We start from the raw sequence: 67,243 nt of genomic DNA, 5'->3' as shown, positions 1-67,243 counted from the left end.
AGGATGTAATTGCACTAGAGCGGGTACAGAGCAGATTCACGAAGATGTTGCCAGGACTGGAAAAATGCACCTATGAGGAAAGATTGGATAGGCTGGAGTTGGTCTCCTTGGAACAGAGAAGACTGATGGGAGATCTGATAGAAATGTACAAAATTTTGAGGGGCCTGGATAGAGTGGAGGTGAAGGGTCTATTCACCTTAGCAGAGGGGTCAGTAATGAGGGGGCACAGTGATTGGTAGAAAAATTAGAGGGGAGCTGAGGAAAAACTTTTTCACCCAGAGGGTGATGAGGGTCTGGAACTCACTGCCTGAAAGGGTAGTTGAGGCAGAAACTCTCAACTCATTCAAAATGAATCTGGATATGCATCTCAAGTGCTGTAATCTGCAGGGCTACGGACAAAATGCTGGAAGGTGGGATTTGAATAGGTGGATTGTTTTTCAGTTGGCACAGACACGATAGGCCAAGTGGCCTCTTTCTGTGCCTTACACTTTCTATGATTCTACCTGCATACTAACTTCTCGTGTTTCATGTACTAGGACACCAGGATACCTCTATACCACCGAGTTATGCAATCGTTCTCCATTTAACCAGTGTGCTGCTTTTCTATTCTTCCTGCCAAAATGGACAAGTTCACATTTTCCCACATTATATGCCATCTGCTAAATATTTGCCCACTTGCTTAATCTATCTATATTCGATTGTAACCTCCTCTTGACAACTTAGTTTACTACCTATCTTGGTGTCATCGGCAAATTCAGCTACCAGTCCTTTCATCCAAGACGTTGATATAGATTGTAAATAGTTGAGGCTCCAGCACTGAGACCTGTGGTGCTCCATTAGTTACAGCTTGCCAACATGAAAAGGATCCATTTATCCCTACTCTCTGCTTCCTGTTAGCTAACTAGTCCTTTATCTATGCTAATATGTTACCCCCTCCGCCATGCACTCTTTTATTTTTTTCATAACCTTTTGATGTGGCACCTTATCAAATGCCTTTTGGAAATTCAAGTACACCATATTTACAGGTTCTCCCTTTATCTACCTTGCTTGTTACTTCCTCAAAGAACTCTAATAAATTAGTTAAAAACGATCTCCCTTTCACACAACCGTATTGACTTTGTCTGATACAATGATGATTTTCTAAGTATTCTGCTCTAACCTCCTTCATAATGGATTCTTGCAATTTCCCTATGACAGATGTTTGGCTAACTGGCCTATAGTTTCCTGCTTTCTGTCTCCCTCCTTTCTTGAATTGAGGTGTTACATTTGGGATTTTCCAATCCACTAGGACCCTTCCAGAATCTAAGAAATTTTGGAAGATTATACCCAATGCCTCTACTTTCTCTACATCCACTTCTTTTAAAACCCAAGAATGCAAGTCATCAGGTCCTGGGGACTTGTCAACATTTGGGTCTAATAGTTTACCCCAGTACCTTTACTGTGGTGATGGTGATTGTTTTAAGTTCCTCCTCCCTTTTGCCTCTTGATTTTCAAATATCTTTAGGAAGTTTTCTAAGTCTTCTACAGTGATGACAGACACAAAATACCCATTCAACACTTCTGCCATTTCTTTGTTTTGCATTATTAATTCCCCAGAGTCTCTCTCTAGAGGACTAACATTCCCTTTCATTTCTCTTTTCCTTTTTCAATACTTATAGAAATAGATTGAGGGAAGATTTGATAAAGGCGTACAAGATTATGACAGGCTTAGATAAGTTAGACAAGGAAAAACTGTTCACATTAACTTATAGTACAAGGACTTGGGCATGCGATGTAGGGGGAATGTGAAAAAGAACTTTTTACACAGCCAGTGGTAATGACATGGAACTTATTGCCCACGAGGGTGTTGGAAGCAGAGACAATGAATGATTTTAAAAGGAAATTGGATAGGCAGTTGAAGGAAATAAACTTGCAGAGCTATGGGAATGGAGCAGGGAAGTGGGACTGACTGGATTGCTCTGTGGAGAGCCAACATGGACTCTATGGGCAAGGTCTTCTTCTATGATGTTAATGACTCTACAAATATATTCCATAACCTCTTGTCAGTGAGCTTTTGAGGTTTTCCATAGTCTTGCATTGTGTCAGGTCTTGCACCACTGGAAACACCAGTGCATTTAATGATGAATTGGCAGATTTGTTTTTGAGGTAAGAGTGAGTGTATGTGTTTGTGGCATTATTGTGGACCATCTGGGTAAAAGATATTGGGGAATAGACTGCTTTTAGACTTTGGCTATTTGGTGTTGGCATTCTGAACATGAAAAACACTGCCAGAATGAAGTTCCCCTCTACTCTCCTTCCAAAATTAGAATTAGAATTAGAATTAGAATATTACAGCGCAGTACAGGCCCTTCGGCCCTCGATGTTGCGCCGATCATCTGACCTACACTATTCCATTTACATCCATATGTCTATCCAATGACCACTTAAATGCCCTTAAAGTTGGCGAGTCTACTACTGTTGCAGGCAGGGCGTTCCACGCCCCTACTACTCTCTGCGTAAAGAAACTACCTCTGACATCTGTCCTATATCTTTCACCCCTCAACTTAAAGCTATGTCCCCTCGTGTTTGCCATCCTCATCCGAGGAAAAAGACTCTCACTATCCACCCTATCTAACCCTCTGATTATCTTGTATGTCTCTATTAAGTCACCTCTCCTCCTCCTTCTCTCTAACGAAAACAACCCCAAGTCCCTCAGCCTTTCCTCGTAAGACCTTCCTTCCATACCAGGCAACATCCTAGTAAATCTCCTCTGCACCCTTTCCAAAGCTTCGACATCCTTCCTATAATGCGGTGACCAGAACTGCACGCAATACTCCAGGTGCGGCCTCACCAGAGTTTTGTACAGCTGCATCATGACCCCGTGGCTCTGAAACTCGATCCCCCTACTAATAAAGGCTAACACACCATATGCCTTCTTAACAGCCCTATTAACCTGGGTAGCAACTTTCAGGGATTTATGTACCTGGATACCAAGATCTCTCTGCTCATCTACACTACCAAGAATCTTCCCATTAGCCCAGTACTCTGCATTGCTGTTACTCCTTCCAAAGTGAATCACCTCACACTTCTCCGCATTAAACTCCATTTGCCATCTCTCAGCCCAGCTCTGCAGCCTATCTATGTCCCTCTGTACCCTACAACACCCTTCGACACTATCCACAACTCCACCGACCTTCGTGTCATCCGCAAATTTACTAACCCACCCTTCTACATCCTCATCCAGGTCGTTTATAAAAATGACAAACAGCAGTGGCCCCAAAACAGAACCTTGCGGTACACCACTAGTAACTAAACTCCAGGATGAACATTTGCCATCAACCACCACCCTCTGTCTTCTTTCAGCTAGCCAATTTCTGATCCAAAGCTCTAAATCACCTTCAACCCCATACTTCCGTATTTTCTGCAATAGCCTACCGTGGGGAACCTTATCAAACGCCTTACTGAAATCCATATACACCACATCCACGGCTTTACCCTCATCCACCTGTTTGGTCACCTTCTCGAAAAACTCAATAAGGTTTGTGAGGCACGACCTACCTTTCACAAAACCGTGCTGACTATCGCAAATGAACTTATTCTTTTCAAGATGATTATAAATCCTGTCTCTTATAACCTTTTCCAACATTTTACCCACAACCGAAGTAAGGCTCACAGGTCTATAATTACCAGGGCTGTCTCTACTCCCCTTCTTGAACAAGGGGACAACATTTGCTATCCTCCAGTCCTCCGGCACTACTCCTGTCGACAATGACGACTTAAAGATCAACAACAACGGCTCTGCAATCTCCTCCCTGGCTTCCCAGAGAATCCTAGGATAAATCCCATCTGGCCCAGGGGACTTATCTATTTTCACTCTTTCCAAAATTGCTAACACCTCCTCCTTGTGAATCTCAATCCCATCTAGCCTAGTAGGCTGTATCTCAGTAATCTCCTCGGCAACATTTTCTTTCTCTACTGTAAATACTGACGAAAAATATTCATTTAACGCTTCCCCTATCTCCTCTGATTCCGCACACAACTTCCCACTACTATCCTTGATTGGCCCTGTTCTAACTCTTATCATTCGTTTATTCCTGATATACCTATAGAAAGCCTTAGGGTTTTCTTTGATCCTATCCGCCAATGACTTCTCGTGTCCTCTCCTTGCTCTTCTTAGCCCTCCCTTTAGATCCTTCCTGGCTAGCTTGTAACTCTCAAGCGCCCTAACTGAGCCTTCACGTCTCATCCTAACATAAGCCGCCCTCTTCCTCTTGACAAGCGCTTCAACTTCTTGAGTAAACCACGGCTCCCTCGCTCGACAACTTCCTCCCTGCCTGACAGGTACATACTTATCAAGGACACGCATTAGCTGCTCCTTGAATAAGCTCCACATTTCGTTTGTGCCCATCCCCTGCAGTTTCCTTCCCCATCCTACACATCCTAAATCTTGCCTAATCGCGTCATAATTTCCTTTCCCCCAGCTATAATTCTTGCCCTGCGGTATATACCTGTCCCTGCCCATCGCTAAGGTAAACCTAACCGAATTGTGATCACTATCGCCAAAGTGCTCACCTACATCTAAATCGAACACCTGGCCGGGTTCATTACCCAGTACCAAATCCAATGTGGCATCGCCCCTGGTTGGCCTGTCCACATACTGTGTCAGAAAACCCTCCTGCACACACTGGACAAAAACAGACCCATCTAAAGTACTCGAACTATAGTATTTCCAGTCAATATTTGGAAAGTTAAAGTCCCCCATAACCACTACCCTGTTACTCTCGCTCCTGTCGAGAATCATCTTCGCTATCCTTTCCTCTACATCTCTGGAACTATTCGGAGGTCTATAGAAAACTCCCAACAGGGTGACCTCTCCTCTCCTGTTTCTAACCTCGGCCCATACTACCTCAGTAGATGAGTCCTCAAACGTCCTTTCTGTCGCTGTAATACTTTCCTTGATTAACAATGCCACACCCCCCCCTCTTTTACCCTCTTCTCTGTTCTTTCTGAAACATCTAAATCCCGGAACCTGCAACATCCATTCCTGCCCCTGCTCTACCCATGTCTCCGAAATGGCCACAACATCAGGATCCCAGGTACCAACCCATGCTGCAAGCTCACCCACCTTATTCCGGATGCTCCTGGCGTTGAAGTAGACACACTTTAAACCAAGTTCTTGCTTGCCAGTGCCCTCTTGCGTCCCTGTAACCTTATCCCCGACCTCACTACTCTCAACAGCCTGTACACTGGAACTACAATTTAGGTTCCCATTCCCCTGCTGATTTAGTTTAAACCCCCCCGAAGAGCACTAACAAATCTCCCCCCCAGGATATTGGTACCCCTCTGGTTCAGGTGAAGACCATCCTGTTTGTAGAGGTCCCACCTACCCCAGAAAGAGCCCCAATTATCCAGGAAACCAAAACCCTCCCTCCTACACCATCCCTGCAGCCACGTGTTCAACTCCTCTCTCTCCCTATTCCTCTCTTCGCTAGCACGTGGCACAGGCAACAACCCAGAGATAACAACTCTGGTTGTTCTCGCTCTAAGCTTCCACCCTAGCTCCCTGAATTTCTGCCTTAAATCCCCATCTCTCTTCCTACCTATGTCGTTGGTGCCTATGTGGACCAAGACTTGGGGGTGCTCCCCCTCCCCCTTAAGGATCCCAAAAACACGATCGGAGACATCACGTACCCTGGCACCTGGGAGGCAACACACCAACCGTGAGTCTCTCTCGTTCCCACAGAACCTCCTATCTGTTCCCCTAACTATGGAGTCCCCAATGACTAATGCTCTGCTCCTCTTCCCTTTTCCCTTCTGAGCAACAGGGACAGACTCTGTGCCAGAGACCTGCACCCCATTGCTTACCCCTGGTAAGTCGTCCCCCCCAACAGTATCCAAAACGGTATACCTGTTGTTGAGGGAAACGGCCACAGGGGATCCCTGCACTGCCTGCTGGTTCCCTTTCCTTCCCCTGACGGTAACCCATCTACCTACTTCTTTTACCTGAGGTGTGACTGCCTCCCTATAACTCCTGTCAATAATCCCCTCCGCCTCCCGAATGATCCGAAGTTCATCCAGCTCCAGCTCCAGTTCCCTAACGCGGTCTGCGAGGAGCTGGAGTTGGGTGCACTTCCCGCAGATGCAGTCAGCAGGGACACTCTTGGCGACCCCTACCTCCCACATTCTGCAGGAGGAACATACAACTGCCTTTACCTCCATTCCCACTATTCTAGATTCCCAATAAATCTACTGAAAAACCAAACGAAAAAAAAAAGTCAAAACTTGTTCGCTTAGCAATCCGACGGACTGAACTTTTTAAATAAAAAGCTTACCTTATCAACACACTAGAGTCCTTTTTTTTTTGGTTAGAGGAGGAGGGTGGGTGGGAGACACTACACGTGTAGTGTCTCGGGTACTGCCACTGCCCAAATAAATAGTTTTCCCCTACCCAGCAGTCCCCGGTCCTCCGAAACAAAAAAGGGATTAACTTGTAACTTACTGAAATTGACCGCTCAGCTGAAAGTCCGCTCCGCACCCCGTTCTATCAAGGCTGCTCCTCGCAAAAGACAAAGATTTTAAAACTGCCCAAATAAATAGTTTTCCCCTACCCAGCAGTCCCCGGTCCTCCGAAACAAAAAAGGGATTAACTTGTAACTTACTGAAATTGACCGCTCAGCTGAAAGTCCGCTCCGCACCCCGTTCTATCAAGGCTGCTCCTCGCAAAAGACAAAGATTTTAAAACTGCCCAAATAAATAGTTTTCCCCTACCCAGCAGTCCCCGGTCCTCCGAAACAAAAAAGGGATTAACTTGTAACTTACTGAAATTGACCGCTCAGCTGAAAGTCCGCTCCGCACCCCGTTCTATCAAGGCTGCTCCTCGCAAAAGACAAAGATTTTAACACTGCCCAAATAAATAGTTTTCCCCTACCCAGCAGTCCCCGGTCCTCCGAAACAAAAAAAGGATTAACTTGTAACTTACTGAAATTGACCGCTCAGCTGAAAGTCCGCTCCGCACCCCGTTCTATCAAGGCTGCTCCTCGCAAAAGACAAAGATTTTAAAACTGCCCAAATAAATAGTTTTCCCCTACCCAGCAGTCCCCGGTCCTCCGAAACAAAAAAGGGATTAACTTGTAACTTACTGAAATTGACCGCTCAGCTGAAAGTCCGCTCCGCACCCCGTTCTATCAAGGCTGCTCCTCGCAAAAGACAAAGATTTTAAAACTGCCCAAATAAATAGTTTTCCCCTACCCAGCAGTCCCCGGTCCTCCGAAACAAAAAAGGGATTAACTTGTAACTTACTGAAATTGACCGCTCAGCTGAAAGTCCGCTCCGCACCCCGTTCTATCAAGGCTGCTCCTCGCAAAAGACAAAGATTTTAACACTGCCCAAATAAATAGTTTTCCCCTACCCAGCAGTCCCCGGTCCTCCGAAACAAAAAAGGGATTAACTTGTAATTTACTGAAATTGACCGCTCAGCTGAAAGTCCGCTCCGCACCCCGTTCTATCAAGGCTGCTCCTCGCAAAAGACAAAGATTTTAAAACTGCCCAAATAAATAGTTTTCCCCTACCCAGCAGTCCCCAGTCCTCCGAAACAAAAAAGGGATTAACTTGTAACTTACTGAAATTGACCGCTCAGCTGAAAGTCCGCTCCGCACCCCGTTCTATCAAGGCTGCTCCTCGCAAAAGACAAAGATTTTAAAACTGCCCAAATAAATAGTTTTCCCCTACCCAGCAGTCCCCGGTCCTCCGAAACAAAAAAGGGATTAACTTGTAACTTACTGAAATTGACCGCTCAGCTGAAAGTCCGCTCCGCACCCCGTTCTATCAAGGCTGCTCCTCGCAAAAGACAAAGATTTTAAAACTGCCCAAATAAATAGTTTTCCCCTACCCAGCAGTCCCCGGTCCTCCGAAACAAAAAAGGGATTAACTTGTAACTTACTGAAATTGACCGCTCAGCTGAAAGTCCACTCTGCACCCCGTTCTATCAAGGCTGCTCCTCGCAAAAGACAAAGATTTTAACACTGCCCAAATAAATAGTTTTCCCCTACCCAGCAGTCCCCGGTCCTCCGAAACAAAAAAGGGATTAACTTGTAACTTACTGAAATTGACCGCTCAGCTGAAAGTCCGCTCCGCACCCCGTTCTATCAAGGCTGCTCCTCGCAAAAGACAAAGATTTTAAAACTGCCCAAATAAATAGTTTTCCCCTACCCAGCAGTCCCCGGTCCTCCGAAACAAAAAAAGGATTAACTTGTAACTTACTGAAATTGACCGCTCAGCTGAAAGTCCGCTCCGCACCCCGTTCTATCAAGGCTGCTCCTCGCAAAAGACAAAGATTTTAAAACTGCCCAAATAAATAGTTTTCCCCTACCCAGCAGTCCCCGGTCCTCCGAAACAAAAAAGGGATTAACTTGTAACTTACTGAAATTGACCGCTCAGCTGAAAGTCCGCTCCGCACCCCGTTCTATCAAGGCTGCTCCTCGCAAAAGACAAAGATTTTAACACTGCCCAAATAAATAGTTTTCCCCTACCCAGCAGTCCCCGGTCCTCCGAAACAAAAAAGGGATTAACTTGTAACTTACTGAAATTGACCGCTCAGCTGAAAGTCCGCTCCGCACCCCGTTCTATCAAGGCTGCTCCTCGCAAAAGACAAAGATTTTAAAACTGCCCAAATAAATAGTTTTCCCCTACCCAGCAGTCCCCGGTCCTCCGAAACAAAAAAAGGATTAACTTGTAACTTACTGAAATTGACCGCTCAGCTGAAAGTCCGCTCCGCACCCCGTTCTATCAAGGCTGCTCCTCGCAAAAGACAAAGATTTTAAAACTGCCCAAATAAATAGTTTTCCCCTACCCAGCAGTCCCCGGTCCTCCGAAACAAAAAAGGGATTAACTTGTAACTTACTGAAATTGACCGCTCAGCTGAAAGTCCGCTCCGCACCCCGTTCTATCAAGGCTGCTCCTCGCAAAAGACAAAGATTTTAACACTGCCCAAATAAATAGTTTTCCCCTACCCAGCAGTCCCCGGTCCTCCGAAACAAAAAAGGGATTAACTTGTAACTTACTGAAATTGACCGCTCAGCTGAAAGTCCGCTCCGCACCCCGTTCTATCAAGGCTGCTCCTCGCAAAAGACAAAGATTTTAAAACTGCCCAAATAAATAGTTTTCCCCTACCCAGCAGTCCCCGGTCCTCCGAAACAAAAAAAGGATTAACTTGTAACTTACTGAAATTGACCGCTCAGCTGAAAGTCCGCTCCGCACCCCGTTCTATCAAGGCTGCTCCTCGCAAAAGACAAAGATTTTAAAACTGCCCAAATAAATAGTTTTCCCCTACCCAGCAGTCCCCGGTCCTCCGAAACAAAAAAGGGATTAACTTGTAACTTACTGAAATTGACCGCTCAGCTGAAAGTCCGCTCCGCACCCCGTTCTATCAAGGCTGCTCCTCGCAAAAGACAAAGATTTTAACACTGCCCAAATAAATAGTTTTCCCCTACCCAGCAGTCCCCGGTCCTCCGAAACAAAAAAGGGATTAACTTGTAACTTACTGAAATTGACCGCTCAGCTGAAAGTCCGCTCCGCACCCCGTTCTATCAAGGCTGCTCCTCGCAAAAGACAAAGATTTTAAAACTGCCCAAATAAATAGTTTTCCCCTACCCAGCAGTCCCCGGTCCTCCGAAACAAAAAAGGGATTAACTTGTAACTTACTGAAATTGACCGCTCAGCTGAAAGTCCACTCTGCACCCCGTTCTATCAAGGCTGCTCCTCGCAAAAGACAAAGATTTTAACACTGCCCAAATAAATAGTTTTCCCCTACCCAGCAGTCCCCGGTCCTCCGAAACAAAAAAGGGATTAACTTGTAACTTACTGAAATTGACCGCTCAGCTGAAAGTCCGCTCCGCACCCCGTTCTATCAAGGCTGCTCCTCGCAAAAGACAAAGATTTTAAAACTGCCCAAATAAATAGTTTTCCCCTACCCAGCAGTCCCCGGTCCTCCGAAACAAAAAAAGGATTAACTTGTAACTTACTGAAATTGACCGCTCAGCTGAAAGTCCGCTCCGCACCCCGTTCTATCAAGGCTGCTCCTCGCAAAAGACAAAGATTTTAAAACTGCCCAAATAAATAGTTTTCCCCTACCCAGCAGTCCCCGGTCCTCCGAAACAAAAAAGGGATTAACTTGTAACTTACTGAAATTGACCGCTCAGCTGAAAGTCCGCTCCGCACCCCGTTCTATCAAGGCTGCTCCTCGCAAAAGACAAAGATTTTAAAACTGCCCAAATAAATAGTTTTCCCCTACCCAGCAGTCCCCGGTCCTCCGAAACAAAAAAGGGATTAACTTGTAACTTACTGAAATTGACCGCTCAGCTGAAAGTCCGCTCCGCACCCCGTTCTATCAAGGCTGCTCCTCGCAAAAGACAAAGATTTTAACACTGCCCAAATAAATAGTTTTCCCCTACCCAGCAGTCCCCGGTCCTCCGAAACAAAAAAGGGATTAACTTGTAACTTACTGAAATTGACCGCTCAGCTGAAAGTCTGCTCCGCACCCCGTTCTATCAAGGCTGCTCCTCGCAAAAGACAAAGATTTTAAAACTGCCCAAATAAATAGTTTTCCCCTACCCAGCAGTCCCCGGTCCTCCGAAACAAAAAAGGGATTAACTTGTAACTTACTGAAATTGACCGCTCAGCTGAAAGTCCGCTCCGCACCCCGTTCTATCAAGGCTGCTCCTCGCAAAAGACAAAGATTTTAAAACTGCCCAAATAAATAGTTTTCCCCTACCCAGCAGTCCCCGGTCCTCCGAAACAAAAAAGGGATTAACTTGTAACTTAAATGAGTTTAATATCAGAAATAGACAATATTGAGCAGGACAGATAGTCATACAAATGCCTAATCTAGAAAATATGACCTTCTGCATCTATGACTTCACCCTAGAGGAATTTATTGACTTCCTGGGCCTGACCAAAAGCTGGCTTTTTGAGATTGTCCCACCAATCCATATGTGCCCTTCCCTTTCCAAACCTATTCAAAGGGACCACCTTGTCTTGTCCACTTACTCCTCCAGCTTCTTCTCTACATTTAAGCACCTCACCTACCACCGGCCCACCTTTTATTTCAGCATCCTTTTTGTCTCCCCTAACATCCCCTCTCCAGAGCATCCTGGTACATTCTTCATCAAAATCTCCTCCCTATTGTCCTAATTTAGCCTTTGCCCTGAACAACTTTTCATCCTTGATGCTTCAACCTACACCAACATTATTTCTGTCTCCTCTTCTGACTTGTGTGGCCTAGCCTCACTCAACCTTACCTGGAGAGTAATCAGATTAATATATACATAATGTAAATTTCACACAGGAATGTGGTATGAGCATATTAAACATTCATGCAGAAACCTTAATGATCAGAAGTTCTATTGTGTGTTATGTAAATTGTGAATTTCAAAAAATGAGTGTATTAATGATTGCATGTTATGTTTCTAATACTCCTACTCATCTAAACATCAAACAGAATCTGTTTTTGAATATTGCTTTGTAAACGTTTAGGTAAATGGAGGTGTTAATGACTGAATTTGTAGTCATTGAGACCTTTGCCTTTATGTTAGGTTGGATGAGAAAACATAACTACTTCACAATTCCTTCATAGATGAGCTATTTTCTACTTACCTAGCTTATTGGGTACATATAATATGGATGTACAAGAATTTTACATCTGCTTTAACTGTAAGTACTTATGGCTTAATGATCAAAAATTAGCTTGTTCTATTTATAACCTCAAAATATTAAATGTTTTCCTAATCATCCCCCCAAAAAACTAACCTAATATGGTCATTCTAGTCACACTTTGCCTACTTAAGGTTTCTTAAGAAATAGGAGCAGCAGTATGCCATTCGCCCCTTCAAGCCTGCTCTGCCATTCAATAAGATCATGGTTGATCTGATTGTGGCCTTAACTCCACTTTCCTGCCTGCTGCCCATAACCTTTGACTCCCTTGTCAATCAAAAATCTATCTAACTCAGCCTCGAATATATTCAATGACTGAGCCTTCAAGGCTCACTGGGGAAGGGAACTCCAAACACTAATGACCCTCTGTAAGAAGAAATTCCTCCTCATCTCCATCTCAGATGGGAGACCTCTTATTTTGAAACTGTGACCCCTAGTTCTAGATTCCCCCACAAGGTGAAACTTGCTCTCAGCATCTACCCTATCAGGCCCCCTCAGAATCTTATATATTTCAGTAAGATCACCTCTCAATCTTCTAAACTCCAATGAGTATAGGCCCAACTTGCAAAACCTTTCCTCATAAGACAAACCCCACATCCCAGGAATCAGTCTAGTGAACCATCTCTGAACTGCTTCCAATGCATGTATATCCCTCCTTAAATAAAGTGACCAAAACTCTACACCAATGCACTGTACAGTTGTAGCAAGACTTCCCTCCTTTTATAATCCATCCCCCTTGAAAGAAAGGCCAACGTTCCATTTGCCTTCCTAATTAGTTGCAGTACCTGCATGCTGACTAATTGTGATTCATGTACAAGGACACCCAGGCCCCTCTGTACTGCAGCATTCTATAGTCTCTCTCCATGTGAATAATCTGCTTTTCTATTCTTCTTCACGTTTTCCCACATTGGACTCCATCTGTCAAATTTTTTGCCCACTCACTTAATGCATCTATATCTCTTTGCAGATACTTTGTATCCTCCTTACAACTTGCTTTCCTACCTATCTTAGTACTGACAGCATATTTTGCTGCAATACAGTCAATCCCTTCATCCAAGTCATTAATATGGGATAATATTGGAATGGGATACTTCTGAAATAAAAGACCAGACATTAATCCACAATTTTTTTTTCTCTATTCGTTTGGGGATGTGGGCATCGCTGGTTATGCCTACATTTATTGCCCATTCCTAATTGCCCTTAAGAAGGTGGTGATGAGCTGCCTTCTTGAACCACTGCAGTCCTTGGGGTGTTGGTACACCAACAGTGCTGTTAGGAAGGAAGTTCCAAGATTTTGACCCAGTGACACTGTTGGAATGGCGATATATTTCCAAGTCAGGATGGTGTGTGGCTTGGAGGGGATCTTGCAGGTGGTAGTGTTCCCATACATCAGTGCTGTATCACTAAACTAAATCTGCTGCCCTTGTCCTACTAGGTGGTAGAGGTTGTGGGTTTGGAAGTTGCTGTCGAAGGAGCCTTGGTGAGTGGATGCAGTGCATGTTGTAGATGGTACACACTGCTGCCACTGTACATCAATGGTGGAGGGAGTAAATGTTGAAGGTGGTGGATGGGGTGCCAATCAAGCAGGCTGCTTTGTCCTTGATGGTGTCAAGCGTTGTCGGAGCTGCACCCATCCAGGCAAGTGGAGAGTATTCCATCACACTCCTGATTTGTGCCTTATAAATGCTGGACAGGCATTGGGGAGTCAGGACCTGAGTTATTCACTGCAGAATTCCCAGCCTCTGACCTGCTCTTGTAGCCACAGCATTAATGTGTCTAGTCCAGTTCAGCTTCTGGTCAGTGGTGAGCCCCAGGATGTTGATCGTGAGGAATTCAGAGAAAGTAATGCCATTGAACATCAAGGGGAGATGGTTTGATTCTCTCTTGTTTGAGATGGTCATTGCCTGGCACTTGTGTGGCGTGAATGTTACTTGCCACTTATCAGCCCAAGCCTGGATGTTGTCCAGATCTTGCTGCATATGGACACGGGCTGTTTCAGTATCTGAGGAGTTGCGAATGGTGCTGAACATCATGCAGTCATCAGCGAACATACTCACTTCTGTCCTTATGATGGAGGGAAGGTCATTGATGAAGCAACTGAAGATGGTTGGTGCTAGGATACTACTCTGAGGAACTTCTGCAGTGATGTCCGGGGACTGAAATGATTGACCTCCAACAACCACAAGGATCTGCCTTAGTGCTAGGTATGACCATTTAAAGATGGCAAAGGGTTGTGGAATTAATGGGAAACTGGCCAACTGGTTTGAAAATTGTCTTGGCAATATGAAACAGAAGATGGTGATAAATGGAAAAAGCTCTGTGACAGCAGCAATTCGCTGATTTTTATTGGGATCTGTGTTTGGCTCTCTACTCATCACACTATTCACAAATGACTTGGTGGGGGGTGGGTGGGGGAGGGAGGTAGTACATGTTGTATTATAAAATTTGCTGATCATAACAAGCAATGTGCATAGAAAGATATGTGAACGAACAAGAAACATAAAAACAGATTGTAAAAGCTTCTATACATATGTAAAAAGGAAGAAATTAGCAGAAATATACACGGATTCCTTATAGGCAGTGATAGAAGAAATTATAATGGGGAATAGAAAATGGCAGGGATATTAAACAAATATTTTGTATCTGTCTTCATGGTAGAAAACAAAAACATTCAGTAATGGTGGGAACCCAAGGGTCTAGCAAGAACAAGAAACTTAAAGGAGTTAGTATTAGTAATGAAGTAGTATTAGAGAAATTAATGGCACTAAAAGCCATTAAATTCCCTGGACCTGGTAGCTTACATACTCGGGCTTTAAAAGAGGCGGCGGTAGAGCTGGGGAATGCATTGGTTTTGATCTTCCAGAATTCCTTAGATTTTAGAATGTTCCCCACAGATTGGGAAGTAGCAAACAGAACCTGGCTTTCAAGAAAGGAATGACAGGAAACAAAGAACTATAAGCCAGTTAACCTGATATCAGTAGTAGGAAAGATGCTAGAATCCTATTCAGGGATGTGGTAACAGTGCACTTAGAAAATCATAATTTGATTGAACAGAGTCAACATAGATTAAAGAGTAAAGATATATTGCTTCCATTGTATAGAGCCTTGGTGAGACCGCACCTGGAGTATTTTCTTCCAAATGGGAATAGATCCTATCCCTCAGTATCTTCTCCAGCAGCTTCCCTACCACTGACGTCAGGCTCACCGGTCTATAATTACCTGGATTATCCCTGCTACCCTTCTTAAACAAGGGGACAACATTAGCAATTCTCCAGTCCTCCGGGACCTCACCGGTGTTTAATGATGCTGCAAAGATATCTGTTAAGGCCCCAGCTATTTCTTCTCTCACTTCCCTCAGTAACCTGGGATAGATCCCATCCGGACCTGGGGACTTGTCCACCTTAATGCCTTTTAGAATACCCAACACTTCCTCCCTCCTTATGCCGACTTGACCAAGAGTAATCAAACATCTCTCCTTAACCTCAACATCCGTCATGTCCCTCTCCTCGGTGAATACCGATGCAAAGTACTCGTTTAGAATCTCACCCATTTTCTCTGACTCCACGCATAACTTTCCTCCTTTGTCCTTGAGTGGGCCAATCCTTTCTCTAGTTACCCTCTTGCTCCTTATATATGAATAAAAGGCTTTGGGAGGTGGAGGGGGAGGAGGCTGAGAGTCCCTGGAAACAAAGTGCAGCTACTTGCCACAGGCCTCATTCACTCAGGCTGTGGCATTGCCTGTTGCATTGAAGGTCACTGTGGCGCTGGACTTCTGCACAGCAGGATCATTCCAGGATCCTCTGGAGATATCTGTGCAGTCTGCAGCTCATCGCTGCATCAAGATAGTCACCAATGCCATATTCAAAAGGGCCAGCCAATACTTTTGCTTCCATACTGATCTGGAAAGGCAAGCTGAGACAGCCATAGGGTTCGGGGCCATTGTTGGAGGCCCCCAGATGCAGGGTGTTATTGACTGCAAGCATGTGGCCATCAAGGCTCCCACAGAGTAGGCTGCAGCTATTATCAACAGGAAGGCTTCCACTCACTCAATATACAACTGGTTTGCGTCCACTGCACGTGTTCCTGCAGGTGTTACACAGTTTCCGGAAAGCATCCATAACGCCTACATACTAAGGCAATCCTAGGTGCCAGATCTTTTCCGGCACCCTGTGCACCTTCAAGGATGAGTACTGTGTGACAAGTGCTACTCACTGAAGATGTGGCTACTGACGCCTGTGAGGAACCCAAGAGCTGATGCCGAGGAGAGATACAACACCAAGTCGAGCAACCATCAAGCAGGCCATAGGCCTCCTCAGGATATGATTCAGATACCTAGATTGATCTTGTGGAACCATTCAATATGCCCCAGCAAGGGTCTGGCATATCATGCTCTGCACAACCTGGTGCTGCAGAGGGATCAGGCTTTGAACAATGAGGATATCGTGGAGCATGATACCTCCTCCAACAATGAGGACATGGAGGAAGATGCTCACCAAGCACTGCATGCTGAAGAACCCCAGGGACTACAGGCAAGGTGCAATGAGATACGTGCAAGAGAGTCTCATGACATGCTAATACAGTAACATTTCAGATGATCCTTACTAACAGATTCATGAAATCCAATAAAGTTACAGCATTCTGTAGCTCTGTTGCCATTTCTTTCATTGCCCTTACCTTTTACCTGCACCCAGTAAGACATTAGACTGCGGCATGGGGTGGGGGGGTGGGGGGGAGCGCATCAATCTCATGTGGTGTGGTCCTTCCCATCATACTCTTTGAAGGAGCCAAGGTACTGCTGAAGGCCCAGTGGCCTGTAAGAAATGGAAGGATTCCTCTTTTTTAGCAACATTCCCCATTTATTGGAAGGCAAAAAGATTTCAAAGAAGCATGCATTAACAAAAATATTGTGAACACCAAGTGTTCTTAAATCTCTTGTGCGTGCTCCTACATGGTACTCCCCCTGTGCTGTCAGCTGAAGTGGAGGCAGGCTGCCAACCTTGCTGCCCTGTGGCTTTGGATGACCTTAGCGATCATTGTCTGGCTGCCTGAGGCCTGGAGGGCCCCGCCATATTGAGGGCCTCCTGCACAAGTGCAGGAGCCATCTCTGTCATCACAGCTAAGTGAGGCATTGGTGTCACTGACAGAGGGGCTGAGGAGGCACTATCCACACCAGGCACGCCCTGAGAGAAGCCTGAAGATGCAACAGGCTGCCCCTCCTCTCCCCTTTCAGGGCACAGTTGCCCCTCGCTGCTCACCTGAGGGGTCTGAGAATCTGGCGGTGAGTCCAGGTGTCTCACCCCCTACCTCCCTTTGCCCAGCCATTGCTCCACAGAACACATGGAGGAGGAGATGACATGCAGGTTTGCGCACTGAGTGGTTTGCTGGATATCGCTCTCCATGAGGGTTACCAATCTTTCGATGGAGGAAGCCAAAAATGCACATTCCAGAGCCATGGCAGCACTAATGGCTCAGATAGACTTCTCTATTGTCCATGCCAGGGTAGGCATAGCCTCTGGAAACTCCACCAGATATTCCTGCACCTCACGCTGCTGCTCCAGCATCTGCTGCCTTGCTCCAGAGGCATGTCATCAACCTGAGGCTCAGCATCACCAGGTCGTACTGATGTGAGAGTATCTGTGCTGTTGGAGGGTGTGGGGGAATGATATGACGGTGCACACTCTGAGGTCCCCTCCTCCTCCTTAGAGGTGGATGGTTGTCCCCAGGCTCTTAAACTGTCTGCTCGTCTTTGACCCACGTGAGAAAGAAGATTAATTAGAGGGTAATTCACATTTCATCAAGTGCTTCAGACTATTCCTACTGTGGAGCTCCATGTGACCAATGGTGGACAAATGAACACTAGAGGCTCTATTGTTCCCATTCGTTAGACCACTCACTCTCTTGGAGCTCCACTCCTGTCTCACCATCAGCTGTGGACGGCCCACACACTGGCCTGCAAGTTACAGAGCCTCCTCCTCCATCCGCAACAGGATGGCCAGGTAATGGGATGCTGTGGCTGATCTTGGCCTTTCTATTGCATGTGCGCAGTCTTCTCCTGAAGTCACATAAATGACCAATGTTAGTTGCTCACCAAAGACAAACACAACGCCTATGCTGGTGGCAGCCTGATTGTCTAGGATGGTGCCACAGGAATGCCTCCTGCATGTGACCACTCAGAAGCAGCAGTGCAGGATTAAGCTCTGCCGGACTGGGGCCCTTTACCTAGATGCTGCCATGCCTGTGACTGGCAATGCTGCTGTTTGACCCCATTGCCAGTGACTGTATGGGCAAACCCTTTCTACCAAACTCACATTCAAACATAGTCATATCTAAGGCTGTAAGGAAAGCAATGTGCGATATACTCACCTTGGCGGAGTGTATGAGGTCATTAACCTGCTCATGGCACTGCAGCCAGATTCAAGGGATGACACCCTGGCTGCTGACCTCCCCTGTGAGCTCTGTACAGGCTTGCTTGGGCTGGGTGGTGGGGGAGGATGGTCTCCTCCTCCCGTCCCGGAGAAAGTGGACCGCCCTCCTTGCCCGAGTAGCCTGGAGAAGAACCTGCAGGGAGGCATCACTGAACTGTGGGGACACCTGGGAATTTCCTTCTGCCATTCCTCCAAAAATCTTCTTCCTCAGGGCTTCAACAGGTGTTACCTTTGCTGGAGAAACAATTTAAGAGTACTGGCAGCCCTTTAAATATAGCATCAGCACTTCCAGTGGCATGATCTCACGCCATCTGCACTGCCTGAGTGGATGGCTCCTTTGCTTCCTGGCAATTAATTGGCCACCTGCCACTGAACCATCTTCTCCAGCAGGACCCGCCCAAGTAACAGTGGCTCCCGCTTCCAGACCTGGTGGCGGGACCCCCAGGCCTTGCCGCAAAATTCAGCCTTAGTTTTAAATGCATAAGTGTTAGAGGTGATTGATTTCTTAAACAATAGCAAAGCAATTTTTTAATCAACTCTATTACTAGTTTTTATAGAGATGAGAATTTTCAAAAGTGTCCTGTTTATGTGAACTGTTAACAATCTGGAATGGTGGCTATTTATTATTGTGGGAAGCAAGTGAGACGCATAAGTAATTCATTGTGTGTCACAGGCAGTTCAGTGAACAGAAATCTCCGCTTTCAACATTTTCCACTTATTATGTGGAGACAAAGAAGGAGGCTTAATTATATTTTTATAATTTGCCTGTATCTTGGGGTTGCTGTCAGGACCAAACATGTCACAATCATTCATAGGCACCGTGGGGGGGTGGGGTCTTTTTCTGAAGCGTAAGAAAGTATTTACAAGTTGCCTGCACGTGGAAGGTCTACAAATATATAGCAGTGCTTACTCTGTGGCGAATGCATTTGATGTAGATAAAAAATTACTTGTCAAATCTCCAGTCTTCTGTTGTGTAAAATTATTTCTGAAACCTCAATGTTTGGTAGGAAAATCGAGACCTGTAATGTTACATCTGGTGATGTTTGTAACAGTGCAAAATGAGTGAAAGGACATGTCTAGTAGACAGAGCTCACTCTTTGATCATTTTCAAGACCTTATAATATCGAACAGACATGCATTAGATATAAAAAAGAACAGAAAATTTAGGTGAAATACTTCCTGTTCAAAGCCCCTCCATTGCCCCCCACCCCACGCCAAAGACAACTGTTGCTGTATTAATAATTTGCTGCATGCAAACTGCTTAAAAGACATATGCAGATGCAAATGGCGTGGCTCCAGATTTTTCAATGCCAGAAGCGGCGACATGTTCAGCATTTGCCACTACTATTCATCAGAGAGGCCCCAGTGGGACAACAAACACTGCTCCTGAGGGTTCGCTACTTCCAACGGCATGTATGGAACCAGTGCAAATTTGAGCTACAATAAAAACAGTGCTGGAAATACTCAGCAGGTCTGGCAGCATCGGTGGAGAGAGAAGCAGAGTTAATATTTCAGGTCAGTGACCTTTCATCAGAACTGGCAAAGGTTAGAAAAGAATTAGGTTTTAAGCAAGTGAACGGGGTTGTGGGGGGAGTGGAGGTTGGTGTTGGTGGGGAAGAGAACAAAAGGGGAGGTGTGTGATAAGGCAGAGGGAGGAGAGATTAAATAACAAAGCTGTCCTGTGGACAAAGGCAAAGCGTGTGTTAATGCTTATAGTGAAAGACAAAGCATTAGTCCAGAGAGAGAGTTAATAGTGGAATAATGAGCAACTCTGTCTACGTGAAAAAGAAACGTATGTTTGAAAATAAAATAAAACAAAATAAAAAATGAAAGTATGAAAAAGGACTGTCATGCTCTAAAGTTATTGAACTCTATGTTCAGTCCGCAAGGCTGTAGAGTGCCTAATCGAAAGATCAGGTGCTGCTCCTCGAGCTTGCGTTGATATTCACTGGAACACTGGAGCAGGCCAAACACAGAAATATTGACATGTGAGCAGGGGGAGTGTTGAAATGGCAAGCGACCGGCAGCTCAGGATCATGATTTCAGATTGAGCGGCGGTGTTCCGCAAAGAGGCCACCCAATCTGCGTTTGATCACCCCGTTATAGAGGCGACTGCATTATGAGCAGCAGATATAGGATACTAATTGAAGGAAGTATAAATAAATCACTGCATCACCTGGAAGGAGTTTTGAGGCCTTGGAGGGAGAGGAGAGAGGAGGTAAAAGGGCAGGTATTACACCTCCTGCGATTGCATGGGAAAGTGCCTTGGGAAGGGGATGAAGTGTTGGGGGTAATGGAGGAGTGGACCAGGGTGTCGCGGAGGGAAAGTTCCCTTCAGAATGCTACAGGGGAGGGGAAGGGAAGATGTGTTTGGTGATTACGCTGGAGGTTGGAGAAATGGCGGAGGATGATCCTTTGAATGTGGAGACTGGTGGGGTGGAAATTGAGGACAAGGGTAACCCTGTTGCAGTTCTGGGAGGGAGGGAAAGGGGTGAGAGCAGAAGTGCGGGAAATGGGTTGGACACGGTTAAGGGCCCTGTCAACCACAGTGGGGGGGGGGGAGGGGAATCTTCAGTTGAGGAAAAAGGAAGATATGTCAGAAGCGCTGTCGTGGAAGGTTGCATCATCAGAACAGATGCGTCGGAGACAGAGAAACTGGGAGAATGTGATGGAGTCCTTACAGGAAACAGGGCGTGAGGAAGTGTAATCAAGATAGCCATGGGAGTTGGTGGGCTTATAATGAATATTAGTGGACAGTCTATCCCCAGAGATGGAGACAGAGAAGTCGAGGAAGGGAAGGGAAGTGTCGGAAATAGACCATGTAAAGTTGAGAGAAGGGTGGAAATTGGAAGCAAAGTTGATGAAGTTTTCCAGTTTGGGGCGAGAGCAGGAAGCGGAACCAATACAATCATCAATGTACTGGAAAAAGAGGTGAGGGAGGGGGCCTGAGTAGGACTGGAACAAGGAATAAAAACAAGATATGCTGGAAATACTCAGCAGGTCTGGCAGCATCTGTGGAGAGAGAAGCAGAGTTAACATTTTAGGTCAGTGACCCTTCATCAGAATTGGTAGATAGTAGAAATGTAAAAGGTTTTAAGCAAGTAAAGTAAGGGTGGGGCAAGAGATAACAAAAGAGAAAGTGTTGATAGGGCAAGGTCACAGAGAATAACTGACCAGAAGGTCATGGAGCAAAGGCAAATGGTATGTTAATGGTGTGCTGAAAGCCAAAGCGTTAGTACAGAGAGGGTGTTAATGGACAGAAAGCTAAACAGCCTGGCCCCAAGCACAAACATGAAAAAGAACATTGGGTAGACACCGTAGAAACAAACTGAAATAAAATGAGCACATAAAAAATAAAAAACAAAAAATAAATAAAATTGAAAATAAAAAGGGAGGGGCCCCATCATGCTCTGAAATTATTGAACTCAATGTTCAGTCCATCAGGCTGTAGCGTGCCTAATCGGTAAATGAGGTGCTGTTCCTCGAGCTTGCGTTGATGTTATATATTAACGACCTAGATCTTGGTGTACAGGGCACAATTTCAAAGTTTGCAGATGACATGAAACTTGGAAGCATTGTGAACTGTGAGAAGGAAAGTAGAACTGCAAAAGGACATGGACAAGTTGGTGAAATGGGAGTATAGGTGGCAGATGAAGTTCAATGCAGAGAAATGTGAAGTGATTTATTTTGGTATCAAGAACATGGAGAGATAATATAGAATAAAGAGTACAATTCTAAAAGGGGTGTAGGAGCAGAGGGACCTGGGTGTATATCCGCATAAGTCATTGAAGGTGGCAGGACAGGTTGAGCGAGCAGCTAATAAAGCATACAGCATCCTGGGCTTTATTAATAGGGGCAAAGAGTACAAGAGCAAGGAAGTTATGCTGAACTTAAATAAGACACTAGTTCGGCCTCAGCTGGAGTATTGCATCCAATTCTGGGCGCGCACTTTAGGAAAGATGTGAAGGCATTGGAGAGAGTGCAAAAAAGATTTACAAAAATGTTCCAGGGACGAGGAATTTCAGTTATGAAAATAGATTGGAGAAGTTAGGACCATTTTCCTTGGAGAAGACTGAGAGGTGAGTTGATAGATGTATTCAAAATCATGAGGTGTCTGGACAGAGGAGAAAGAGAGAAACTGTTCCCACTCATGAAAGGATTGAGAACAAGAGAGCACAGATTTAAAGTAATGGGTAAGAGAAGCACAAGCGACATAAGGAAAAACTTTTTCACGCAGTGAGTGGTTAAGGTCTGGAATGCGCTGCCTGAGAGTGTGATGGAGGCAGATTCAATGCAAACATTCAAAAGGGAATTGGACTGTTATATAAAAAGGAAGAATGTGCAGGGTTATGGGGAGAAGGTGGGGGAATGGATCTAAGAGAATTGCTCTTTCAGGGAGTTGGTGTGGACACAATGGGCTGAATGGCCTCCTTCTGCACTGTAAAGATTCTGTGATTTTGTGATTAATAGAATTTTAATTGAGTTTAATATAGCAGTAACTGAATTAATAAGAGGACGAGCACAAAGCAGATCTAGAGGTTTTTTGACTAAAATTAATAGTTTATACAAGGTACCAACTTGATTATAAAAGATGAAGAGAGTTATTTTTCTTCGATCATGGATGGGCAGCTGAGGTCTGTTGCTTTCTATTCCTTTGCCATGTGGAATTTCAGGACACTTCATGAGTCTTGGGGGACCACATGTGAAGGCTGCTGGAGCTCAAACTCGAGGGGCAGCTCTCGTCACTGTGGAGCATCAGGGAGCAGGAGAGTTTCCTCAATCATACATTTCAGGAGGTTGTCACCTGAAAGGCAGTAGGAGTTCAGCACAGTAGATGGGTGGCCATCTGGAAGAATAGGAGGAGGCACGCTTTGCAGGAGTCTTCAGGATGTGTGCTACTCGGAAACCAGTACTCAGCTTTGGATACTGCTGGGAGTGACGACATCTTGAGAGAGTGCACCAATGGGCATGGGACTGCACAGGAGGAAACAGCAAAGTGTAGCAATGTAGTCATTATTGGAGATGCTATAGTTAGGGGGACAGACAGGCATTTCTGTAACCATCACTGTGAATCCCACATGGTGTATTGCCTCCCTGGTGCCAGGATAATGGACATCATGGAGAGGGTGCAGAATATTCTGCAGGGGTAAGTGAGAGAGCCAGAAGTTGTGATACACATTGATACCAATGTCATAGAGAGGGACTGAATTTAGGTCCTGTGGTCAGATTTTCAGGAGCTGGGAAAGAAGTTAAAAAGTAGGATCTCGAAGATCGTAATCTCTGGAATACTCCCAGTGCTCTCAGAGGGTCGTGAGTCTTTGGAATTCTTTTCCTCAAAAGGCAGAGCCTTTAAATATTTTTAAGGCATAGGTAGATAGATTCTTGATAAGCAAGGGGGTGGAAGGTTATCGGGGGTAGGTGAAAATGTGGAGTAATCAGTTCAGCCATGAACTTATTGAATGGCGGAGCAGGCTTGAGGGGTCGAGTGGTCTACTCCTGCTTCTAATTCGTATGTTCGTACGTTCATATGCTACACATTAGCAAGAGCAGAAATAGGAATATAGGGAGAATCAATGCATGGTGCAGGAGGTTGGGCTTCAAATTCTTGGGTCACTGGGACTAGTTCTGAGGCAAGAGGCACCTATTCAAAAGGGATGGGTTGCATATGACAGATATCAGGTGAACTAGGCTGAATATAAAAGATTATAAGATTCAGAGAGGATGGGAAAAAACAAATAAGAGTAGCAAAGAGACAGCATGACAAAAGACTCGCAGCTAAGATAAAATGGAATCTAAAAGTCTTCTATAGGCTCATAAATAGTAAAAAAGGTGGTAAAAGGAGGAGTGGGGCCGATGAGGGACCTAAAAGAGGATTTACGCATGGAGGCAGAGGGCATGGCTGAGGTACTAAATCAATACTTTACATCCATCTTTACCAAGGAAGAAGATGCTGCCCAAGTTATGGTGAGACACTGAATGGGCTAAATATTGATAAAGAGGAGGTATTAGATGGGCTGCCTGTAATTAAACTTGATAAGTCACCAGAACCAGATGAGATGCTGCTAAGGACACTTAGGGATAGAGGTGTTCAAAACCATGGTGTGTCTAGACAGCATAGATAGGGAGAAACTGTTCCCATTGGCCAAAGTATCCAAAACTGATTTAAAGTGATTGGCAAAAGAAGCAACAGTGACATGAGGAAATTTTTTTAAACTCAGCGAGTGGTTAAGATCTGGAATGCACTGCCTTATATTATGAAGGAGGCAGATTCAATTGAGACCTTCAAAAGAGAACCGGATAATTATCTGAAGAGAAAAGAATTTGCAGGGTTACGCAGAAAAGGCAGGAGAGTGGGATTAGGTGAGTTGCTCTTGCAGAGAGGTGACACAAACATGACAGGCTGAATGGTCTCCTCTGTGCTGTAACCATTCTATGATTTTATGATTCTAATGTCTTTGCAGGGAGGTTCATTAGTGTGGTTAGAGAGGGTTTAAACTAAATTGGCATGGGGATGGGCCCCAGCATATAGAAGTAGAAAAGAGGAATAAGGTGGATAAAGGAGTGAACATGTTGGCTGGTACGGGAGAAGGAAGTAGTACCATATTAGATAGAAGCAGACTATAACAGACTATGAGGAATACAAAGATAGATCTACAATGCATGTATGTAAATGCATAAAGTGTGCTGAATTAGGTTCGCAAGCTACAAACACAAATAGCCAAGTGGAAATATGATGTAGTGGCAATAATGGAAACGAGGCTTAAAACTGGTGAGGATTGGGCACTTAATATTCAAGGTTACAAAGTGTTCAGAAAAGATAGGGGAGGAAAGAGGGAAGGTGAGGTGGCAGCACTGATTAGGGAAGACATTGTACTGTTGGAAAGAGAGGATGTCCTTGAGGGGGCAAAGTCAGAATCCATTTCAGAAATTCTTCCCACTCCTGTCCCTTTACTCTAACATTATCCCAATCGATATTTGGCTAATCCAATATCACCATTCTATAGTTCTTGCACATCTCTGTGATTTTCCTGCAGATTTGCTCCTCTATCTCTCTCTCAATATTTGGAGGCTGACAGAATACCTCCAGTAGCGTGATCATACCCTTTTTGCTTCTCAACTCTAACCAGATTCTGTCCTTACCCCCTCAAGGACACATCCTCCCTATCCAACACTACAATGTCTTCCCTAATCAATACTGCCACCCCACTCCCTTTTTTCCCTATTCTACCTTTTCTAAACACTTTATATCCTTGTATATTAAGCACCTAATCCTCGCCATTTTTAAACCATGTTTCCGTTATTGCCACTACATCATATACATCATATACCCATACTGCTATTTGTGCTTGTAGCTCACCAACCTTATTCACACAAATGCATTGTAATCTTGTCCTTGCATTTCTCAAAGTCCTTCGCAGTCCACTCCCATCTAATACAGAAATATTCCCCTCTCTAGTATTGTCCAACACTGTCAAATTATGCACCTTATTCCTCTTTTCTACTTCTATGTGCTGGTGCCCATCCCTCTTCCAATTTAGCTTAAACCCTCCCCAACCATACTAGTGAATCTTCCCATGAGGACATTTGTCCCCATCCTGCTGAGGTGCAAACTGGCTCTTTTGAATAGATGCCTCTTTCCCCAGAACTGGTCCCAATGCCCCAAGAATCTGAAGCGCTCTCTCTTGCACCATGCTTCAAGCCATGCATTGATCCTCCCTATCTTCCTATTTCTACTCTGGCTAGTGCGTAGCACTGGGAGTAATCAGAGATTACTACCTTCGAATTCCTAATCAGGTTAAAAGCTCATCTCAGGGTCAAGATGCCAAGGTTGCGAATAATCTCAAAACGGAGGTGCCCTCGGAAGCGTCCATAAAATTCAAAACTGATGAGTGCGAAAGCGGAGGAAAACCCCACCGGAGGAATCATTGGGTTTCCTGCCTATGGCTCTGTCATGTCCAGCTCCAATGGGCCCCCTGCCTGCCGCCAGAAAACCACCTCCACAGAGCTGCTGGGCTTGCTACTTAGTTGGAGACTGCTCTGATGCCAGGAAGATCCCAGAATAGTCCTCCCTGTCCCCCTCATTAGCCTCCTAATTGCTAATTATTGGCTACCCGCCAGTGCCAGGTAGGTAGCTGCTGCTGTTGATGGCCGGCTGCTGGTAAGATTGCCCAGAGGTGGGAATGCATTGGCCTGCCAATCCAACACCCTCATGGCCAAGTTTGCTCCTGGTCCTGTCTTCAAGCCAGCCTTGGTGGGACAAAGAAGATTTCACCCCATGTTCTGGCTTCTGGCTGCTGGCTCTCACGTTCCACTTTCTCTTCTTCTCATGCGCTCTTCTAATGTGTTCTTCTAATGCTATGGTGTGCCTAAGTAAGATTTTCTTGGTCTGTAGACCCTGGTGAATGAGTAGGGAAGTGATAACTTTGGTGATGCATGATTCCAACTTAATGTCTTCATCCTCTTCTTTTTCATAATGTCAAAATTAATGTTTTTTTCATTGAGAAATTCATGTTGAGAATGCATAGTACTACATTGAGCCAAGCTCAGTAAAAGTACCAGCAAAAGTCCTGATTCAACCCCAAAGAACTGAAATGATCACTATACAGACAAAAGCACACTGGTCTCAGTAGAAACACTCAAAATGACCTCCTCAATATAATCCAATATGAAATATTTTTTATTACAATAGAGGTCCGCCATTCAGAAAAATAAGCATTCAGTGAGCTCTGCTTTGAAATCACTCTGTATAATCTATGTTTTGCTGTAAGTGGTCCAAACTTTAAATGGGTAAATCACTACAGCAGCAGTTTAGGCATTCAGACAGCCCAAGTGAAACCTTTGCATGCATTCCTTTTGTATTTAAATTCACTCTAATTTATATTACACTTGTATTTTTAAAGTGAGAGAAATATATTTGTACTCAATACTCAGTTTGTTTTGAAATTGAGTGAGGAGTGGCCTGGCTGTCGATCATAGTGAAAGGGAACAAAGACCATAAAATTCTAAAGAAATCCTTGATAGTGCTTGAGTATTTGAATCTTGAAGCGATGAAAGGTACTTGAGAACTCTGGGGGCTGCATGAATGAATGCACTGTTTGGTGCTGAATTGTGCAGATGTTTTGATCCCTCATCTGTACTTTGTTAGGTTATCTCAAGCTGGGGACAGTGGGGATGTTAAACTTTGACTCAGTACCCCAAAACCATGAAAAGTAAATTTCAGTTATCCAGAGGAGCCTGCTGCAGAGAAACAATGTACAGATGTTAATGGGAATCTGTAACACTTTCCACAGTTCACTATCTAAACTCATACACGAAGACCACTTGAACAAGCTACTGGAGAGTTGCCAGTGCCTTTGGAAAGAGTTACTTCCTTCTGGAGATGAAGGGAGCAAATTGGAGAGAAAATTCTGATAGATAATAACTGAAGCATGATTAATTATTTGTAGAGCATTGGGCTGAAGATTCCCAATCAACTGGACAGTTTGCGGGTTTCATTCACACCTTCTATTTTCATTTGAAGTCACCTGATCTCATTAGATGGGCTCCAGCTGTTTTAATAAGGGCCACACCAGTGCTGAACACAAGGATAGTGGTGGGAGATAGACTGGTTATGAAACCCCACTGACAACCTAGACTATTCCATCTATTCAAACAAAGCAGGAACTATGACAGGTCAAAGTATAATACCTATTGCTACCAAGGTATTGTAAGAACAGCACAAGAACAATAAAGTATTAGCTATGAAACCTAACTCCTCTGTTTCTTACTCATACTCTCTGTTAGAGTAATATTGATGTCCCTAACGAAGAAACAGATTCTCTGACATTCTCACAAATGAGTGCTATGATGGTTCCAGAGTCACAGCTGTCAGTTACCATGCATCTTTGGAAACTGTCCCGAGAGCCTACATGTCAGTGCAATGTGTTCCTCCAACATCCTGCTTCTTAGGCATGCACCTGTCAGCTCTGGTCCCACAACTCTAAATCCCTTGGACAGCCTTTTCCTTGCCATCTGCTGTGAAGGTAGCATTAACCACTCACCTCTCCTTCAGCTTCTTCATGCACCATGAATTAACCCAGTGCAACATTTTCACTGATACTATCTAATTTCCCCTAAATGGAAGTATCTGAGCTGGTGAGTGTGAATGAGAAAGAAAATGATGCAGGGGCTTACATGGAGTTGGTTGTGGGAGAGGAACATGACATAGGATCTTGCTCCTAGGATTGCTGCTCAGCAATGTCCTCCACATCTTACTCTGCATCTTCTTTCCCTTAATCATAGTCCACAAGAAATGAATTTTCTCCTCCCCTCCATCATCCTCTTATCACCACCCCCCAACTACCTCACCCTCCACTCTCCATTACTGTGATGTATCTGCAGTAAAGGAGAGAATATGCTGATAATAGGTGAGCAATAACCACTTCAGGATTAAGGGTGTGGAAAACTGTGGTCATGTGCTACTTCATTGTTAACTGTGTAGGTACGCACGCACTAACCTGCCCTATCCCATCACTCTCCCCAGCAGCTTCATGGCCTGCTCTTTAATGAAGCGAGTTCTGATATTTGGAATGCTCCCTGAGGTCCCCTGCCTTTCACAGGCATTGTGCATAAGTTTCTTCAGAAATAAGATTCAGTGAATTATACGAAAGCTGGCAACAACATAAACATTTACTAGCACCTTTAATGTAACAAAATGTTCCAAGGTGCTTCACAGGAGTGTTTGACAACAAGGATGAGAATTTTAAAATCGAAGCATTGCTTAACTGGGAGGCAATGTAGCTCAGTGAGCACAGGGATGATGGATGAAAGGGACTTATTGCAAATTAGAACACGGACAGCTGCATTTTCAATGACCTCAAGTTTATGGAGGGTAGAATATTGAAGGCCAGCCACGGGTGCATTGAAATGGTCAAGTCAAGAGGTAATGAAAGCATGGATGAGGGTTTCAGCAGCGGATGAGCTGGGGCGTGGTGGAGTCAGGTGATGTTATGTAGGTGGAAATAGGTGGTCTTAAAATGACACCAATATGTGGTTGGAATCTCATCTCAAGATCAAATATGATACCAAGGTTGCAAACAATCTGGCTCAGCCTCAGAGAGTAGTCAGGCAAAGGGATAGAGTTGCTGGCTAGGGAATGGAGTTCATGGCAGGGAACGAAGGTAATGGCTTCAGTTTTCTCAGTATTGACAGAATCACAGAGTTACAGTTTAGTTGGAGGAAATTTCTGCTCATCCAGTACTGGATGTCAGACAAGTGGTTTGACAATTTAGAGACAATGGAGGGCTTGAGAGAGGTGGTGGTGAGGCAGAGCTGGGAATTTGAGGGGTGTCTCCCAGGTGATAGTGGACATCTGATATAAGAGATATAATTCCTTGATATAGTGAAGAAAGGAGTTGGTTATAATTGCAATCTTATTGAAACAGTATGTTTTACTTTCTGCCTCCTTGCAATGACCTGCTTCTTTCTTTGGGTGCCTCTATTAAGTTCCTCACTTGATGACATGCTTTAAAAATGGTGCAAAATCACACATGAGCCAATTGCTACATCCAAATGACAATCAACTCACTATTGCAAACATTGTGCTACTTACTACTTACCTCCTGTCCCCCCTCCTTGTTGCTGCAATCTTCAGCCATCCTTGGCTTCTTAAAGAGAGCATTTATTTATTTCCAAGTTACCACAGAAAACTACTTATGTTTTATGAAGGAGTTGCACTAGTGAATCACCAATCGATATTGAACCAAACAGGCCCCACATGTTAAAGCAGGATCAACACTAGACAGGATTGGTGGCTCAAGTCCAACTGAAGGACAAAACACTGGCATAAATGGCCCAGTGGAATTTTGGGGTCCTTAGCTTTATATAGGGTTGAATTTCCATGGAAGTTTACCCCATCATCTGTGGATGATCAGGAAACAACAACCTCCTCCCCCACTCCTGCCCTCCCACCACACCCCACCACCACCACCTCTGCCCCAGAAATTTATGCATCTCAGAAACATCTCTCAGAAATATACCAGGTCACCAGGAAAATTCACTGCTCTGATTCAAAATGTGCCATTATTTATCATCTACCTAATCAGGGAGGCAAGACCGCAGTTTAAGAGTATCTCTAACAATGCAGCACTTCCGCAGTACTGCACTGATGTTTCATCCTAGGTCATGTACTCAAGTCCTGGAAGGAAGTCTGACTCCATAACTTTCTGACTATTGGCTATGTGTGGTACCACTGAGCTAAGCTGACACTATTAAAACCACTTTTCTGTCCCCTGTGACAGATGCATTTTTAACCACGTGTATGCTCATTGGCAAGTATCAATGTCTGAAGTGTACTACTTGTGAGAGAAATTCTCATTTCTAATTAATAAGAGCTAATTTTCAGATAATAGTAATAGCTCTGGATCCAGCCAGTGAGATGACAATCAATTCTAGAGAAATAAGTAGTCCATTATTACTCCTTTTGCATAAAATGAAATTCCCCATCATAATCTACAATGCACCTAGATGAATCATTGCTAGCATATTAGGTATAGTGGACATTCAGTGTGTGCACATGTGAACTCAACTGATTATAACAGATATTGTTGTTTTTCAGCCATTTCTAAATGGGCTTTAATTATTGTAACTAGAAGCTGATATGATATTGGTTAAGATTTTATTTTTAGAATTCATAATGTAGCTGCAACGCAAAAGGTGAATGATTATAAAACATCAAAATAGTAAAATTAAGATCTTTATATTGGAAGACCTTCCCTAACAATGCCTATTTACATTAAAAACATCAAAACATAATCTGCTGTGTGAAAATCATTTAGTTAATGTTCAGAGGTACAAGAACATTCAGTTATTTTAAAACAAAAGCAATTTTGTCTGGTATTTGGTACAGCTAAACACTTGGAGAAAAAAAACATAATAGTCTCTTTAGATTTATTTCTGGCATGATTTACATTGTGTATTCAACTTGGGGTTTCATCCTTCAGGTTCATCAATTGCAGAAGATAATCCAACATCTGTCAAAAAAGAAACATTGTCCATTAGCAAAAGACTGGTAATTTTAATCAATTAATTAACTGAGGACTGTTTAAAAAGCACCAAGATGAATATCTTATTTTACGCTCCTATCCCTTATTAATCAGATCTGTGGCAAGAGGGCAAGAGAGAAGCTGACTTTTTCCCCCAGAGTGAACTACTCCACCTCTTGGCCAAACTGAAATTTACACAGCTGACCCAATACAGCAGAGAAGTAATCATGTAACCGGAAACTCTGACTATAATTAAATGACAATGACAAGAACAGAAATGTTAATGAAAGATGAGAATTTTTAAGAATTGCAAAAGTTGAAATAGCTCTCAAAAGGCAAGACAGCTTGAAATTAGAAACATTCAACCAAAATGAATTATTTTATTATTCCTTCATGGGATGTGGGCATCACTTGGCTAGGCTAGCATTTATTGCCCATCCCTAATTGCCCACTGAAGGCATTTAAGAGTCAACCACATTGCTGTGGGTCTGGAGTCACGTGTAGGCCAGACTGGGTAAGGACGGCAGGTTTCCTTCCCTAAAGGACATTAGTGAACCAGATGGGTTTTTATAACAATCGACAATGGTTTCATGGTCACCATTAGACTAGCTTTTAATTCCAGATGTATTAATTGAGCTTCGACCCTCAAACATGTATTGATGCCAAGAAGCCTAATCATAGAATGGTTATAGCACAAAAGGAGGCCATTCAGCCATCGTGTCCATGCCGGCTCTCTGCAAGAGTAACTCACCTAGACCCAGTCCCCTCCTTTTCCCTGTAGCCCAGCAATGTACTGACAAACGTCTCCCACAACCACTTTGCAACTAAGCTGTACAATAGATTCACAAAATCTGTATTCAACATAACAACTCAATGAAAAAATTTCTACCATCTGTAGTATTTTGTTTTATTTAACTTTCTGTTAGCTGCCTACCATTACCATTAGACAAGTAGCATTCATGCCACGACAGCACATCTGTAGCTAGGAACAGTTTGTGAAAGGGCTGTGAACGTGCACAGTCAAATCTGGACCCAGTTCCACAGATGACGATATCAAAAGAGCTGGAATGGGACAAGAGGAATTAAGCACAGTGGTGGCAAGGAGGTGGAATTTGAACCTGACAGGGTTGAAATAATATATTTCAAGCAGGCAAGACCGAGGCAGGAGAAGTTGTCCAGATAGGAAAGACAGAAAAACTATTTTAAAATATAAAGAATTACTGAAAAATAACTTACCTTTTACTTACCTCAAAGTGGAAAAACTAGTCACCCACCACAAAGGAACAAATCACAGTTCATTCCAAAGTACCAGCCAATGGCCAAAGCCTGCGATAAGCTGAAAGCATTTTTTATCATATATGCTCCCATTCTAAGTAAAATATAATTACGTGGCTTGTAATGTTAGTTCACAAAAGTAACACTTAATTGGACCGGAAACCCCTATTACAGAGGTACAAATTTTTTACCTCTGCCAGAATATTGCATGGCGGGGTTGGGGAGATGGGGGAGATGGTGGTGGGGGCACGGGAGGTGAGTAATTGAAGATGGACATGATGGTATGTGTAAATTGTATGATGCTGGGATGTGGCAGTCTCAATGGACCATCTGTTTTTTTTCCTGTCCTTTTCCGGACATTATGTATGTTTTAAAAAAAATATATAATAGATTAGGTGGCATAAAACAATGCTGTACAACTGAAGACAGCTTTTCAAAGGGAAGACCTCCCAAATTTGAAACTGATAAGTAATACTGATTGCTAATGGTAAAGTCAAATATTTCTCACAGCTGCATGATTCTGCAAACCAAGTTTAACAAATCATTAGTTCTGCTTTTGAACAGGGATGGAGCTGCATGCAACTATCTGGAGGAGATTTCCCTGGGAATAAGAAATGCATAAAACTTGGCTACTATAATTCCATGCTAATCTTTTTAGAGGAAGATAGAATGTTGTGGTGCAGTGGCTGCTGTTTCTACATTTCTGCCTTATTGCCCAGCAACTTTAGCCATGCTGCTGTAGTATTAGTGTTGTAGAGGACTGACAGCTTACTCACATCTCTTCAAGATCAGAGGTACAAGAATAGATCAACCTTATGCAATCTACTTATCTCTTGGCATTTGACTTTATTGAGTCAAAAAGTGTGCGGTAGGTTTTCGTTGAAGTTGGTCAACTAGTTGGATAAAGGTTTACAGAAAACCAAAATAACCAAAGGTGACAAGCAGGCTAAGCTTTCTTGAGGATTCACACTCAACCTTATTGTTCAGTTACTTGTCCCACTTGTTTCCCCAGTGTAACGTACATGAGGTTACCAAGGCAAAGAATTGTATGTTTCTAACTGAAGACAGCTAGGTACTCTTATCAATTAGAGGTGAATGGCCGACACCATGGTCAGTATTCCCCAAAGAGTTACTGGCTTGTTCTTTTTTGTGCTTTTTGTGCTAAAGATTTCACATTTTTACCTTTTTTATTTGTTCATGGGATGTGGTTGTTGCTAACAAGGCATTATTGCCCATCCCGAATTGCCTTTGAGAAGATGGTGGTGAGCTGCTTTCTTGAACCGCTGCAGTCCATGTGGTTTAGGTACACCCACAGCTGTTTGGAAGGAAGTTCCAGGACTGACTCAGTAACAAAGAAGGAATGGCGATATATTTCCAAGTCAGGATAGTGTGTGACTTGGAGGGGAACTTGCAGGTGACGGTGTTCCCGTGTGCTTGCTGTCCTTGTCCTTCTAGGTGATAGAGGTTGTAAGTTTGGAAGGTGCTGTCAAAGGAGCCTTGGTGTGTTGCTGCAGTGCATTTTATAAATGGTACACACTGTAGCCATGGTGTGCTAGTGGTGGAGGGAGTGAATGTTTAAGGTGGTAAATGGGGTGACAATCAAGTGGGAGGTATTACTATCCACTAGCGAATTATCTTTAATTATTTTTTGATAGAGTTGACTATTCTGTAGGCACTGGAGTTGTAAGCAAAAAGTGTGACATCATTTTTGATGGCATTATCTGTGGAACATGCTGTTTAGATGCTGTGACAAGATAGACATTTATTTGTCATGACTCATTAAGGAAGTATGCACATGGTTCAACAGCCTACATGATATATTCCAAAAACCCAGCTTACCAATGAAATCAGGAAGCACCATTGAAAATTTAAAAGGTACTGATCTAACTTAGAGCTAGGCATTGAAGGAAGGGATCCTGTCATTCTTAGCCAGCCTGGCCTATATGTGACGTCAGACCTATAACCGATGTAGTTTACTTTTAACTGGCCTCTGAAGTCGGCAAGCAGGCCAGTAAATTGTGTCAAGCATCAGGGTAACTAGGGATGGGCAATAAATGCCAGCCTTGCCAGTGATACCCATACCTGAGATTTTTTTTTTTAAGTCACTATTTTTGGACTGTTTTATGTACTTTGATGGTGATTTTGATAATGGCAGTTAGCTTTCTGACTTTTCAGCAAATATACTGTTAGTAACTCCAATTGACCACAAATGCATGGGATATTAGTCCGTTGTTCTGAAGTCAGATTTAACTATTTTCCAACACTCTTTGGACCCAACTTTAGAGAGATGACAACCGAATCTTAATATGCTTCCCTGTCCTTTTGCCTGAATTTCTCATTGCATCACTGCAATCCAACTTTTTTAGGCAATCCTGCAACAGATTTTACTAAACCAGACTGTGAACCATTACCAATTAATAAATGCTTAGGTTAGATGTTGTACAGTGTCATAGAGAGATACAGCACTGAAACAGGCCCTTCGGCCCACCGGGTCTTTGCTGACCATCAACCACCCATTTATACTAATCCTACATTAATCCCACATTCCCTACCACATCTCCACCTTCCCTCAATTTCCTACCACCTACCTACACTAGGGGCAATTTACAATGGCCAATTTACCCATCAACCTTCAAGTCTTTGGCTGTGGGAGGAAACCAGAGCACCCGGCAGAAACCCACACGGTCACAGGGAGAACTTGCAAATTCCACACAGGCAGTACCCAGAACCAAACCCAGGTTGCTGGAGCTGTGAGGCTGTGGTGCTAACCGCTGCGCCACTGTGCCACCCTCCAGTGCATTAGATATGTTTGGCCTGACCAAGGTGTAAATAGCTATGACTTTTGCAATGTTATCTAACAGGTAGTTATCTAACAGGATCATCAAAGGGTGGAGGACAGAAAACTATTGTCAATTGTCCTTTTTTGCTCTTGAGAGATGCATTGTCCAATAAAAGGTCTTCAATTTGAAATCTTATTTGTGAAAGTTTACCATCTCATGCTTGGAATAAACAGTGTGTTACAGTCCAACAGAAAGAAATCATACACAGGATAATTACAGCCTTTTTCAATGTCTACTCCCTTAAGACTCAGTAACAGATATCTAACAACTCAGGAATTGTCAGAAGCTGCAACTTCTGTAAGAGATGAAAAGTTGCTACAAAGACCATGCATGCTTGTGGAATAGAATGTCAATTTATAAATCTTATGCATAAAGAATTTCCAGTTTGTTAACAGATATAGCCAGTCATGTCTGAAGACAGTTTCTTGCTCAACAAAACACAGATTTGGAACAACTCCCATTCTTACAATAAAATTGGAATCCAACACTTGGTAAATGGTTCTAAGGGTATCTGTATATTGTTTGCTCCACATCCTCACTGAAATTACTTCTTTAATGACCATTCTACAACACCAATTTATACTTACATAGTGACATTTAACGTTAGAAAGTCCCAAGGCTCTTCACAAGCAAAATGGTTATCAAACATAATTTGACACCAAGCCATACAAGGAGATATTATGGCAGATATGAGGCTTGCTCAAAGACACAGGTTCTAAGGAGCATCTTAAAGGCATAAGAGAGAAGTAAGGGGACAGAGAGGTTTAGGGAGGGAATTCCAGAGCTGAAGGACGTGGCAGCTGAAGGCACAACCACTAATGGTGGAGCAATTAAAATGGGGAATGCTCAAGAGGCCAGAATTGGAGGAGCACTGATATCTTAAAGGACTGCAGGGCTGGAGATTACGGAGATAGGGAGGGGCAATGCCATGGTGGAATTTGAAAACAAGAATGAGAATTTTAAAATCAAGGCAATCTTAACCAGGAGCCAATGTAGGTCAGTGAGCACAGTCGTGATGGGTGCACGGGACTTGGTGTGTGTTAGGATATGGGCAGCAGAGTTTTGGATGACCTCAAATGCAGAGAAGGTGGGAGGATGGCCAGGAGAGTGTTGGAATGGGCAAGACTAGAAGTAAAAAAAAAAGGCAGGGATGAGGGTTTCAGCAGTAGGGAAGCTGAGGCAGGGGTGGAGTCAGGCAATGTTATGGAGGTGGAAATAGGTGGTCTTAGTAATGGCACAGATATGTGGTTGGAACTCACCTTGGAGTCAAATATGACACAAGGTTGCAAACAGTCTGGTTCAGCTTTAGATAGTTGCTAGGGAGAGGGATGAAGTCAGTGGCTAGGGAACAAAATTTGTGGCTGGGACTGAAAACAATGCCTTTGGTCTTCCTAATATTTAGTTGGAGGAAATTTCTGCTCATTCAGTACTGAATAGTGGATAAGCAGTCTGATAATTTAGAGGCAGTGGAGGAGTTGAGAAAGGTGGTGGTGAGGTAGAGCGGGGCATCATCTATGTACATGTGGAAACTGACGATGTGTTTTCGGATGATGTCGCCGAGGGACAGCATGTTGATGAGAGACATGAGGGCTACTAGCTTCCATATTTCTTGGTGGAAGATGAGACAATTGGCCTCAATATGGTTAATCATTAAATTCACATTCCTTCAACAACTAGACAATTCATTCTGTTCCTTCACCACTGACTCCTTCCCTTTCCTTGGCCACTGTCTCAGGCTGAACCAGACCCTTTGCAACCTCGGGATTCTATTCACTGTTGCTCTCCATCACAAGGACTGCATAATTCCACCTCTGAACCATCAGCTGATTCTGCCTCAGCCTATATGCTGCACAAATTCTTTTGCATACTTTCACCTCCAGATTTGACTATTCCAAAGTTCCAATGTATGAGCATTGGAACATAGGAAATAGGAGGAGTCGGCCATTTGGCCCCTCAAGCCTTCCCTGCCATTCAATCAGACATTGACTGATCTTTTACCTCAATGCCACTTTCCCGCACTATCCCAACATCGTTTGATATCTTTAATATCTAGAAATCTATTGATCTTTGTCTTGAATATATTCATTGGCTGTGTCTCCACAACCCTCTGGGGTAGAGAATTCCACAGATTCATCACCCTCTGAATGAAAAAATTCCTCCTCATCTCAGTCTTAAGTGGCCTACCTCTTATTCTGAGACTGTGTCCCCTGGTTCTAGAACCCCCAGCCAGGGGAAACATCCTTCCTGCATCTACCCTGTCGAGCCCCGTAAGAATTTTGAGTTAGGTCACTGATCAGCTATAATCTTATTGACTGCTGGAACAGGCTTGAGGGGCTATGTGGCCTACTCCTGTTCCTATGTTCCCCTGCTGGCCTCCTATCTTCCACCCTCCATAACATTGAGCTCATTTAAAACTCTGCTGCTTTTATCCTAACCCACATCAGGTCCCGATCACCCAACATCTCTGTGCTTGCTGACCTGCATTCCTTCCAATCCACCAATGCTTAGATTTAAAAATTCTCAACCAAAGCCAGCGTAAGTCAGTAACTTGAAAAATAATGTAGGAATAAAATCATAACAAGCCTTAACTATAGAATTCTTGGTAATCCTGTGTATCTCTGCAGCCTTTACTTAACATACAAAAATCAAATGACACCAAAAGATTGAAAAGACCCCTAAAGCACAGAGGCAGACAGATAACGATAGCTATCATTATCCCTGTGGTTTCTCCCAATGAAACTGCCAAATGTGTTGAAGTATAGCCAATTTTGTACTATAAGTTTTTGCTCAAAATGAACCTGAACTGAGACTGACAGACTCATTTCACTTATAGCTCTGCAGACATAGAGAGATATGTTTATCCTATCAAGTCTGAAATAAATCTGAACCCTAGCCTAGACTGAAGAAAGACTGTTCTAAATTATTATTCAATCAAGTTCCCCCTCCTCAATTCTCATCATTTCAATTTTATAACAAGCATAACTTTTTATTATTTGCCATTTAAGACTTAATTTCATGCCTGTAGTCTGTGGCCTCAATTATTTAATGAGATGATAAAAGGCTATATTTTCCTCTGTTTCCTTATTTTAAGAAAAGCACTACACAAGCATAAAGGAAGAAACTCTATGACAGGAGGAAAATATATCCTTTAACATTTAGTTGCAATGTATAGGTTCTTGCTTTCTGCCTTTGGCTTCTCTCTTAGAAAGAACTTTCTTCCATCAGCCTGGGAGGGATTAAAGAGGACCAAAATTCTAGCAGAAGTGCAGTGAAGTGAAACACTTAAAACTGTAGACCCTTCCCAAATTAGGGCAATAGAGTCATTGTCATATTCAGGGAAAGCAGTCTGTGCCTGTGTGCCCACCCCAAAAACAGAATACTGATAAACTTCAAGAGGACATAGAAAGGATGGTGGAATGGGTGGATATGTGGTAGTTGGAATTCAAGTGTAAATCTTTTCCGCACCCTTCCTAATGCCCTCACATCCTTCCTAAAGTGTGGTGCCCAGAATTGGACACAATACTCCAGTTGAGGCCGAACCAGTGTTTTTCCAGTGTTTGAACACAAAAATCAAGGACTGAGGGAGTGCTGCATTGTTGGAGGTAAAGTGATGCATTTTGGTCGGAAGAATGAAGACAGAAGGGTATATATACACAAATCGTTGAAGGTGGCAGGGCAGGTTGAGAAAGTGATTAATAAGCCATATGGAATCCTGGGCTTTATAAATAAGGGTATAGACGACAAAACCAAGGAAGTTAATCAGGAACATTTTTTTAAAAACTTGCATTTATATGGTGCCTTTCACAACCACCGGATTTCTCAAAGCTTTTGAACTTTTGAAGTGTAGTACGGTTGCAATGCAGCCAATTTGCACACAGCAAGGTCCCACAAACAACAAAATAAAAGCAAAATACTGCAGATGCTGGAAATCTGAAATAAAAACAGAAAGTGCTGGAAATACTCAGCAGGTCAGGCAGCGTCTGTGGAGAGAGAAGCAGAGTTACCTTTTCAGGTCTGTGACTGTTCATCATCTGTTCTGATGAAACGTCACAGACCTGAAACATTAACTCTGCTTCTCTCTCCATAGATGCTGCCTGACCTGCTGAGTATTTCCAGCACTTTCTGTTTTTATCCCACAAACAGCAATGTGATAATGACCAGATTATCTGTTTTTGTAATGTGATTGAGGGATAAATATTGGCCAGGACACTGGGATAACTTCCCTGCTCTTCTTTGAAATAGTGTCATGGGCTCGTTTACATCCACCCGAGCAACTAGATGGGGCTTCGGTTTAATGTCTCACTTGAAAGACGGCACCTCTGACAGTGCAGCACTCCCTCAGTTCTTGATTTTTGTTTTCAAGCCCTGGAAAAAAACAGGTTCGGCCTCAACTGGAGTATTGTGTCCAATTCTGGGCACCACCCTTTAGGAAGGATGTGAGGGCATTAGAACGGGTGCAGAAAAGATTTACACTTGAATGGTTCCAGGGTTGAGGGACTTCAGTTACATGGATAGATTGGAGAAGGTGGGGTTGTTCTCCTTAGAGAAGGCTGAGAGATTTGATAGAGGCATTCAAAGTCATGAGGGGTGTGGACAGAGTAGATAGGAAGAAATTGTTCCCATTGGTGGAAGGGTGGAGAACCAGAAAACGCCAATTTAAGGTGAATAGCAAAAGAACCAAAGGTGACAAGGAAAAACTTTCTTACGCAGAGTGTGGTTAGGATCTGGAATGCAGTGGCTGAGAGTGTGGTGAAGGCAGATACAAGCATGCTTTTCAAAAGGGAATTGGATGATTACCTCAAGAGAAAAAGTTTGCAGGGTTACGGGGAAAGGTTAGAGGAGTGGGATTAGGTGAGCTGCTCTTGCAGAGAGCCAGCATGGACACGAAGGGCTGAATGGCCTCCGTCTTTGTTGTAATCATTCTATGCTGTATGACTCTATGATTCTATCAGTCTCCGTAGGGATTAATTATTTTTTGGCTGTCGTGCTTTTTGGGGGCATATTACTGGCACAGCTCCTTATCAGCAGCTGAATTCTATTGAATGCTTACAAGAACACACTGGATGGAATTCTCGGGGTAGCCTCTTGATGTATCAATTGGGAGGCTTTGGTTGTTAAACTCGTCCTCTGCACACACATTAAATTTAAAATGACATTTTATATGGGTCTACGTTTCAACAGGTAGGGTCTGCCCAAATTCTTGATCTCCCTCAACCCAGGAATTTCAGCATCAAAGACTTTTATGTTTGTGCTTAAGTATCAAGATACTTAGGGGTAGTATTTCTGCAGGAGTTCCCTGCTGTCGCACTGTAACTTTGACAGAAGATCAGCAGAAACCTCAGTAAAACATATAAGCAGTTCTACCAATCTTGCATTAAAATTACAGTGGGAGAATGCATAAAAAAAATTGTTACTCTTTTTATCAGGACTTTTTTCCCTTTTAAGAGTGTAGTATTGTACCACAAGCGACTAACATTTTCTACACTCTCTGTGATTTACAAGATTCAAGGATTTTCTCAAACTAGCGGAGATTGAGAACTAGCATTATTGAGCCTTGCTCTATTCTCCTTTTTTTCATCCAAAATGGCCTTGCCCCTTCCTATCTTGTAATCGCCTGCAACCCTACAACCCTTCATAATCTCTGAACTCTTCCAATTCTGGAATCTTGTACATCCATGATTTTAATTGCTCTACGATTGGTGGTCGTGCCTTCAGCCATCTAGGCCCTAAGCTCTGGAACTTCCTTCCCAAACCTCTCCATATCTCTACCTCTCTCTCTTTCTTCAACATGCTCCTTAAAACCTACCTCTTTGACCAAGCTTTAGGTCATATATTCAAATATCTGCTTATGTGTCAAATTTTGTTTGATAATGCTCCTGTGAAGTATCTTGAGACTTTTTATGACATTAAAGGAACTATATAAATGCAAGTTGTTGTTGCTGTTGATGTTAAATTTTAATTCTGAAAGAGCCATTACTACAGACCACATCATAGGAAAGTTCCTACCTGCTGATGGAAGTATTTATTTCTATAGGCACTGTTCACTCTCAGCTAATTAACCAAAATAGCTGTTCTTGATGTCTAAATCTATATATTGGTTGTTGGTCTGCTTTTCCTATATAATGCTCTTCAACTGACATGGATTTTCTGGCAGGAGTCATTGCACAGTAATCAGGAACAAAAATCCTAGATAATTTTCCCTACCCTAGCTCAGCAGCACTGAGTGCAACTCTAGTGTCCTACTATCTGCAACTACAATCAGCCAATCCATGAATATCAGGGATTGAACATATGACATTCTGTTAGTTACAATTTCTCTTTGCCATCGAATCCTTCAAGAGAGTTGTCCATTTTAAAAAATAATGTTTTGTACACTTGCCTCTTTGAAGTCATCATCAGTTGTCTGCCATGGCTTCTTGTTAAATATTGGAAAGTGTTCCCTTGCTCGTTGAACTTTTCTGGATGTAGTTCCATCCCACAAACTTAAGAAATTCTTAGCCATCTCAGCCCATTGCAGGTTATCTTCTGGCTGCCTAGCGTTTTCTGGCAGAACTGGATGCACCATGTTGTCACTGTTGGCGTAGCCATAAAGGCCATCGCCAATGCTTTTTTTCCCCATCAAATGACCTTTAAAAAAGCAAGGAGATTTACACTAAAATTAAATTACCACATAAGCATATTAGGCAAGATTTGTTTTTGCTAGTTACTCTCCCTTCAATGGCTCTCTGCATCCTCTTCCAGGATCTTTTACCTGAAGTGACGGAAGATATAGAATGTGTCTGCGCAAATATGGGTGGCATATTAAAATTAGTTGCAAATAATACATTACACAGTATATTTCCCAGTATTTTCATCCAAGAAATGCTCATCACGAGAAAAACATTTCAGACATCCAGGTTTCATATGGTGGGTACTTTAAATTTAAAGGATCATCTTAACCTTTGCAGTTGACCAAAGGTCCATTGAGGCATTTTGCAGCTGTTTTCCTGCCCCGGCAAAACAATATCAAAATCAAGCCAGTATGTTAAGTATAACAGTGCCTTTAGAGCTAACTTAATGCCCTTATTGTCAAAAATGGTTTCCAATAACAGTTGACAATGCTGTCAACAGGATCCTAAAAATTCCCAGTTTCAATTCTTTCAATAGAGTTAAACACCATTAGAGACACAGAGTTATTTACAGCACAGAAGGAGGCCATTTGGCCCATCAGGTCCATGCCGGCTCTCCATGAAGTTATTCAGTCAGTCCCAGTCCCCTGCTTGATCACAGTAGCCCTGCAAGTCTCTTTCTCTCAAATGGCCATCCAACTTCCTCTCAAAGTCATTCATTGTCCCCATTTCCGTGACCCTTGTGGGCAGCGAGCTTCAGGTCATTACTACCTGCATTGTAATAAAAAACTTCCTCATATTCTCCTTGCATCTTTTGCCCAAAACTTCAATCTGTGTCTCCTAGTCCTAGTATCATTAGTTAATGGGAACAGTTTTTCTTTGTCTAACTTATCTATGCCTGCCATAATCTTGTATACTTCTGTTAAATTTCCCCTCAATCTCCTTTGGTCTAAGGAGAACAAAGCCAGCTTTTTCAAACTTACCTTATAACTAAAATCCTGGAACCATTCTAGTAAATCTTCTCAGCACTCTCTCAAGGACGCTCATATCCTCCAGAAGTGTGGTGACCAGAACTAGACATAATATTCCAGTTGGGACCTAACCAGAGCTTTATAAAGGCTCAGCATAAATTTCCTGCTTTTGTACTCGATGCCTCTATTTATGAAGCTCAAGATCCCATATGCTTTGCTAACCATTCTCTCAGTATGCTCTTCCACCTTCAAAGAACGCAGGACAAAATGCAACAGTTTTACAATTCTGGAATCTAATTTATATAATTCCTACCAAAGGTCCACCAAAAAAACTTCCGAAAGAATCCCAACAACGCAATATGCAACAATTCATTCATCATTCATGGGATGGCAAGGCCAGCATTTATTGCCCACATCCCCAATTGCTCTTGGGAAGGTGGGGGTGAGCCACCTTCTTGAGCCGCTGCTGTCCATCTGGTATATGTGCTGTTCGGAAGGAAGTTCCAGGATTTTGACTCAGCAACAGTGAAGGAACTATTGACCAGAAATTTAACTGGAGCAGTATATATATATAGTTCCAAGTCAGGATGTTGTGTGACTTGAAGGGGAACGTGCAGGTGGTGGTGTTCCCATGCACCTGCTGTACTTGTTCTTCTAGGTGGTAGAGGTCATGGGCTTGGAAGGTGCTGTCGAAGGAGGCTTGGTGAGTTGCTGCGGTGCATCTTGTATATGGTACACACTGCTGCTACTGTGCATCAGTGGTGGAGGGAATTAATGTTTAAAGTTGTGGATCAGGTGCTGATCAAGTGGACTGCTTTGTCCTGGATGGTGTCGCGCTTCTTGAGTGTTGTTGGAGCTGCATCCATCCAGGCAAGTGGGCAGTATTCCATCACACTCCCGACTTGCAGATGGTGGACAGGATTTGAAGAGTCAGTAGGTGAGTTACTCTCTGTTGAATTCTCAGCCTCTGACCTACTCTTGTAGCCACAGTATTTATATGCCTGCTCCAGTTAAGTTTCTGGTCAATAGTGACTCCCAGGATGTTGATAGTGGCGGTATTCAGCAATGTCAATGCAGTTGAACATCAAGGGGCTGTTGGAGATGATCATTGCTTTGCACTTATGTGGTGGGAAAGTAACTTGTCACTTATTAGACCAAGCCTGAATGTTGTCCAGGTCTTGCAGCAAGCGGGCGCAGACTGCTTCAGTATCTGAAGAGTTGCAAATGGAACTGAACACTGTGCAATCATCAGTGAATATCCCCACTTCTGACCTCATAATGGAGGGAAGATCATTGATAAAGAAGCTCAAGATGGTTGGGCCGAGGACACTACCATGTGGAACTATTGCAATGACATCTTGGGGCTGAAAGATTGGCCTCCAACATCCACACTTTTGTGCTAGGCATGACTCCAACCATTGACATCCCCCAATTCCCACTGACTTCAATTTTGCTGGGACTCCTTGATGCCACATTCGGTCAAATGCTGCTTTGATATCAAGAGCAGTCACTCTCACCTCACCTCGAGTTCAGCACTTTTGTCCATGTTTGGATCAAGGCTGTAATGAGGTCTCAGGCCGAGTGGTCCTGGTAGAACCCAAACTGAGCATCTGAGAGCAGGTTATTTTTGAGTAAGTGTCGCTTGATAGCACTGTCAACAACACCTTCCGTCACTTTGCTGATGATTGAGAGTAGACTGATGGGGTGTAAATTGGCCAGATTGGATTTTTACTGCTTTTTGTAGACAGGATATATCTGGGCAATTTTCTACATTATCAGGTAGATGTCAGTGTTGTAGCTGTACTGGAACAGCTCAGATCAGAACAAAGCTCTGCAATCCTGTCACATCCAGTCATGAATGGTGGACAAATGATCCCATTCTCAGTGATGTGGGAGCCTAGCACATCAGTGCAAAAGACAAGGCTAAAGCATTTGCAACAATCTGCAGCCATAAGTGCTCAGTGGATGATCCAACTCGGCCTCCTCCTAAGGTCCTCAGCATCACAGATGCCCGTATTCAGCCAATTCAATTCACTCTATGTCATATTAAGAAATGGCTGAAGGCACTGGATACAGCAAAGACTATGGGCCCTGCCAATCTTTCAGCCCCAGGATGTCATTGCAATAGTTCTGCAGGGTATTGAAGATGGACAATGTAAAACACATCTACAATATATGGTAACAATTTTTTTTTTTTTATTCATTCATGGGATGTGGATGTGACCAGGCCAGCATTTATTGCCCATCCCTAATTGCCCTTGAGAAGGCGGTGGTGAGCTGCCTTCTTGAACTGCTGCAGTCCATTTGTGGTAGGTATACCCACAGTGCTGTTAGGAAGGGAATTCCAGGATTTTGACCCAGTGACAGTGAAGGAACGGCGATACAGTTCCAAGTCAGGATGGTGTGTGACTTGGAGGGGAACTTGCAGGTGGTGCTGTTCCCATGTATTTGCTGCCCTTGTCCTTCCAGTTGGTAGAGGTCGCGGGTTTAGAAGGTGCTGTCTAAGGAGCCTTGGTGCATTGCTGCAGTGCATCTTGTAGATGATACACACTGCTGCCACTGTGCGTTGGTGGTGGAGGTAGTGAATGTTTGTAGATGGGGCCAACCAGGGGCGATGCCACATTGGATTTGGTACTGGGTAATGAACCCGGCCAGGTGTTAGATTTAGATGTAGGTGAGCACTTTGGTGATAGTGATCACAATTCGGTTAGGTTTACCTTAGCGATGGGCAGGGACAGGTATATACCGCAGGGCAAGAATTATAGCTGGGGGAAAGGAAATTATGATGCGATTAGGCAAGATTTAGGATGCGTAGGATGGGGAAGGAAACTGCAGGGGATGGGCACAATCGAAATGTGGAGCTTATTCAAGGAGCAGCTACTGCGTGTCCTTGATAAGTATGTACCTGTCAGGCAGGGAGGAAGTTGTCGAGCGAGGGAGCCGTGGTTTACTCAAGAAGTTGAAGCGCTTGTCAAGAGGAAGAAGAAGGCTTATGTTAGGATGAGACGTGAAGGCTCAGTTAGGGCGCTTGAGAGTTACAAGCTAGCCAGGAAGGATCTAAAGGGAGAGCTAAGAAGAGCAAGGAGAGGACACGAGAAGTCATTGGCGGATAGGAGCAAGGAAAACCCTAAGGCTTTCTATAGGTATATCAGGAATAAAAGAATGACTAGAGTTAGATTAGGGCCAATCAAGGATAGTAGTGGGAAGTTGTGTGTGGAATCAGAGGAGCTAGGGGAAGCGTTAAATGAATATTTTTCGTCAGTATTTACAGGAGAGAAAGAAATGTTGTCGAGGAGAATACTGAGATTCAGACTACTAGGCTAGATGAGATTGAGGTTCACAAGGAGGAGGTGTTATCAATTTTGGAAAGTGTGAAAATAGATAAGTGCCCTGGGCCAGATGGGATTTATCCTAGGATTCTCTGGGAAGCCAGGGAGGAGATTGCAGAGCCTTTGTCCTTGATCTTTATGTCGTCATTGTCGACAGGAATAGTGCCGGAAGACTGGAGGATAGCAAATGTTGTCCCCTTGTTCAAGAAGGGGAGTAGAGACAGCCCTGGTAATTATAGACCTGTGAGCCTTACTTCGGTTGTGCGTAAAATGTTGGAAAAGGTTATAAGAGATAGGATTTATAATCATCTTGAAAAGAATAAGTTCATTAGCAATAGTCAGCACGGTTTTGTGAAGGGTAGGTCATGTCTCACAAACCTTATTGAGTTTTTCGAGAAGGTGACCAAACAGGTGGATGAGGGTAAAGCAGTGGATGTGGTGTATATGGATTTCAGTAAGGCGTTTGATAAGGTTCCCCACGGTAGGCTATTGCAGAAAATACGGAAGTATGGGGTTGAAGGTGATTTAGTGCTTTGGATCAGAAATTGGCTAGCTGAAAGAAGACAGAGGGTGGTGGTTGATGGCAAATGTTCATCCTGGAGTTTAGTTACTAGTGGTGTACCGCAAGGATCTGTTTTGGGGCCACTGCTATTTGTCATTTTTATAAATGACCTGGATGAGGGTGTAGAAGGGTGGGTTAGTAAATTTGCGGATGACATGAAGGTCGGTGGAGTTGTGGATAGTGCCGAAGGATGTTGTAGGTTACAGAGGGACATAGATAGGCTGCAGAGCTGGGCTGAGAGATGGCAAATGGAGTTTAATGCGGAAAAGTGTGAGGTGATTCACTTTGGAAGGAGTAACAGGAATGCAGAGTACTGGTTAATGGGAAGAATTTTGGTAGTGTAGATGAGCAGAGAGATCTTGGTGTCCAGGTACATAAATCCCTGAAAGTTGCTACCCAGATTAATAGGGCTGTTAAGAAGGCATATGGTGTGTTAGCTTTTATTAGTAGGGGGATCGAGTTTCGGAGCCACGAGGTCATGCTGCAGCTGTACAAAACTCTGGTGCGGCCGCACCTGGAGTATTGCGTGCAGTTCTGGTCACCGCATTATAGGAAGGATGTGGAAGCTTTGGAAAGGGTGCAGAGGAGATTTACTAGGATGTTGCCTGGTATGGAGGGAAGGTCTTATGAGGAAAGGCTGAGGGACTTGAGGTTGTTTTCGTTGGAGAGAAGGAGGAGGAGAGGTGACTTAATAGAGACATATAAGATAATCAGAGGGTTAGATAGGGTGGATAGTGAGAGTCTTTTTCCTCGGATGGTGATGGCAAACATGAGGGGACATAGCTTTAAGTTGAGGGGTGATAGATATAGGACAGATGTCAGAGGTAGTTTCTTTACTCAGAGAGTAGTTGGGGCGTGGAACGCCCTGCCTGCAACAGTAGTAGACTCGCCAACTTTAACAGCATTTAAGTGGTCATTGGATAGACATATGGATGAAAATGGAATAGTGCAGGTCAGATGGTTTCACAGGTCGGCGCAACATCGAGGGCCGAAGGGCCTGTACTGCGCTGTAATGTAATGTTCTAATGTTCAAGCGGGCTGCTTTGTCCTGGATGATGTTGAGCTTCTTGAGTGTTGTTGGAGTTGCACCCATCCAGGCAAGTGGAGAGTATTCCATCACACTCCTGACTTGTGCCTTGTAGATGGTGGACAGGCTTTGGGGAGTCAGGAGGTGAGTTACTCGCCTCAGGATTCCTAGCCTCTGACCTGCTCTTGTAACCACGGTATTTATATGGTTACTCCAGTTCAGTTTCTGGTCAGTGGTAGCCCTGAGGATGTTGGTAGTGGGGGATTCAGTGAAGGTAATGCCATTGAATGTCAAAGGGAGATGATTAGATTCTTGTTGGAGATGGTCATTGTCCAGGTCTTGCTGCATTTCTACATGGACTGCTTCAGTATCTGAGGAGTCATGAATGGTGCTGAACATTGTGCAATCATCCGCAAACATCCCCACTTCTGACCTTATGATTGAAGCAAGGTCATCAATGAAGCAGCTGAAGATGGTTGGGCTTAGGACACTACCCTGAGGAACTCCGGCAGTGATGTCCTGGAGCTCAGATGATTGACCTCCAAAAATCACAACCATCTTCCCTTGTGCTAGGTATGACTCCAGCCAGCGGAGGGTTTTCCCCCTTATTCCCATTGACCTCAGTTTTGCTCGGGCTCCTTGATGCCATATTCAGTCAAATGCTGCCTTGATGTCAAGGGCAGTCACTCTCACCTCACCTCGAGTTCAGCTCTTTTGTCCATGTTTGAACCAAGGCTGTAATGAGGTCAGGAGCTGAGTGGCCTTGGCGGAACCCAAACTGAACGTCACTGAGCAGGTTATTGCTAAGCACGTGCCGCTTGATGGCACTGTTGATGACACCTTCCAACACTTTACTGATGATTGAGAGTAGACTGATGGGGCGGTAATTGGCCGGGTTGGACTTGTCCTGCTTTTTGTGTACAGGACATAACTGGGCAATTTTCCACATTGCCGGGTGGATGCCAGTGTTGTAGCTGCAATGGAACAGCTTGGCTAGGGGCGCGGCAAGTTCTGGAGCACAGGTCTTCAGTACTATTGCCGGAATATTGTCAGGGCCCATAGCTTTTGCAGTATCCAGTGCCTTCAGTCGTTTCTTGATATCACGCGGAGTGAATCGAATTGGCTGAAGTCTGGCATCTGTGATGCTGGGGATTTCAGGAGGAGGCCGAGATGGATCATCAACTCGGCACTTCTGGCTGAAGATTGTTGCAAATGCTTCAGCCTTATCTTTCACACTGATGTGCTGGGCTCCCCCATCATTGAGGATGGGGATTTTTGTGGAGCCACCTCCTCCAGTTAGTTGTTAAATTGTCCACCACCATTCACGGCTGGATGTGGCAGGACTACTCAGCTTAGATCTGATCCGTTGATTATGGGATCGCTTAGCTCTGTCTATCGCATGCTGCTTACGCAGTTTGTCATGCAGATAGTCCTGTCTTGTAGCTTCACCAGGTTGACACCTCATTTTGAGGTATGCCTGGTGCTGCTCCTGGCATCCCCTCCTGCACTCTTCATTGAACCAGGGTTTGTCTCCTGGCTTGATGGTAATGGTAGAGTGGGGGATATGCCGGGCCATGACGTTACAGATTGTGGTTGAGTACAGTTCTGCTGCTGCTGATAGCCCACAGCACCTCATGGATGCCAAGTTTTGCATTGCTAGATCTGTTTGAAATCTATCCCATTTAGCACGGAGATAGTGCCACACAACACGATGGACGGTATCCTCAATGTGAAGGCAGGACTTCGTCTCCACAAGGACTGCGCGGTGGTCACTCCTACCAATACAGTCATGGACAGAAGCATCTGCGGCAGGCAGATTGGTGAGGACGAGGTCAAGTATGAGTGGTCAAGTGCTCAGTGGATGATCCAACTCGGCCTCCTCCTGAGGTCCCCAGCATTACAGATGCCCGTATTCAGCAAATTCAATTCACTCCATGTCATATCAAGAAACGGCTGAAGGCACTGAATACAGCAAAGACTATGGGCCCTGCCAATCTTTGAGCCCCAGGATGTCATTGCAATAGTTCTGCAGGGTATTGAAGATGGACAATGTTAAACACATCTACAATATATGGTAACAAATTATATAAATCAGTTAGAACATAGAACATTACAGCGCAGTACAGGCCCTTCGGCCCTCGATATTGCGCCGACCTGTGAAACCATCTGACCTACACTATTCCATTTTCATCCATATGTCTATCCAATGACCACTTAAATGCCCTTAAAGTTGGCGAGCCTACTACTGTTGCAGGCAGGGCGTTCCACGCCCCTACTACTCTCTGTGTAAAGAAACTACCTCTGACATCTGTCCTATATCTATCACCCCTCAACTTAAAGCTATGTCCCCTCATGTTTGCCATCACCATCCGAGGAAAAAGACTCTCACTATCCACCCTATCTAACCCTCTGATTATCTTATATGTCTCTATTAAGTCACCTCTCCTCCTCCTTCTCTCCAACGAAAACAACCTCAAGTCCCTCAGCCTTTCCTCATAAGACCTTCCCTCCATACCAGGCAACATCCTAGTAAATCTCCTCTGCACCCTTTCCAAAGCTTCCACATCCTTCCTATAATGCGGTGACCAGAACTGCACGCAATACTCCAGGTGCGGCCGCACCAGAGTTTTGTACAGCTGCAGCATGACCTCGTGGCTCCGAAACTCGATCCCCCTACTAATAAAAGCTAACACACCATATGCCTTCTTAACAGCCCTATTAACCTGGGTGGCAACTTTCAGGGATTTATGTACCTGGACACCAAGATCTCTCTGCTCATCTACACTACCAAGAATCTTCCCATTAGCCCAGTACTCTGCATTCCTGTTACTCCTTCCAAAGTGAATCACCTCACACTTTTCTGCATTAAACTCCATTTGCCATCTCTCAGCCCAGCTCTGCAGCCTATCTATGTCCCTCTGTAACCTACAACATCCTTCAGCACTATCCACAACTCCACCGACCTTCGTGTCATCCGCAAATTTACTAACCCACCCTTCTACACACTCATCCAGGTCATTTATAAAAATGACAAACAGCAGTGGCCCCAAAACAGATCATTGCGGTACACCACTAGTAACTAAACTCCAGGATGAACATTTGCCATCAAACACCACCCTCTGTCTTCTTTCAGCTAGCCAATTTCTGATCCAAAGCACTAAATCACCTTCAATCCCATACTTCCGTATTTTCTGCAATAGCCTACCGTGGGGAACCTTATCAAACGCCTTACTGAAATCCATATACACCACATCCACGGCTTTACCTTCATCCACCTGTTTGGTCACCTTCTCGAAAAACTCAATAAGGTTTGTGAGACACGACCTACCCTTCACAAAACCGTGCTGACTATCGCTAATGAACTTATTCTTTTCAAGATGATTATAAATCCTATCTCTTATAACCTTTTCCAACATTTTACCCACAACCGAAGTAAGGCTCACAGGTCTATAATTACCAGGGCTGTCTCTACTCCCCTTCTTGAACAAGGGGACAACATTTGCTATCCTCCAGTCTTCCGGCACTATTCCTGTCGACAATGACGACATAAAGATCAAAGTTCTTCCTTCTTAGAATGCACAGATCAATCAACATTGAAAGAATGGTTTTGGTTTAGCCTGCTGAACATTTCCAGCATTTCCTCTTTTTATTTATAATTCCCAGCATTCCAGATTCACTTTTTACCTCAATCATCCTTCTGGAAACACTCCATATTAGGATTTCTAACAAAAGGTGCACCTCCTTGTTCATGTGTGTGGTAGATCTATTGGTAGGTAATCCTTTACAGTGAGATGTGAACTATCATTTTTTTGTGGACCTTGAGGCCTATCTTAGTACTCCAAAATAATTTCAAAAATTCAGTACTGACAAGTACACAAACAGTGCTGTATTTCGTCACGAAAAGGTGCTAGGTCGAATGATGATTTTTTAATCCACAGTTGGAATCCTGAATATTAAACTGGTGGAGCCAAATCACTCAAAACTTGCAAGCTTCAAACTCTGACTGCAGACTGTGAACACCAAGGCATGTTCCCTGCTGTCGACTGTAATGTTCAGCAGTTTAATTGATCTGTGTTTGATTGTGTTGGTCTGTTCACTGATCAATGCCCACTGTGCTTTATTACTTAAGTCTGAGGGGGGAGCTACTGAGTAGAGAAGCTTCCGGAAAGAACAGACAGAGACCCCTCGAAGGAAATCAGCCACATTGCTGTCTCCTGGAGAACCACCGAATCAGCGCCACATCTTCAAACCAGAAGCCTCAGGACCACCAAAGGAGAGTTGTGTGACCACTGAATTCAGCCTGAAGCCAGCCAAGGCACCAAACTCCACAGACTGTATACCCCTTTTATTTCTCTGGACACTAATACGACCAACTTATCCTTCCCCACTCTGTAACCTGTTTGTGTGTGTGTGAGAAAGTTGGAGCGTATTTTATTATTTTTACTTAGGTCAGCTTAAGTACAATAAGGTTAACCTCTTTCTTAAACTCGAGAAAACCTATCCGATAGGTTCTTTATGTGATCATGGCACGTAAACAGTTAAACACTCACCTAATTGGCAAACATATCCACTTCAAAAAGAAATAAACCTGTTGTGTTCAAACAAGGAGAGAGAAAAGAGGAGAGCCCTTCGACCCTTCCTTACCTGATCATAACAGTCTATTTTGCTCTAGAACAGAATCGCATTGATCTAGCACTTTGAGCACATAGCTGAAGTCAAACAAATGCAGTCCAAATGCAAGTACTTCTGAATAGCATTGTAAAGTTTCTATTAGTCAACAACAACATTTTATAATTATATAGCAGCTTTAACATAGTAAAATGTCCCAAGGAACTTCATAGGAGCATTATAAAACCGAGTATCACACCAAGCCACAATAGGAGATATTGGCCAGAATTTTACGTTGTGGCAGTGGCCCCACCCACTGGCTAAAAGGTCAGGCAAGAGCACACCTCCGCTAGGCCTCAAAGCCACACAGCAATTTTATGTGGCCTAGGCCCTTAATTGGCCTCGTTCGGGACTTCTGTCCCTCTGAGGCCACAAGTCCCACCTCTCTGAGCTGCCAGCCGATCAGAGGGCCAGGAGCTCCTCAGTCCCAATAGCGCCACCAGGAGCAGTGGTCACTGCTGGGACTGCACCAAGCCATAGCAGCAATGGAGGAGGCTCTGAAAAGGTAAGTGGGGATCGGGCCTCACTGGGAGGAGGCTCCAAAAAGGTAAGTGGGGATCGGGCCTCACTGGGAACCATCGACAGGGCCCCAGTGAGGCAAGGGGGGGTGGGGGGCGTGGTCGATCGAGAGGGAAGGCGAAGTGTTCCAGCACAGGTGGCTTGTGCTGTTGGGGGGGCCCTCCGTGGAGCACAGGGTGCCCAAACAGGAAAGCACCCCCCCCAGCCTGCAGGAGGCCACTTGGTATCACTGGGCACCCTCCTCAGATGCTGAAGTGCTTGTTTGCCATTGGTAGGAGGCCCTTATGTGATAATTAAGACACGGGCAGCAGTGTTTTGGATGAATTTTTTTTACGGAGAGTAGAATGTGGGAGAACAGCCAGAAGTGCATTGGAATAGTCAAGTCTATAGATAACAAAGCTGTGAATAAGGGTTCCAGCAGTAGATGAGCTGAGACATGGGTGAAGTTGGACAATGTTACGGAGGTAGAAATAGGCAGGCTTAGAGATGGCACAAATATGAGGTTGGAAGCTCATCTTGGCGTCAAATGTGACACAAAGATTGGGAACAGACTGGCTTAATCTCAGACTGTTGCCAGGGAGAGGGATGGAGTCGGTAGCTAGGGACGGAGTTTGGAGATAATATATGGAAGAGATAACAATGGAACAGATTGTTCATTGGTTGACAGCTCTGCCATATCCACATTCAGAGTGTCTGTGGAAGGCTGAACAGGGTTTCCCTACCCACCTACCCACCTGCCCACTGTCCCCAATTGGTTTGTAAGTAAGGATGACAGACATATTGAATACAACAGCAAGATAAATAATCAGCTAATCTATTTTGGGGGTATTGGTCGTGCATATAAATAATGCAATATTAAGAACTGTGAATTGTAGGAACACCAAATTTTAAGCACTGTGAATTTGGCCAACCTTAATCCACATTGGAATGGTCAACAACACAGAAATGCTGCTAATTAGGCACAATTCGCTGAGAGAACCTACAGACTGACTTGATTGAGAAATGGCAAAAAAATGTTCAGTACAGGTACTCTTTGGATGTCGAGGTTGCACCAAATACAACCAAACCTGACCTCAATGGCGCTATTAACTGAGCCTGTAAAACCTCTCATTATGGCTAACGGATGGATCTGTTATTACAAGCATTAACGAAAGGTGGCGCAAGACGATCGCCAAAACAACCTGCAACAGTGGGGTGCAATTGTATCTTCCTTTACGGTCACATAAAAATCAGATGTGATAATGTGCAAAATATCATGTGTAATTCATGTGACCGATAAAGCAGAATTGCATCCACTGCACGTTTAATCCGAATTATACTGTTGACAACTCTTTAGGGTTCGGAAATTTGGCATGAATACAGAAAATGGAAAAAAGTAATGCTTTTAAAACTAATTTACATGGATAATTAATGAAAAGATTATTGCTGAGTTTGTTGATATGCGGGCAATGGTTGGATCCAGCTGTCTCACTAGCAAATCCCACTTTACTATAAGTAAATATACTACTTTTCAATTGATTAAAGAATAACTGTGTTTTCCGGTCACTGGATGGTTTTGTATCTGTCCCGTGTTCTCGCTTTACACAGACACTGAAATTACCATCATACTTAAGGACATTTTTTTTGGAGTTGGCGCAATAGCGACTTTTCGGGGGACGCTGAAATTCCTGACTGAAACTGAATTCCAGAGAGGGAAAGAAACGTAATGAGAAGCTATTCGCCTAAAAGAAACAATAGCTTCCATTTTAGGTCTTTTTTTCTTGCTGTGCTCTTTACCCTGAAGGGAAGGACAAATCCTTTAGTTTCATAGCCAGTTAGACCAAGCTATTGGAAGAAAGAAGTAAGTAAAATATAACATTGCCCGCTGGGTAGTTGCACCGGATAGATCACAATATTGTTCGACCTGTTGGATCTTGCTGTTCCTAGGCTGCGTTTTGGAGATTGCATTTCTTGTGGCCCGTTTAAACCTTCTACTAAAGACATCTCAGAGTTTCATTATTCACCCGAACCCTTTGCACTGGTTGGAAAAATTAGTGCAGAGAACGTTCGGCTAAACATTCCTGTAGATGCAGTGTTCTGTACATGTGGGTCGATCGGGCACCAAAGTTATACCTTAAAAAAATCAACGGGGTGGCAAAATTGCTTACAGGGGCACAAAAAGGGACAAAGTTATCCAGATTAGAGACAGCGCACAAACAAATGAGCACACGCGGAATAAAGCGCCGTCTGCCTATCGTGAAATAAAAATGCCTTTTCAAAAATAGCGCTTTCTGATTCAGGTGACAAGTCCAACCCAGCGAAATCTGAGACCGGGGGGTGGTGGGGGCGGTCTTCTGCAATCAATTCCCCAGCCCCGCATTCAAGGGAGACAAGGACTTACAAACGTTAACGAGTGGTGAAATAAAAAAAAAACAGTCTGGTTTAAGAGTGAATAAGGGAATTAAATGTCCAGTCTGCCTCTTGCCTGAACAAGTAATTTCGAGAATCGAGTGTATTTCCAGAAGCAGAGTTACATCATTAAAAGTGAATACTCACCCACCGCCCAGTGGCTGCCCCTGGGGAACATCTTGGACAAACTGCCGTGATTTTCAACAGGAGCTGCGAGTCCATAGTGGACCTTAGAACTTGAAATACTTAAAACTATCAGAGAAAAGAGCAAACGGTGTTTCCATAAGATAAATTCAGACCCCATCTCACACTAGTAGCGCACGAATCTCCCTCCCTTCCTCTCTCTCTCTCCTAGTTTGGAACTGCACTGAAACTGTCCGGAGTGATTCACAAGAAGCCTTTTCTCCACCCCACTCTTCACTTACAATAGATGGTCTCTGCCTCCCTTCAGCTGCGAGTGGAATTTATATGAAACTGTGACGAAATCGTGGGTAGCTGACAAAATTAAACTAGCTGACGATCGTTTACGTGAATATTTTTGTGTAGTAGAAATCAAGGGTCACGTTATCATCCATCTCTATTTTGAGGTGATTTATTGTGAGTTATACCTTCCAGCACCGGATATGTTGGCATGCGTGCTTCCACGGGGGACACAATTGTTATTTTAGTAAATTGATCGACATCTTCCACCGTGATGAAAGAAGGCAGTGGAAAAAATACAAGTGCTTTGTATATTTTTGTTTCAATGTCCTTTATTAAGTCCACAGAAAAGAACCCTCTACCCTAGTCTTCCCCTTGCATATAGTGATGTTAATAGATGCTTATTAGGTGGCGAGTTGTACAAAAGTAACAGTCTATGTCAATTAAACACTCTTTTGGGCTGCTAGTGATGCACCCTATCCCTCCACCCACATTCTAGAGACAGGGCTGATAGGAAATCCTGGGTCATTCGCGGTTTATTTACCCCAATAACTTATGGCCAGAGATTTGCAATTTACCAACACCTGCAGCGAAAACCAAACAAAACTAAAAGCCTGTGTATTCCACCACTATAAATCAAACCCTGTGGGACTTCAGTGAAAGGCCATCCAATCTGCCACGTTCTCTCCCTGCTTTCCTACTTTAAAATTGCTTGTCTATTAACGGCCCTTTATTCTTTCCTTTCTTCCTGTTTTTATTTATACCTTAGTTTTCTCACATCTCCCCGTGACTTGCTGTTCTATTAAACTCCACTTTCTCCTCTTTTTTTTAATGAACTCCACTTCCTTGCCTCATTTATTAACTTACCCCCTTGTTTCTATTTTGTTTCTCTCACTATTCCTCCAGTCATTTTTTTCAGTCGCATTGTACTGATGTTTAAATTATGGCCCACTTAATCAGCGCAGATAATGCGAAAGTTCTCCTTGTGCAGGTAGCCTATGTTATAGGTAAATTCAGGAGGATTTATTTTCACATCGAAGCCATTCTTGATGCTTGTTAATATAGTAAGAATTTTTGGAAGTCTTCGAGTGAAAGGGGTCTCACAGCATGAATCTGAACGATCATTGCCTCCCGTCTAAAGTCTGCCAAGCAATCATTTTAATATTGTACTTTAGTTTCTTAACGCGCGTTCCCGGAGGTCGGGGGGTTTTGCACTTCGCTATTTTATGAATTTTTCCATCTTGTTTTTAGGGTGAGATTACAATTCACAGGTTTCCAGATTTATCTGTCGGTATAATTCAGATGTTATAAATTTACTCCTAAATCATTCTACCTTGAATTAACTCTCATAGTAAAGGATTCTCTGCAGCTCAAACAGAAAATGATGAAAATACACAACAGTTAAGTCAGTAGCCGAAAGAGAAAAGGGTTAATGTTTTAGGGTGGAGACGTTCATCAGAGCTAAATCCAGCTAAATGGTCAACCTAAATTTCCCCTCGGATCCAGACTGACCCGTTTTGTATTTTCAGCATTGCCAAATTTCCAGCATTGGAAGGTGTCCTTTGCGAATTCTTCAAGTTTATTAATCATCAAGCAATTACTTTAAAATTGAGGATTAATCTATCGAGTAACGTGTTCTGTTTTACACTTTATAAAATTTCTTACGCTGTCTCTTGATTTGCATTGCCTTTGCTCCCCACATTTTCTTCATGCGAATGTGTGCAGTGGCAGAGGAAGTGATTGACAGATTTTGACCAATCTCTGAACACAAGACTCAACAATTTCTTTGACAGCACTAAAATTCACTATAATCGCCAACCACTCACTCTATAGAGATTTCAATGGGTCTCTGCAGCATTCTGTTCATTCCTCTTACTAACATAAAAGCTGAAAATAATAGTCCAGCTTGGTGAAGTTAGCAAATCAGTTATTTTAGCTCTGACTCCAGCAATCGTTTGCACTAAACAAGAGGCGAGGTAGGAAATTCAGGCTTGGGATATGGCACTGTTGTTCGTCCCATTAATTCCGAGCAGGATATCTGCGAATAAAATTCAACCATCCTTCAATGGCCACAGAATAATACAAGACAGAAGGAGACCATTCGGCCCATCATGCCTTCGCCGGTTGTCGTTGAATTAAAGTTCTGAACTGTGATGCACTGGGCTATAACTTATGCACACAACACTTATGGGAGAGCACGCACCTCAATGGTGTAGTGATCCATTGGGAGGGAGCTCGCTTGATAATCGGAAGAAACATTTGGATTTTCGTTGCTGTTCGTTTAAGACGCACTTAAGTATCCTGTTAAACTTTAGTTCATCCATGCGGCGTCCATCCATTGGCTCCATTCCCCCGCCCCAATTAACATCCTTCTACCTAGTTGCAAAGTTTCCCTCTTGTTTTTAAAACTTCTACGAAACGTTGCCCCTCCCCTAGAATCTTGGGGGAGAATTTCCATGGCAGCTCTCCGGTCTCCCGTTGTCAGCTCGGTAAAGAACTGGGAGAAATAGCAAGGGTGAATTTCTCCCGCTGGTCTGCCGGTGGACCACTTAACCGCTTGGTGACATTATTGGCTGAAAGAGATGTTAGCTAGGCTGTTGCACTACTTTCTGTGGCATAATATAACCTTCTTGTAAATGTGGTGACTCCCAAATAGGATGAACCCAATGTCCTACGGTCGGTAGCATGACATAGTGGCGGAATCAAGGGTAACTATAGGATATATAGAACAAAAACTGTGTACAGCGCTGAGAACAGTGGAAAGACAAAAGACACATCTCGATCCGTGATAAAATCAGGTGTAATGAAATACGCCAGAAAATCGAAGTTAAGGACATCATTCAGAAGATAAAAGAAGCCAAGTGGAAATGGACTGGGCATGTTGCTCCAAGAAATGCTAAAAGGTGGACAAAAACGCTAATGGAGTGGAAGCCAAGAACAGGCAAAAGAAGGAGGAGACACAAAAGATGGGGAGATGACATAATACTTAGGAACCACATGGGCATGAACAGCAAGGGATAGAGATAATGGAAAAGGTATGAGGAGGGTTATATCCTACAGTGCAAGAACACAGCCTAAATGATAATGATGATGATGAAATATCCTATATGGGCTCAGTCTCACTACTTGTGGCGGCACAGTGGTGCAGTGGTTAGCACCGCAGCCTCACAGCTCCAGTGACCCGGGTTCAATTCTGGGTACTGCCTGTGTGGAGTTTGCAAGTTCTCCCTGTGTCTGCGTGGGTTTTCTCCGGGTGCTCCGGTTTCCTCCCACAAGCCAAAAGACTTGCAGGTTGGTAGGTAAATTGGCCATTATAAATTGCCCCTAGTATAGGTAGGTAGGTGGTAAGGAAATATAGGGACAGGTGGGGATGTGGTAGGAATATGGGATTAGTGTAGGATTAGTATAAATGGGTGGTTGATGGTCGGCACAGACTCGGTGGGCCGAAGGGCCTGTTTCAGTGCTGTATCTCTAAACTAAACTAAACTATTCCATGTGTTACAAAACCGAAGACCCTATTTGCCTGATTTACTGAACACTGCACCAATTACTTCAAGGATCTGCCTACCAATGCTCCCAAATCCTTCTATTGTGCAGTACCTTGCACTGATAAGTGGCAAGTAACATTCGTGCCAGACAATGACCATCTCTATCTCATCTAATCTAATCATCTCCTCGAAATTCAACATCATTTACCATTGCTGTCTCCCACATCATCAACATCCTGGGGTTATCATTGACCAGAAACTTAAGTGGACCAGCCACATAAATAGGGTGGCTGCAAGAGCAGGTCAGAGGCTGGGGATTCTGCAGTGAGTAACTCACCTCCTGACTTCCCAAAAGTTCAAGTCAGGAGTGTGATATAATATTTGCCTGGATTAGTGCAGCTTCAACAACAATCAAGAAGCCAAAACCATCCAGGACAAAACAGTCCACTTGATTATTTAAGGTGGTGGATAGAGCTTATTCAGTCCCGCCGCCACCAGCACACTGTGACTGCAGTGTGTACCATTTACAAAAATCACTGCAGCAATGTGCCAAGGCTCCTTTGACAAGTCCTTCCAATCCCATGACTTCTACCACTTACAAGGGCAGCAGGCTCATGGGAACACCACCACCTGCAAGTTCCCCTCTTAGTCGCTCACCACCCTGACTTGGAAATATATCACTTTCTTCAGCATCATTGAGTCAAATCCTGGAACTCCTTACCTAACAGCACTGTGGATGCACCAGCATCATATGGTTCAAGAACTTGGTTCACCTTCTGAAGGGCATTTAAGGATGGAAAATAAATGCTGGCCATCTCATCAATGTCCACATCCATGACTTAATAATATAAAAAATTCAGCATATAGTGCCATGTTTGACATAAAATCTCAAAGAGGAGAAGGGTTAAGAGTGAAAGTTGGGCATTTGAGAAAGTTGTAATGTTTAATCTGATAGAACTAAACTTGTAAAATGCACCACAACTGTACTTAATGTCTTAAGTTTTGTGTAAAGGGTGGGAATCAATCAATATTAACATGTATGTATAAAGTTAGATGAGCTATAGCAAGAAGACCACAAAAGAAAGGAGACCATGGGCTGGATTTTCATTTTATTGGTAGGGTAGTGGAGGCAAGGAACCTTTATCCATTGCTTCGACCCCAGTATAACCCCAATCTATTTTCCTATGTTGGGCTCATTGGACATACAAGAGATTTTTTTTATTCATTCATGGGATGTGGGCATCGCTGGCCAGGCCAGCATTTATTGCCCATCCCTAATCGCCCTTGGCAATTAGACCAGGGAGAGTTCACCATATAGGAAATTCTGATGGTGCTGCAGTGACACAGCTGCTGCCACACCTGAAGAGGTAGAGAAAATTTAAAGGTGATGGAAAAGTCCCCTAGAAGAAGACTTGAGGCCGGGAAATTTCTGGGGCTCTGCTCTATTGCCATAAGTACAACAGAGCTGAACATGCACTTGCAAACCTAGTCAGAAATTGAGGGTTTAGCTATTGTATGTAATGTTGATAAGATAAAGGCAGAAAATATGGCAGGGAGCCTGAACAATTCAGGAATGGGGTGAAGCAAGGGTGAAATTTTTTTAAATAAAGGGCACCATGCAGTTAAATGAATGAGCAAGTTCTTGGAAGCTCTAAAATGGCTGGAGCTAAAAGGGGGAAAAGGCACATCTTTAACTTTTCAGAGACTGAAGTCAAACTACATAACAGGATTTCAGCTCTATGATCAAACTAATGCCATATCAGAACCAGGCAGGCCCACTGTGCTCTAAGGCACTCCATGTGATTGATCAGTCAGTCTGGTTCACTAATGGAACATGCGGTGGTCAACCTGTCACAGGATGCTCAAATTCTCTCCACTCAGCTACAACTTTCCCTACAGGCCAAATTCCTAATGGGTATGGCTGTACTAGCTGGATAGCTGGTGAGCATCTTACTAATGCTTGATTCTAGTAAGGTGCATGTCATTAGCTGGTTAAACGCCAGTAGAATCTCTGTACGTACCTGGACTCTGCCAGCCTACATCTAAACATTTTGGACTTAGGCGTATGTCTCAAGGCAGATAATGCGAATGCTATAATAGAACCTCTGCAGGCGGGTTTAAATTATTGTTAGTAGTTGGGCTTAGGGACATACATATTGTGTTGGGTTTCCACAATGTCAGACACCAGTTTACAGAAGCAAATCAATAACCAATAGACAACTCCACATTTTCCCCTGCCATTAGACGGAACACACAGTAAAGTAGCAGCAGATATGCACTGTATATTTTCACAGATGGAAAGCACCTAGGTAAGAAACACTGGCCATACACATGCCACACACTATTGGAGAAAATAAAATTGTCATTGAAATGTAACCTGACTGTTTATTTGGGATGAAACAACATAAAGTATTCAGAAAGGAAAGGATTAGTTTCCACAGAACTGGAGATAAGGCTGAGTACAGTGGAAAAATGTTAATGTGGCATGGATTGTTGGGTTATTATTTGACACAAGCATTTAAGCTAAGATGTCATTAGTGGGATAAAAACAGAAAGTGCTGGAAATACTCAGCAGGTCTGGTAGCATCTGTGGAGAGAGAAACAGAGTTAAAGTTTCAGGTCAATGACCTTTCATCAGAACAAACTCTGTTTCTCCACAGACGCTTGAGTATTTCCAGCACTTTCTGTTTTTATTTCAGATTTCCAGCATCTGCAGTATTTTACTTTTATGTCATCAGTAGGACCCTTCCTTTCTGGAAGTAATGCTTTACATTCATTTCTTCAGGTTCTGAGTCATGGTCTCTTCTGACACTAGCTGTGGTTGGCCCTCCTTTCATATGCTGCATGACAATGCCATTTCAGATTGCAATATTGTGTAAGAAGCAAGATAGTACCATGATTTTGGACACCTTCACAAGATGTACATCAACATTCCTCACTGATCTAATGAACCCTCGGACTAACATCATGATAATCTCCTCCACCATTATCCTGGTGGCAGTGTGCACCTCATTATAAATGCTCTTCAGCTGTTATTCATGGCTGTCTCAAGAGATCATTGTGCACAACCACTTCTGTTTTGCTTGTGCACTCTCAATGTACCTAAGGTCTATGGCACACATTTCTTGAAGGTGGAGGTGGCAACTGAGAAACAACAAACTAGATACTGGGTTGTCCCGGCTGAGGTGCTCCCCTGCTATTAGGAGATTTCTCAGTGGTGTCAATAGCCGAGGGTGCAGAGGATAGCCTTTTCTCCAAGGAGAGCTTCTCCTCTAAATAACATGAACACTGTAGCTTGCTTCACAATCATGTCTGCTTCCTGAATAACAATCATTGACATGCAGGATGATGCTTCTGTGATCAAACACCACCTGAACAGTAATGAATAGGGTTCTTGCCAAGAGTCCTGATGCTCACATGGGAACCATATATAATGCTCTGCACTTGAGGAAACCCTTCCATTCTGTGAATACTATATTCTCTGTCTAACTGCTACCTTATTGCCAAGAAAAGATATTACTCATTGTAAACATTTCATTTATCATTTGCATGATATGTGTGGCATATCACGATAATTCGGGACAAAATTAAGTCACTTGGACAAATGTGAATTAGTTAAGGAAAGCCAGCACAGATCTGTTAAGGGCAAGTTGTGTTTAAATATCCTGTTTGAGTTTTTTGAAGAGATGGCAGAGATGGTTGATATGGGTAATGCAGTTGATGTGGTGCACATGGACTTCCAAAAGGCATTTGATAAAGTGCCACATAACAGGCTTGCCAGCCAAGTTGCAGCCCATGGAATATAAGGGACAGTAGCAGCATGGATCCGAAATTGGCTGAGTGACAGGAAACAGAACTTGGAAGTATTGTGAACTGTGAGGAGGATAGTGATAAATTTCAAGTGAACATAGACAGGCTAGTGGAATAAGCATACATGTGGCAGATGATATTTAATGCAGAAAAGTATGAAGTGATGAATTTTAGTATGAAGAATGAGGAGAGGCAATATAAAACAAAGGGTACAATTCTAAAGGGAGTGCAGGAGCAGAAGGACCTGGGGGTATTTGTTCACAGATCACGGAAGTTGGCAGGACAAGTTGAGAAAATGGTTAATAAAGCATACGGGATCCTGGGCTTTATGAATAGGGGCATAGAATACAAAAGCACGATAAACCGAAACTGGTTCGGACTCAACTGGAGTATTGTGTCCAGTTCTGGGCACCACACCTCAGGAAGCATGTGAAGGCATTAGAGAGATGCAGAAAAAATTTACGAGAATGGTTCCAGGGATGAGGAACTTCAGTCACGTGAATAGATTGGAGAAGCAAGGGCTGTTCTCCTCGATGAAGAGAAGATTAAGAGCAGATTTGATAGAGTTGTTCAAAGTTTTGAGAGGTCTGGACAGAGGGAGAAACTGTTCCTTTTAACCGAAGGATCAAGAACCACAGGAAACCGATTTAAGGTGGTTGGTTAAAAAATAACAGTGACTTGAGAACATTTTTTTTTAATGCAGCAAGTGGTTAGGATCTGGGATGCACTGCCTAAGATTGTGGTTAAAGCAGATTCAATCGAGGCCTTCAAAAGAAAATTGGATAATTATATGAGGGGAGAAAATTTGCACGGCTACGGAGAAGAAGTGTGGGACTAGGTGAGTTGCTTTTGCAGAGAGCCGGCAGGGCCACGATGGGCCGAATGGTCTCCTTTGTTGCTGTAACCATTCTATAACTCGATGATTCTACGTCTCTTGGGGTGCCATGGAAGGATTTGGTTGAAATTAATTTTTCATTGTTTGGTAACCTTCATTTGAACAGTAGGGGAGTACCTGATCTAGATGTTGTCTAAAGTTCATTGTGCATCAGATGGCACAGCTCAGTGGTAGCCTGTCCTGGGAAGCAATTGGCACAGAATAACTATTTCCACTGACATGTTCAGACCTGTACGGAGGATCCCAATTACAAAAGTCCTGGCGTAGTGCTAAGTATGACCAGAACATTTTAGGGCTCATTGCACCTGCATTTGTTGGCCCACATGATCTTCTCTTCCTCATCTGAATTTTGCAATGCAATGAGATCCCCTAAATGAATATACATCCTTACATCTATATGTGGTACTCCAAATGTTTGCAGCAACTAAGAATAATGAAATAAAACAACTGATAAGGAAAAAGTGCAAAAATTCAAACCTGAAAGTTCATCCGGAAAAGCCAACTAATGCTTGGAATAAAAGGCAGCAAGAGATAATTAAAAACATAACATCAATACTTTATCTGAAAGCAATAATAGGTGGGGGTACTCGAAATAAGTCTGAAATGAGAATTTCTAAGAATTAAGTATTTTCCTCAGTTGTGGCAGAACTTATCAGTGTCTAGCTCATTAACGTAGAAACTCCTTTTTGTCTCGGCAACTGCAGCTTATAGCAACATACAGAGTTTTAAGCTGGTGCATGTCCACTTTAAATTAGGCACTTAAATTTGGCTTGTTTTATAACCCTTTCTGTGGAAAACAAGTGTTACATGTTCCCTTGTTCTGGATTTCAATACGGAGGATGAAGAGTTGTTCCTTATTTGTCCTGTCAATTTTCCTCACTGTTTTAAACACCAATCAGATGACAACATAATTATCGGTAAGGAAACATATTTAGCCATTTCATCGACCCAGAAAATCCCAATCCCTCTATTCTAACATTCAGTTGTTTCTTCAACAATTACAGGGTTTTTCCCTCCACTATTCCATCCAGGAATCCATTCCAAGAAAAAAAACATCCTGATATCAGTCTTAAATTTTTCATTTTACTAGTATGTGTTTGTGATCTCTTGTGTTGCTCTCACAGTTTTAGTCTGAAGTAATTTTCCAAATTTATCTTTTCCATACCATATTGCTCAATAAGATCATCTCTCCTTCAAAGGTGGAAAAGCCAATCTTTCCTCATAAATCAGACACCAATGTTAAGGATCAGCCTATTGGCTCCTTCCTGTACCGCATCCAGCACTTGAATGTCTCCTATGTCTTGGTGATCAGAATGGGGCACAGTATTCAGGGTATGATCTGACCAGAACACTATGCAGGTTGAGTATAACCTCCTCAGCTTTGTGTTGTACTGTTTTGGCTGTATCTTTCAGTATTCAGTTTGCTTTGTTGATTGCTACTCTGCATTGGTTGGATATATTGGGCTGGATTTTTGTTGAGCTGAGGAAGCAGAACCAGAGAAGGGCAGGCTGGAAAGTTGCAAGCGGCGGGTAGCCGTTTAAGCCAATTAAAGGGCCTATTAAGGTCACTGCTCTAATGCCTGTGGGCCTCCTCCCATTCCCACCCCCCCCCCCCCCCTCCTCCACTGAGGCCGAAACCCGACCAATGAATGAAGGCATCCTCCTGGTGGCAGATCGGGATAGGGAGGGGGGGGAGATGGGGGTGGTGCCAGCTCTTCATGAGTAGAGCTAAGGCCCCCCACAGTTGCAATAACCATAGGGCCACAGCTACAGCCACAGGGCGCCCTGTGAAGGGGTTCCCCATCAATAATGACAATCTGGCAGCTGTGGCCACTTTTAGTTTTAACATTTTGAAGATTTTCCAGAGGGCACCTCCATTTTGAGGCACCCTCTCTTTCTATCTATATTAGCAGCGCCCACCTCTGACAGTGGGACTGCCAATCTTTCAGTGCTGAAGGCCTCGTATTGGCCCTCTAGCCTTGGGAGCCTGCCTGCCATCCTTAATTGGCTGCCTCCATCAAAATCTCTTTCAGCGTCCTGCTGTCGGCATTTCTGGATCCCTGACTTGGAATTTAGCCCGGTGTCAGAATCAGGGCCCTGAATGAAAATTCAGCCAGTTGAGTCTACTAAAACTTCTGGATCTCTTTCAGCTTTATTGTTAATTATTTCAGTACAAATACATTGAGTGTATGTATTGCCCACTTTCCTTCTTACATGAGGTACGTTACACTTGACTGCATTAAATTGATTCTATATTGTCTATGACAAAGCCCAGCACTTCATTAGGTTTTTTGATCATTTTTTTGCACCTGTGAGATAGCTTTTAATCACTTAAGTACAGAGACTGCTAAATCCCTCTGTCCTTCTGCACCTCCTAATGCTTCTCCATTTGGATTGAATTGGATCTGTTATGCTTACATCCAAAGTGTTCCACCTCACACTTGGTTACATTAAAATGCAATATTCCACCTATTTACTTACCAAAATATGTACTTTTGAAATTGTTTGTTGTTTTCTTCTTCACAATTTACAACAGCCTTGAATTTACTCAGTCATTCCAATGGACTCACGCCATTACTTCCTTTTCAGTTGTTGTTGAGATGCGGGCAATGCTGGCCAGGTAATCTTATTGCACATCCCTAGCTGTCCTGCCCAGCATAGGCTTGCAGAGGCTTACTGCTGTTTTATCCACTGAGTGTGTGTTATGAATGCTGGACTTTGTGGTATGGTTATATTTTTTAAAACTGTGATCCTTCATCTGTGTTACGGGATTGCTTCCATTTCTTTTGTAAAAATATGTTTTAAGAACTACTATTTAAATTATGAACACTAATTTATCTGGAGTTTTAAAGAAATTGCTGAACTTTGTGTTTTTTTTTAAAAGAAGCGAGCAGAAGATTTTGGCTAGTAAACAAGTCTTACTAAAAGGCACCTGGTTTCAAATAAAAACCCAGCAGGGGTTGTTTGACCTGGAGAGATGTCTATGAAGAAGTGACAAGCCAAGATTTATGGTTATCATGAGACTGAACTTCTGGAAAAGTTTTAGTTTCATGTTGAACTGTTTGGCCTGAAACAGAAGAAGACCCTGCAGAGGAGATTCACCAGGATGTTGCCTGGGCTGAAGCATTTCAGCTATGAAGAGAGACTGAAAAGGCTAGGGTTGTTTTCCTTAGAGCAGAGAAGGCTGAGGGGGGACATGATTGAGATATACAAAATTATGAGGGGCATTGATAGGTTAGATAGGAAGAAACTATTTCCTTTAGTGGAGGGGTCAATAACCAGGGGGCATAGATTTAAGGGAAGGGGCAGGA

The 67,243-nt window shown here is 43.5% G+C and overlaps 1 protein-coding gene across 1 annotated transcript; it reads right to left on the bottom strand.

The window, feature by feature from the left end:
- Positions 1–30,868: 30,868 nt before the first annotated feature.
- grp (gastrin-releasing peptide) lies at positions 30,869–55,740 on the bottom strand. Its single transcript, XM_068047923.1, has 3 exons — positions 55,467–55,740; positions 41,627–41,874; positions 30,869–31,120 (listed from the first exon to the last, which is right to left on the bottom strand). Exons 1-3 carry the CDS (start codon positions 55,621–55,623, stop codon positions 31,067–31,069), a joined length of 459 nt encoding a protein of 152 aa, XP_067904024.1. The 5' UTR covers positions 55,624–55,740; the 3' UTR covers positions 30,869–31,066.
- Positions 55,741–67,243: the final 11,503 nt, after the last annotated feature.

The sequence above is a fragment of the Heterodontus francisci genome, chromosome 1 (assembly GCF_036365525.1).
Source record: "Heterodontus francisci isolate sHetFra1 chromosome 1, sHetFra1.hap1, whole genome shotgun sequence".
Lineage (NCBI taxonomy): Eukaryota > Metazoa > Chordata > Chondrichthyes > Heterodontiformes > Heterodontidae > Heterodontus > Heterodontus francisci.
Note: the sequence above shows the minus strand (reverse complement) of the source record. Positions and strands in the feature narration are given on the sequence as shown.

Bases quoted from the DNA above. Each gene is read 5' to 3' on its own strand.
- grp (XM_068047923.1), bottom strand. From the start codon at position 55,623: ATGGGGTCTGAATTTATCTTATGGAAACACCGTTTGCTCTTTTCTCTG. The intron at 41,875-55,466 runs GTGAGTATTCAC...GCTTTTTTAAAG, and splicing joins GGGCAGCCACTGGGCGGTGG to GTCATTTGATGGGGAAAAAA. The intron at 31,121-41,626 runs GCAAGTGTACAA...CTTTTTTGACAG, and splicing joins CTGATGATGACTTCAAAGAG to ATGTTGGATTATCTTCTGCA.